The 55939-nt window shown below is 30.2% G+C and overlaps 5 protein-coding genes across 5 annotated transcripts; 4 read left to right on the top strand and 1 right to left on the bottom strand.

The window, feature by feature from the left end:
- On the top strand, positions 12035-12334 carry LOC109363642 (CLAVATA3/ESR (CLE)-related protein 44-like). The gene has a single exon (XM_019609896.1). It carries the CDS (start codon positions 12035-12037, stop codon positions 12332-12334), a length of 300 nt encoding a protein of 99 aa, XP_019465441.1.
- LOC109325873 (thiamine-repressible mitochondrial transport protein THI74-like) lies at positions 18543-22654 on the top strand. The gene is made up of 3 exons (XM_019558470.1): positions 18543-19489; positions 19919-20339; positions 21973-22654. The coding sequence occupies exons 1-3, from the start codon at positions 18905-18907 to the stop codon at positions 22293-22295; spliced, it is 1329 nt and encodes a 442-aa protein (XP_019414015.1). The 5' UTR covers positions 18543-18904; the 3' UTR covers positions 22296-22654.
- LOC109325892 (desumoylating isopeptidase 1-like) lies at positions 22881-25363 on the bottom strand. The gene is made up of 5 exons (XM_019558493.1): positions 25345-25363; positions 24363-24432; positions 24146-24243; positions 23574-23890; positions 22881-23424 (listed from the first exon to the last, which is right to left on the bottom strand). Exons 2-5 carry the CDS (start codon positions 24369-24371, stop codon positions 23060-23062), a joined length of 789 nt encoding a protein of 262 aa, XP_019414038.1. The 5' UTR covers positions 24372-24432; positions 25345-25363; the 3' UTR covers positions 22881-23059.
- LOC109363641 (transcriptional corepressor LEUNIG_HOMOLOG-like) lies at positions 34175-35230 on the top strand. Its single transcript, XM_019609895.1, has 4 exons — positions 34175-34212; positions 34346-34443; positions 34751-34863; positions 34937-35230. The coding sequence occupies exons 1-4, from the start codon at positions 34175-34177 to the stop codon at positions 35228-35230; spliced, it is 543 nt and encodes a 180-aa protein (XP_019465440.1).
- Positions 43830-50263, top strand: LOC109363640 (transcriptional corepressor LEUNIG_HOMOLOG-like). The gene is made up of 18 exons (XM_019609894.1): positions 43830-43867; positions 44001-44098; positions 44406-44518; positions 44592-44881; positions 44992-45067; positions 45184-45292; positions 45420-45469; positions 45668-45731; positions 46376-46435; positions 46590-46642; positions 46744-46878; positions 47452-47596; positions 47676-47785; positions 48046-48195; positions 48328-48483; positions 48567-48683; positions 48987-49187; positions 50015-50263. The coding sequence occupies exons 1-18, from the start codon at positions 43830-43832 to the stop codon at positions 50156-50158; spliced, it is 2109 nt and encodes a 702-aa protein (XP_019465439.1). The 3' UTR covers positions 50159-50263.

The following is a 55939-nucleotide window of genomic DNA, read 5'->3' as shown; positions in this document are numbered from 1 at the left end:
CACTGTTAGTACTGGCATATTTTTCTGATTAACATATACACCATGAATAATGTACAAATAATATAAAAAATTCTTAAGTTGTAAATTTATAGATATAATTTTTCCCTTCATAAAAAAACGTATAAATGTAACAGGTGTCTGGTTAGAGTTTGGTTGGCAAAGCTCAAAGGATATGTAATTGTATAATAAGAAAAAAACCATTTGGGAATTGTAACTCCCCTTATTTCTCAAGGCTAGGAAAACTTGTTTCCTTTAACTTAAACACACAAAATAACCTAAAAAGACATCTTTCCACCTTTTTAAATAAATAATTGGTATGAATATCTAATTTTGTTCAATCCATATAAAAAATAGAAAAAAATAAACAAATTAAAAAAATGAGGAACCATATTGACTATTAAATTTTGATTTGTGAATGGTATGAATGTTTCTATTGGATAGCATAAATAATTAGTGTTTTCAAGACTAGATATACTATAGTTTATTAGGAACTAGCAAGTTATCGTTCATTCGTATGAGGCAGTATTTTTTGTTACACGGTTAACAATACAAATTATCTATGCATTTTCATGGTTAAGAACACACATATTATTCGTGTATTCGCATGGTTAAAAACATGTATGTTACTCATACATTTATATTGTTAAGAACATACACGTTACCAGTGCGTTCACATGGTTAAAAACGTACATGTTAGCCGTACATTTGCGTTGTTACGAATACATATGTTACATATGCATTCGTATGGTTAAAAAAATATTACCCTTATATTTGTATTGTTGAGAATACACATATGTTATCTGTGTATTCACATAATTAAAAACATACAGCTTATCTATACATTTGCATTGTTAAGAACACATGTTACTTGTGGATTCACATGGTTAAAAATACACATATTACTCAGACATTCACATTGTTAAGATCATACATGTTATTCGTGTATTTATATATTCGAAACATATTCAAACACATACGGAAAATAAATGACAATTTCTCATTTTCTATTGAAAATAAAGAACGAGAAATGTGACACTATGTGATTTTTCAAAATAGAAATTAATGTGATGTGTACTTTTCATTGACAAACAAATGACTCAATAATTTTTTAGTTTTTAAACTATTAAGAATACAATATAAAAAGAGAAAAATATATGTATTGATGGCATAAAAAATGTATAAAATATTATTGTATCATCTATTATTCATGTTTTATTATCATTGATTCTTCAAAAAATTGATATAATAAATGATATATTGACTTTATATAAAATTTTATTCTAACAATGCATAAATGCTACACTCGTAAAAAATATGGAGATATATATATGTGTGAAGGTTAGAGAATGAACCATTTAGAGGGAAGATTTAAATAGATGGGGTGTGGTGAGATTTACACTTGTCTAATAACACAATTACACAAGTTGTGGTTTGCCTTTTGTTGATGTAAAAAGTTTAGAGAAAGAAAATTATGTGTGAGGCTTTGACACGTGTACGGGATGACATTTTTTTCTTATATAGTAAAATAGATATTTAGTTTTAAAGTAAAAATTTTATTTTCATATGATCTGAAACGAAATCAAAATAATGGAAGGAAAAAACATAACATGATTTTACAATTGCATATGGAAATTAATATAATGGCCAATAAAGTAAATTTTGATTTGTTGAGTTAAAGTTTTTACCAGACAATAAGAATAGTTAATGTTTTTAAGACTGAATACATTAATTTTTATTAATTATCTTTTGTTATCACTTTCTCGTTTAAAAGAAACTTATTTTCGTATGATTTAAAACTAAATCAAAATAACACTGAATGAAAAATAAACATGCATAATTGTTATTAGATTTTGCTATTGCATTAAAAATTAATGTATTTTGATAATAAAATCAATTGTGGAAGGCTCAATGAAAAAACAATAACAAACACACAAAATCAGAACCATCAAGTACTATGTCAACCAATTTCTCTCTAAAAAATTTGCATGGCCAATCAATGGTTATTCATTGCATCATCATCTTCAATTGAGATTTTCTATATCATTTTCTTATGCCAACCATTATCACTAAAAGAATTTTGATAAATATGTATTAAATAAATATTAAATAATTTTTAAGTTAATAACATTATACATAGTAGTATTTGATTAATTGTGAATAAAGGAATAGAGTTATTTTTGGATAGATAATTTGTATTCCATCATCCAATGAACCTACAATTTCCATTATCCATGTACATTATGGCACATCTCCATGCCTCATTTCTTCACCTCTCCACGTGGAGGTTTGTTTCCTACACGTTCTTTTATCTCTCATTATTTATTTATTTTCTTATTTTTTTATAATAATAATATTAGTAATATGTACTAATAAAAATATTTAAAAAAATTAAATAAATAATCAATTTAAAACTAATAATAATTAAATATTACTAAAAAAATTAAATATATATTATTTTAAATAAATTATTGTGATAATCAAATAATGAACTTTGTCGAATCTTACTTTCTACTTCAACTTGAGAAACATATATAGTTATTAGTAATGTCTTTGCTATTTACGAAATTAAAAGTCAATTCACGACCAATGTAGTATTTTCTCTTATTATAAAATAAATTATTTAATATAACTAAAAATGTTTTAATACTTGAATAATTACTTTTAAGTGTATTTTATTAAATAAATAAATATAATGACAAAGGTGCTAAGAACTAAAATAAGATAATCTATCTATTTAAGTTAAAATATGATAGCAAATATAGAACTCATATTTCACTCTCTTGAAGTAGGTAGGAAAATTATAATAAATATTAAATTCATTTAAATGTCATAATAAAAACATATTGCTTTAAGCTCAAATGTGGTCATAGACATAGAGCTACTACTTCAATTGCTTGAAACATGCAGACACATAATAATAAATGTAGAACTCTTGTTAAAATTTATAATAGAAATTTATACCTTTAGGTTTGAGATGCAATAATATACAATAAAGTTTTACTTCACTCTCTTAAAGTGGGTAGACAAAACATAACAAATATTGAATTTATTGAAGTCCTATAATAAAAACTAGTTGGGATTATAGATATAGAGTTGATACTTTACTCTTTTGATGTGAAGACAAACAACTACAATTGAACATTGTTTCTTCCATTTCAATATTTAAATATATATAAATCTAACCAGCTAATAAATCATTATTTTACTGAGAACTATATAGTTTTAATTTTCTTATTGTACTTATGGATACATATGAATAAGATAAATTCTTATCAAACACCATAATAAAAACACATATTATTTTGTTTTAATAGTTATTTTTTATCGAAAAATTAAAGATATAATCAAGTTTATATAATTAGTTAGAGTATTACATTGAGGAAAGAAATATTAATATCTTCCCCAATATGTAGTGGACTGTTTGAACTTATTATTTACCTATTCATTTTCTCTACTTTGATGCGTCAATCTTTTTCTCTCTTAGGTGCCCATTATTTGAAATTACTTAATATATAAAGATAATTCAAATTTGGAAAACCAAGTCCAGCACGTCAATTTTAAAGATATTTTTTCTTTATTTTAAATTTTTATGGCAGTTGTTAACATTGCTCTCACCAAGTATATTACATTTGTATCACCTCTATTCCATAGCTGTAGTTGTTTTAGGTTTTGTTCAAAACTATTGATGTTTTATAATTTTAAGGTTTATTCAACTTTTTCTCAATTTTATCACCATTAAATAATTATACGTATCATTATTTTTATTAACTAATTTCATTTATTATTCCATCTATGAGGTAATAGATATGAGTGTTTTAGTCAAAATAAGATGGTACTCAATAATTTATTAATATGTGTAAATTAATCTTAAACAACCAAAGTATAAAGGGAGTATTACGTAAGAAACTTTTTTTGTTTTATTTTTATGTTTAATAAGTGTGTCCATGATTAACAACTTAATAACAATTTCTTTTGTGACTTACAGATTATTGCAATAGTTTTACCTTTATCAATAAAGTATTTCCATACACATTGCAAAAACATGAGTTTAGAAACTTAGTCATCTATGGACCTTCTTGGTGGAAATATTTCAATTTTAATAGACCTTAATATTTTTTATTAGAGTCTATGAGCCCTAAGTCCAAACACCATGAAATATACACTCCTCTCCCATTAGGCTTTGTTTTGAGGATTATGAAGAAAAGGGAATGAGAGGAATCAAAGAGTTGGGAAAGGGGAAGAACTAAATAGAAAAGGAAGACAATCTTCTCCCTTGTTTGGTGGAGTATGAAATTTAGATGGTAGAGGGTAAACTAATGATAATATAAAAATATTTTTATTCTTCCTTTAAAAATGTAATTAACAATGAGAAATGAATAATAATATATAATTATACAATATTACTAAAAATATTTAGGTATTTCGACATTTTATCTCCAAAAAATCCGAAATTGGGGGAACTTTAGACACATTGAGAGTTTTGGAGGGTTTGAGAAATCCTCCAAAACCTTCATCTCCTTCATCCAACTCCCAAAAAAGGGAAGACTTTTCAAAGTCATCCATTCCATTCCCCTCCAAAACCACACTCCCAAGCAAAGCCTAAAAGTTGATTTTTTTGTATAACAAAAAAAATATCTCATCATTAAAGAACTAATCTCTTTTAGGGAGGGTGTGTGACTTCTCGACAAGATTCGAATCTTTAATCTTTTGGCCTATGTGGTCCACTGGAACATTACTCTAGTGATTTATTATGTGAGTAGTTAGAATTGTAGCCATTTTCATTTTAATTTCCTAGCCAATTACATTATATCCCACACTCTTAAAACAGACACATCAGATAAAATGTTTACCTGAATTTAGTTACTACCAATTTGAATTTAAGTTGATAAACATTTTCATTTATTAAAAGTTGGTTCATTACTGCCAATTTCAATTTAATTATCAACAAAACTTTCATAAAATGTTTATAATAATAATATGATAAAATAAAACTCATATTCATATTATTTGTTGGGTTATAAATATATATATATATATATATATATATATATATATATTAAATCTAACGGATTAAATGTGTAAAACTTAAAAGTCATCTAAAAATCTTATTTTTGTCTTTGTCAGCTATTTAACTCACCCCTTTGGGCCGATGGATTTAAGAAAATAAATAAATACGATTAAGTATAACTAGTATAATTTAATTTAGGTGTAAAAAAATCCTCATATATATATACACATTTCACTTTTCTCTTTCATTCCATTACCATGCATCTAGTAAATGTAGTGGCAAAGAGGCTAAAGTCTAAAAGCAACACAACAAACCAATCATATAAAGATGATGAATGTGTGATTAAATTAAAAGTGGTGGGTGGATTGTGAAATCACAAAACAAACCTTCACATACTATATCTTTCCATATATCTTGTAACAATGATAGGTTATGTATGGGGACCCATGCACCCCCTTCATGGGAGACATATATGTCTCTACCTTCTTTGGCTTCTTTCACTCTTATATCAAAAAACAACTATTGCATATGCACACATATTATAATATATATATATATATATATATATATAAGAAAAAATGTATATACTAATACTATATGAATTCTATATATTGTCACTACATTATCCACCATTTATATTTAATCATCATTGATTTTGTTCAAAAGAGTAATCCAAATGAACAGTGAATAATATAATAATTGTGTATAAATTTTTACATAACATTCTCTGGATATTATACTCATTATATTATTATTGAGAGGATGTGTGCTTTACTTTCCGTGTGCCTTTTCCAACTCTTATTTCCAAATAATACAAAACTACATGCTTCCACACCCACTCTCCTTCTAAGCGTTTGCACCTTGCATCTAATTTGCTTGGGTTTTAGATGTGTGTCACAATTTATACTAGAGTAAAAGCTTGGTGTGAATTAGTATAGTGCACATAAATATGAGATGGCAGCATTAGGAGGAGAATTTCCCAAGTCAATGTAAATAATTTACATTAGTATCTGTGTGTGGCGAATATTGAATAGACTTTGATATCATATTAAAATAATTAAACTTAATTCATTCCAAAAACTAACTCTCTCACAAGTCATTATAAATGATTCTTGACTCTTGTCTCATTCTTATCCGATGTGAGACTTTTATACTTAATGCGTCATTAAGTTTTGCAGGCATAAAGATGGGGTGACTTAGTAGTAGATAGGTTGAGATACTATCGATGTTACAATAATAGGACTTCTTCCATCTAATAAGCTAGTTCCTTGAAGGAGAATTACTTAAGTCATTACATAAATGGCTTTCCATTCATATTTTCAATATGGAATCATACTTGACAATAAATATTAACTGACATGTATGTTATGTAAAGGTAAATTGATACCATGTGCATGATTAGAAATTCATAATTTCTAATTAAGGTGGATATCACATATTTAATATTATTATATTGGATATTTATTTTGGGGTATAAAATAAGTGATTTAATTAATGACAACTTATAAGATTTCTGAAACTGATAACATATATGGACTTAATGAATGGATACTCAAACGTTGACCTATAGGGGATAATGAGAACCCTATAAGTTAACACATAAGGAACAATTATGGTCCACAAGACACCAAATCATAAATAGTTTTCACATCTCCCCATCAGATAGAAAACGAAAGTCCCAAAAGGAATTCAGGATTTGGTTGAGGAAGACCATTATATCATACCAAAACTCTCTCAAAAGGTATATTAAAAGAGTAGATCTGAGAACATGGATTCATGTATGACTTTATATTCTTATTTTATATTATGTGTGAGAATCGTGAGATTTAAGATCATATGATTGATATTTCACTAATCATCGGAAAATATCTAACAATACAGCCAACTGAAGATTTAACTGACAATTCATAAAACAAATTATCGTCAGCAACTTAGTAGCTCGAAACTGAAAGTTGTTAAAATTTTAAATGAGATAGTTATTGTTGAAGTGTATGTCAATTTTCTAGAGAATTCACAAACATGTGATAAGAGATAATATTTAGTATATGTACGTAGAGAGTTTTAGACAAATTGTATAATGATATATATATTTTTATTGTGTAGAATCCAAAAAATATGACTTATATGAGGTGAAATGTAATCTGAGGTATAACAAAAGGTGTTAAAGCAAATGCATGTAAAATTACTGTTGAAGTTTTTGTATAGGACCTTATGTGGCATTTTGTGATTGGGTCACCTCAATTAGTATATTATACCTATGATCCCATTTGGACTCATTCATTATTTATTAAAAGATCCCTTATAAATTTTATATTTTCACTAAATCCAAAAGGAGCACAATGCAAAAAGAATATCTTGAAATCCTTTGCCCCTATCCTTTTCTTGATTCTTAAATACACGGTGATTTATTAAACAAAACCTATTTTTGGATACCTAGGCATTATTATAAGATTATGTGATCACATAATAGAATCGATATTCGAACCTTTTGAAAATTACATAATGGAATATTGATCTCCCACCTTTCCTTTTTCACATGAAAAGAAACAAAAAGAACTTGAGTGATAGAATTTGAGTGTGGAAGATATATTTTATTCGAGTCTTAATCATAAAGAAAATTACTATTCGTTTTCTAGGAATACTTCTTTATTTCTAACCAAACTAAATATTTTCAAACCATCTCTAGTCTAAAGTATTTACAAGTTTCCTTTTCCTTTTTCTAATTTATGAAAAATAAACCGAAATATGAAACCCTTTTTTCTTATTTATAAAAAAAAGTAATGGAGTTGAAAGATGTATTCTGATTTCTATCACAAATTGATACATAACTCAACAATTTTTTGATACAATTAAGCGTATCCAGCCTATGAGTAAAAAATTAATCTTTCAGGATGAACAGTTATCCTTATAATAAATGTCATTCCAAAAATTGAATCTTTGACCTTATACCATTAGACAACATTTTGTCGATATAACTAGGCACATGTAAAACTCTAATTATATACCATATCTTTGGACTCTAAAATTCACGCGCCTAAAAAGGGAGTTTTGAAACCTTAGTTTGCATGGGAAAAAGGTTAAGACATTGAAGGAACATAATGGATATTTTTCTAATTTTTAGGGCTCTCGAAGTCAAAGAAAGATTTCTTGAGCAACCACCAAAACAAGAAAAACCCACCAAATCTCCTTTACCACCATCTTCTTCTTCTTTCCACCTTCTGCCTATGACTTTACCTTTTAATATTCTTTAAAAGTATAATATATCATTTACATAATGGTACCTTTATAAAATGGTTCACTATTATTTTAATTTGCAAGATTATGACTTCATTGTCCTTTTATGAATTCCTTTCTAAATCAAAAATTATTGTTGGTGATTTTTTGTTTTCTAAGGAAAAATAGTACATTGAGATAAGGGGAGCCGCGCTTTACATAAGAACTATCACATTACAATATGAAAGGGAATTTCTAGGTGATATATATGGTGCCAGAAGAAGGAATGCTTGTAAATAAAAAAGAATATTGTCCCAAACCACATCCTATGTAAATGACGTTGAAATAAAAATAGAAAAATTAATAAAGCAAAAATAGAAGAAAAAATGACTGTTTAATTTTTTAATTGATATATATTTTTTTGTGCAAAATAAGATTTAAAATATGATTTGAGAGAACATACCATTTTTCAATAAAAAAACTACACACATCATGAATGAATCAGAGAAATGAAGAAGTTTAAATGGGAAAATGTGATTTGTTCCACTCTTTGTAAATAAACTACACACATCCAAATAAAGTTAATTGAAAACTCAATAATGTTTAATTTTTTGCTCAATCACTATACTTAGGATAAAAAATGAGACAAAGTATGATATATGGGTGATATAGTTATAGTTTGAATGTGTTCAAATTATCCACATATTATTTTGAGAGCCAAATTATTGAATTAATGACAAGTGTTGCGAACATCCTTCTATAGTTGAAGACTGTATTTTTTTTTTTGCAGGTAGAGATGATAAAGTGTTAAAAATATGTGTAGTGCATTCTAATCTTCTATTATCCACTTTCATTTTCTAGTTAGTTAGTTAGATTTTAATATTTTATTTTAAATTTGTTAGGCTAAATTTATTCTTATCTATACTATATATAAAGGTAAAACATGGTGTAACTTTCACCATGGTGTAATTTTTACTTCCTATTTTGCCCTTCACATTATTTAATTTTTACAAAAAAAAACCATATAATCCTAATTAATCATCACTAACATATTAATTAACCACATCTCTCACCTTAAACTATACTTTATCATAAACACACAAAAATTATAATATAAAATACACTGAACAAATATATTATAATCATAAAAAATGAAATATATAATACCACGCAATATTGTTCGGCAGGCACGAAGTGCCTGTACACACTAGTAATATATAAAATCAAAACATGATTAATGAGCAAATATATAATTGAACAAATGTAATTTCTATATTCAAATTTTACCCTTTATTATATCAAATATTTTTTATGTTTATCTTAATAACATACAAGTTGTAAATAAGTTTCCTTATTATATCCAATGTTTTTATATTCACATTTGTAACATACAAGTTGCAAATAGTTTTATAATTTGTAATAATTGAATTCAAAAAATAATCATAATATTTTTTATCACAAAAGTCATAATGTTATGTATAATTAATATAAAATAAATGTATATAATTTTCTAAAATTAAATATATAAAAATTAAATATTTTATAATAGAAAAATCAGAGTGTGAATCTGTCAACACACTAATTTTTATAAAAGTCATGGTTCCTATACAAATTCAATCAGTGAAATTCATTCATTCTTTCTTTAAGTATTATCAGAATTCCAATATAAAGTAAGTATAATATTTTTAACAAATCGAAGCTTTTCCCTATATATACGAATCAATATCCGCTATTATCATGTTTAAAAAAACATATTTATTATCTATCAATTGTACTAGACCAGTAGTTAATGAGTAATTCTAAGATGTTCGAACCATTATCTTAAAAACATCATCTTTTTTTTTTTGAAATTACGGTTATATTTTCCTTTTTTAAAACATAAACTATGTTTTTTTATACTAAACATATATTAGGGTTAATCACAGTGTTGTTTGGACCCGACTGAAGCGGACAGTTCGACTAGTCCAACCACAGACTGAAGCGGACAGTTCGACTAGTCCAACCACAGACTGGATAGTCAAATGGCTCTAGTTACTCTAAAAAGTCGTCCTTGTATTTTATCACTTCTCCATGTTGAGATTCTAGTTCAACCAGGTTGAACTGCTTAAAACTGGAATAACCCGAATGGTTGAACAGGGTGGTTTGCAAAGTTAAGAAAGGGGATAATAAAGAAACCAAATTGAAAAACCTTCCCCTAGAAATCAAATCTGCAATTTGTAAACCTTCCATTAACTCTCAAAAACTCATTCACAAATCTTAACTTCTTTGTGTCTTCTTGTTCGTGTTGTGAGCTTCCTTGTTGTCTATGTATGTTGCTGCTAGAGCAAATTATGGAAGGAAGTATTAAGTATATTGTATATTTGAGACTTTTAGGTTTTAAGAGTTAAGAAAGAGACAAATAGGAAGAAGAAACAACTCTGGCCATTTTATTATTTTAATTAGATCTAGATGTTACACATTATCCTAAAAAAACTAAAACATGTTACACATTATACCTATTACTAAACCTAAGGCTTACTATTCTAGGACTATCACGTGTTGCCTAAGAAAAGTAAGGCTACATGCACATCAATAATTATAATATATATCTTAAATGTAATATAATATGTACATATTGTTAGTGGAAAGAGTTATATACAATAATTATATCATATACTATTCTTTTTTATTATTTCATTTGAGAAGATAATGATGATTAAATATGAATGATAGATGATATTATAATAATGTATAAAATTTATTCACTATCAATACATACAATTGTTCTCACATATATATGTGGTATCGTCTAGTCCAATCGGACGGTTTAATTGGTTAAACCGTTTAAAACCTATACATGACCTCTCTTTGTTTGATATCTGACTTGGGTCTTACAATATTGATTAATCTTAGTTTATGCTAGGAGTTACACACTAAGAAGAGTCTAATCAAAAAGGCTAGTGGTATATTATATGATAAAGTCTCAAGACTTAAATACACATAATTTTTTATGTTACCCATGTGAGACTCCTAAAATTATCACTCATTTGAGAGTTGACATTCATGACGACTTTCACTCAATTAACCCTGACCTGATTATAGTCACTTATCTTTCAGTGGCTACATTTACATATGAGTATTTAGTAATATATTTTAATTTAATATATAGAGAGACATTTAAATTGTACAATTCTTAATCAAAACACTAATTTCATAGACTTTACACATCAAGAAAATCCAATTCAAAATACATATTTATTAGGTTGAAGGACCTCAGAGAGCTGAAGTATAATATTGAGTTTGTTATGGTACTAATATTGAGATCCTAACATTTTCATAAAACCTCATATGGTTTTGTTTTGGTAAATTCTCTTTCTATGGCCAATACATTTCATATAAGAGAATAAAGTATCTCCTCATATTAGGAGATGATTTATTTTCCTAAATCTACTTATTGTCCGACATGTATCTTATTTTTTATTTTTATAATATATTTTAAATGAAAACCTCTACAGAGAAGAAAAAATAAGACACAGATCAAACAATGAATAAATTTAAGCCAAATGTGCATCTTATACTTTATTCCCTTCATATAAAGCTTAGACATTATGTTAGACTTAGTTCTAAGCCAAATGTGCATCGAATTTCTAAACCTCCTATCTAATCACTTTTATTGAAGCTTCTTCTACTTTCCCTCTCTCTCAATCTCTCTCTCTCTCTCAATCTCTCTACCTATCTTGGTTTTTCTCTCCCTTCTTAGCTAGCCTTGGTGCTGGTTGATGGATATTGAACCCTTGTGGTCTCTTGGGGGGTGGTTTTTTTCTTTCAAAGTGCATGGCTTTACCTAAAACATCATCAACAATCTCAGAAACTTTCTCAAAATCACCCATTTTCCTTCAGATCCTAGCACTTTTTTTCATTCTTCTCATCCTTGTCAATTTATCTCATCAACCAAACCCTTCTTCTATGGCTTCCTTTGAACCAGTTAAACCATCAGATAAATCAACCATGTCTACCACAAACTTGTACCCTCAGAAATCCAAGAACACACATAGTTCATCTAAAGATGCTGCTAGAGAGTTTGGTGCTGATGCTCATGAAGTTCCAAGTGGTCCAAACCCTATATCAAATTAAATGGTATGTAAGGACTCACATGGGTCTACATCTGCTATACCAAAATAGTATGTCATTCCATGTGACACTTGTTCTAATCGGTCGGAAAGTATATATTTAAGTTTAAAATTTAATGATAAAATATTTTTTTGACCAATAAGAGGAAGTAGCACATGGAGTGACACACTTTTTGGGACATAAGATATGATCCCGACTGACAGACATGCCATATATGAACCATATAGTGGACATAGATCGCATATCTCGGATGGTGTTCCATTCTTTGTCTTGAACCAATCAGATTTTAATAAATAATATAAAAATGTTACCTTTTGTTTTTAAAAGTTTTCTTTTTATCTATGTGACAATATCTGATTGGTCTGAGACGGAGAATGAAACATTGTTAAGTACAAGTGATCTTTATCCCCATATAGTAAGATGACAAGGAGTTATAACTACATTGTTATTATTGTAATTGTCATCTTCCTATATAGTTCTTATTTCACTTCATCATTTATATTGCTTATTCTTAGTTAGAGGCTTGTTGGTCTTTGTTATTGTCATCATCATTAGAAAAATATTTATTTTTCTCTTTTTTTTGGGCTGGAAATGTATAGCAAGAGACACTGTTTTTTTCCTTATGTATTTATGTATCTACCTACCTATTTCTTTCTTATATAGATGGTGATGATATGGTGTATTATATTGATGGCATAAATATTTAAATTCATGCGCTTCTATGTATTATATTTAATTGTTCTTTTCTTTCTACTTTTTTGGCATTCTACTAATACTTGTATCAAAAAGAACAAAGAGAAATTATGTAAATGGGTTGTTTTATATATTGTGGAATTGTGCCTTTTTCTTTTCCTTAATTGCTTTCTTATATGAATTATCCTTTTTTTCCCATTTTATTTGGATTTCTTCTACTATTTAAACATGGTCTTATGGAATTAACAAAAAAATATAATAAAAAAAATGCTAATTGCAGCTTTATACTTGTTTCAGAAATCAAGAATTTTTTGTACCATTTGGTTGTATTAATTGCTCACTAGTGATTTAGACAATGAGAATGGAAATTTATTTCTTTGTAAAGCTAAGCAAAATTTTGGATTTGTGTTATATGTTAAAAACTTTCACTTTTATTTATATTTTCCTCTTTCAGTTCCTAACATTTGAATTGAGCAAAAAGTTTAATGGTTCAATTTTACTATGGTGTCAATGGCTTAGTTGTCATAAAAAGTTGTGATTTTCTTTTACCATAAAAACTCATACTACAAATCAGTATTTGATAAAATTGAAACACTACAAATGAAAGAAGAATCTGAAAAAAAACAAAGAAGAAGGACCAGTGGTAGTGTGTGTTAGGTTTGCATGGCTTTCACTGCATTCTATTGGTTTTCAAAGCTGAAGAAGAAGAAAGAAAGAAAGAAAGAAAGAAAGATACAGATAAGAATGGAATCTGAGGCATACACAGCCAAGAGTGGTGTCAGATCTCTGTGACACAAAACAGTGAGAGGACATGATACCTTTTGCTTTCAATGAATCATCTCCGATACTACAGAGTCCAGTACTCGATAAAGATAGTAACACACGGAAAAAGAAGTTTTAGTAGCTATTAATTTAATTTTTTTTAATAAAAAGTATAAATTACAAATATCCGTATTCTCCTTATATTTTAATACGTGAGAGTCCAATACTCGATTTTGTATTGTGATGTTTTGCTAAACAAAATTATTTGATCTGTCTTTGGACTTTGCTTTTGTTTTCTGAAACACATTTCTCAAGAAAAGTTGATACCAATCAAAAGTCATGAGTGAGCCCATGATTTGGTAATTATAATTGTATCATTTCTATGAATCATCTTCTATTCCAATCATGTGATTTATCATCACATATCTCTTACTTTTCTTTTACCCCTTTTTTCTATTTTATAAAAACATATTATTAGTTCCCTTATTTCTTTAAATTGCAACCATATACCAGAATTTGATTAATCATACATCATAAGAATGATATGAACCAAAATTATCAATATCATTCATAAGGGTCGGATTCTAATGGGGATGGAAGTGCAGTTTTTTCTTTTAATTTAAAAAATAAATTTGTCTTATCATAAGAAACTTAAGGATACAAGTGTAATTGCATAAGACATTTTCTTTATTGTTTATATCACTTCTCTCTTAGGTACCGGAGAGGAGTTTCATTTCATACATAATCTATAGAGTATTAAATTTACGCGTCGACAGTGTAAAGATGTATACATAGTCAGTGCATCATCTATCGTTCATTTAAATTAATATTTTAAAAAATCAATGATAATTGAAAATCATTGATGATAATGCAATGACAATGAAAAAAACTCTTATAGTATCAGTGTATACATCTTTTTCTCTAATGCATAGAGTAGTAATTGCATGTCAAGAGGAATAGTATGAAAACACATGGTATATGGCAGGCCTACATTTATATTTTTATGTTATTTTTTATTTATTATATTAGTAAATTTATTTTCTAATTTCAAGAAAAGAAAAGTAGGGTTTGTTTGCATTTGGAATTAGCTTTTTGTAAAGCACCTTTTGACTTGTGTCGTTTTCTAATGCATAATCCCTATTGTGGGGTCTATTGCATTTTCTGGCATAATTATAGAAAAAGTTAGATAAGCAAAATCTTAGGCAGTGTTTAATGCTGATCAATACTTATATGTTTTTGAAGGAAGAACTTTTTCATCCATTAAGGGTATATCATAGTTAGATTTTGCTCTAATTTTAAATTGTATCCAACATTGTGATTATAATTATTTTGGATGTTATATATTAAAAAATGTAGCTGATTTATCACAATTATAATTATAATGTAGCTAGAAAGACTACCAAAATCATAATAATGCAAATTTAAAATCATGAATTGTATATATTCGTCTTACAATAGAACTCACATATCTTTCTTCCTTGCTTCCTGGAAGAATATATTTTGGCCTTTGATTTGATTTCTAATAAACTAAGATGTGAGGCTAACTTCTTCTTAGACCAGACTGCAATCGGTGAGTTACTAACTACCGGAAAGTGTCATTGTTATGAGGTATGGGAAGAGTGGAGAGCCACAAACGAAACATCGTATTTGGAACCAAAACCTTAAGGTATTAATTCTATGAGCATTTTCTACTTATAAATTTTTTCATTCATCCCCTCATATCCAATGTAAGACTTTGCCCTTGAATAAACTCAACACTTTCAAATCGTTATTATATTACTAATTAGGTAAATATCTTATCTAAATGACAACTATGGGACATGATATACTAGTAAAGTTTGTCCCATAACCATTGGAGCCAACCACCATGGATTTAGTGAATAGTATATAAAATATTTTCCAATTTAATAAGATAGGTAAGCATGATGTCATGCTTATAAACCTGAATTCTTGGAGCCATCTTGTCTTCCACATTTATGATTATTTGGTCTCTCATGATCAAATAAACTTTTCATACCTTCCTAAAGTAGTTAACATTGAAGGTAAGAAAATATGGTTAAAAGAGAAACTTTTAATTAATAACTAATAACTTTTTTATATATATGTAACCTTATTTTTATTTGAGAAAAGGAGAAATATAAGCTTAGCCTAAGTAATTTCCTCTCTAACTCCATCATTGGATTGTTTGGTTGTGGGTTTAGTGCAAGATGTTTGGTTAAGGGTGTGGTTAAGTATGGGGTCAAGGTTGTCATTGGGTCGAGATTGGTGTTGGGGTAAGAGAGAAAGTGAGACAATTGAGAAAGACATGTCACATCCCGACAAAAATGATAGTTGACAATCAAAGATCGAGTAAAGTAAGCCCATTCTGAACATCTTCAATTCTTGACTGGTCAACCAAACAAATAAGAAAGACACATTGTTGACATGACAATAACGACAAGATAATATAAGGATAATTCTTGACACCGCCTACTACATCACCTATACAGGATTGCTATTCTGTCTATGTAGCACAGACCTCATCTGCACACTATACCCTCCGTCAAACGTTAAGATAAGCCTACAATAGCTTATTACAGGATGTAAGCCTTTTTAGTGCACTCTTTTACATAACATTGTGAGGGTTGGTATTATGTGACTTACAACTCATATTCACTAATTAAATAGCTTGCCACTTTTTATGATTTCTCGGATATCCCCACCTTATTATAAAGGTAGAACAATTTTTTTATGGTTTGTTTTCGAGTTGAGTTTTCGAGAGGAATGAATAATTTTTTAAAACCATAAAATAACTGATGAAATAACTTTGAAGTCTTCCATTTCTTTTTTTTCCTTACAAAACTCAATCCACAAACAAATTATTAGGGTGATCCATGGGTCTTTTCTCCTCCATGATTAAACCGCAATTCTCCTTCATGCCCTTGTGGATTAATCATCTTGATGTAATAATAATATTTTTTTGTAAATTAAAAGCATAAAAATAACAATTATTTTTACTTATCATCTCTCTTGTTGTATCATGATTACTTCTATTCAACCAATACTCACCTAAGGATGAACATTTGTATGGACGGATATCATATGTTTCACTCCATGTCTTAAGTCAATTAGAATGTTCTATTTTATTTTATTTTTTTTATTTTTTATTTTATCCACATATTAATATATGATTGGCTTAAGATAGAGAATAAGACACCATTGGAGACAAATGATCCTATCCGATTTATATCACCCACCAATTGTCAAATAGTTGTATCTTTTTTCTTTAATTTGCTATTACAAGAGAATCATGGAGAAAAGGAAACAGGTCATCACTTTTCCTCTAGCCCTGGTATAATCTATATCATTTAAGTTGAAGACAATAGAGTTAAGGTAAGAAAAAAGATAGCTGAAACATCAATAGTCTGTTTTTGCGAGTTGAATTTTGGAAAAAATATAGGCTTATGAACCATGAAATACATTATAAGATGACTCTAAAGTTTTCTATTTCTCTTCTTTCCCTTTATAAACTCAACTCGTAAACGGACCCAAATATAAAACTAAAGTAAAAAAAATGAGTATCACAAACATTGCTTTCCAAGGTCAAAGCCTATATATTGCAAGGGAATAAAAGGAACGTGCTCATTATAAAGCAACCTATAAATTATTAAATTTCTATAATATAAGTGGAGCATCATAATGTGATACAGAAATTGAAGTTAAAGTATTCTCTCACTTAAGAGTAAAGCATGCATATAACTTTAACTCTTTAAGCTTTTTATGATATTAACTCTTTGATGGAGATTCCTCCTAACTCAGTTTTTTAGAAATAATGACTCCATTACAATTTCAATGACTTCTTCAGAAATAACTGCATATTGGGTCCATATATCTAGTAACAAAAATTGGATTTCATATTGAAGAAATCTTTGTAATAATAATAACTTGAATTTCATATTAAAGAAATCTTTGTAATAATAATAACAAAAATTGGATTTCATATTAAAGAAATCTTTCTAGTAATAATTTATCTATACTATGCATAAAGTCAAAACTACAAATAAATATTATGGCATAATTTTTCACATTCTAAAATTACCTTTTGTAACTTCTCCATTAATAAGCATCATAAACTTCGAAATATTATTTTTATTCTTTTTCACTATACATATTTTACACATTTGCTTATTTTTTATATTTTCTTCTTCAATTTATATTTGAATAATTTTCTTACATCTTTGGTCTCTATTGAGTTTCTATGTAACATTTCTTATATTAAATTATTTTTCTTTAAAGAAAGTAACACAAAAATAACACATATCAAAAAAAATAAGAATATGGGTAGATATGCACAAAATAACGATCGACATACTAATAATAATAATAACAAAACTGGTACCAATAGCACGGTAACTTGTGATCATTTTAATCAGATCTAGACACTAATCAACTAAGAACATCAACCACAATAGTAAAGAAACACGGACAAAGAATCATATTATCTTAGTTAAGTTTTGAAGAATAATAAAAATAAAGGAAAGATTTTAAAATCATCTTACGACTATATTTCATGACTCTTAAACATTTACTTTCACTTTATTGTTACCCTCCAAATTTTAACTTACCACATGTAAAGAAAAAAAGCATTTCTATATGATTAACAATGTAATAAATTTCTCCTCACTAAATTGAAGTCAAAATGATAATTAAATATTTTGTGTCCACATTCGTATTCATGATGAATCATATAACACGTGTTATGATTCACAATAAAAAATAAAATAGAATAGAAAATAGAAAAATCTCTCCACGAATCCAATCTCATTTCTTTCTTCAACCCATTAACCATCATTGATTCTCTTCCAGGTTCATCATAATTCCTTAACCATTTCTCTCAAATTCTGATTCTTCTCCTTACAAATTACCCTTCAATTCTTCTATTTTTAAATCTGAGTTTTTGATCAAAAAAATTTGATTTTTATTACTTTTAGGTGATGTTTTGGTTGAATTGCCAAATGGGTATTCATAGTTTTTCCATTCTAAAAAGTTTTGATTTTTGGGTATTCTAGATTTTGAGTTACACTATTACTCTCTGGAATTTTAAGACAATTTGGCTTATACATTCATATATATATTGATATGGGTTCTTCAAAAGATGTTAGTAGTAAAGCATGGAAATGGGGTGTGGGATTGTTTTACATATTTCTTGTAGCTACAATATGGATAGCTGCTAGCTATGTAGTGCAATCTGTTGTGGATGCTGGTGTTTCACCATTCCTTGTTACTTACATATGCAATTCATTGTTTGTGGTGTTGATTCCAATTGTTGAGATTGGGAGGTATTTTGAGGATTCTCATAGGGGTTTATGGTTTTGGAAGAATGAGAAGAAAAGTGATCATCATTTAAGGGAGTCAGAGCAAGCTATACTTCTTGATGCAGGCAACAAAGTTGTTGTTGAATCATCTTCGGTTATTATGGAAGAGATCGATGATAATGTTGATGTTAGTGATCGAAAGAGGGACGGTTCTGAATTGTTGCCATGGGAAAAGGTGGTAGAGGGGTTGTCTGATGAGGTTAAATTGATTGGAAATGTTGGTGATCAGCTCGATGAGAAAGGGCGTTGGACTCGGTCTAGAGTGGCCAAAGTTAGTCTGTTGATATGCCCGTTTTGGTTTTTCGCTCAACTCACTTTTAATCTATCACTGAAGTATACTACAGTTACAGTAAGTATATGTAGAATTGGGATTTTATCTTTCAGATTTTATGTTCTGTTTCCCTTGTTACTTGGCTTAAAGTAGATACTTTTTTATGCCATATGCAGAATTTTGATTTTATCTTTCAGATTTTATGTTCTGTTCCCCTTGTTGCTTGGCTTAAAGTAGTACTTTTTATGTCATGCAGAATTTGGATTTTATCTTTCAGATTTTATGTTCTGTTCCCCTTGTTACTTGGCTTAAAGTAGATACTTTTTTATGTCATATGCAGAATTTGGATTTTATCTTTCGGATTTTATGTTCTGTTTCCCTTGTTACATAGCTCAAAGTGGATACTTTTTAATGTCATATTCAGAATTTGGATTTTATCTTTCGGATTTTGTGTTCTGTTTCCCTTGTTACTTGGCTTAAAGTATTTACTTTTAATGTCGTATGCAGTCGAATACAATCTTAAGCAGTGCATCAAGCCTTTTTACTTTCTTGGTCTCCCTAGCATTCTTGGGTGAGAGGTTTACTTGGTTGAAGTTCTTCAGTGTTCTTCTCTGCATGGGAGGAACAATAATTGTAAGTCTTGGTGATTCAAAAAATGGTTCAAGTACAGCTGCATCAAATCCTCTTCTCGGAGACATATTCTCACTTGTTTCAGCAGGGTTATATGCGGCCTATATAACCCTTATTCGCAAGAAATTACCCGAGGATGATGGAAAGAGTGGTGAAGCCAGTATGGCTCAGTTTCTAGGATATCTTGGGCTTTTCAATATTTTGATTTTTCTTCCAGTTGCCCTCATACTTAATTTCACCATGGTGGAACCTTTTCATACACTTACCTTGAAGCAATTTTCTCTGATTATCGGTAAAGGTCAGTATTCATTATTTTTAACTTTTTCTTTTGAATTTGAAGATATGGTTAAGTTCTATACATGATATGCTGCAAAGTGCTAATTTTGTTTGCTATTCAAGGACATGCTTATTTTATCTTTTTCTCTTTCGGTGCATACCCTTTTCATTTTGTAATCTACTAATAGCATTGCAGACATACACCTAGGCACATTCTTTCAGGAACTGTTTGTTATATATATATTGCATAATTGCATGTGCTATCCAATTTAACTCCATGTGATGTTGGGAAGCTCTATTTGTCTCTACAATTACAATCACTTATATTATCAGTAGAAAAGTGTAGTTTTAGATATTGCAATAAATCTAGTATAGAAACTAGATTTTCAAAATCCAAATTGTTTAATGTTGCAAATTTGTATACTTTTATAGGTAGGCAATTGTAGAAAGTGATATTAGTATTTGTCCTACTATCTTTTTCTTTCCTTTTTCGGAAAAAAAGATTCTCCTAATATCTTTCCTTTGTGTTTCAATCTACTGAAGTGTAAATAAAAAATTCCGGTGAGAAACCAGATTAGTTTTCAGTGTTTTTTGTGAGTTGGAAATAAACTACACTAAACTTGGAGTAAACTCATTTTGGCTGCCATTGGATGAATGGTTACATATTGATTTATCATGCTACCAAAGCTGGAAAGTTAATGCAAGCATGAGTAATTGCTTCTTGTTAAATAGTTCGGGTCGAAAAACTGAGAACAAGTTTCTACTAGTTATAAAATCTCTTAATGCTAGAATTTAGAATACCAGTAAAGTGTGGCCTCCTAAGTCCACAAGGTTCCTACCATCTCGAGATCGAGGGAGGGTCAATATGTAATGTACATAACCATGGTTAATGGAGATAGGAATCGGTAGGAAGGAAAAACGAAGCCGACAACTTCTTTTCATTGTGCATGATTTTGTTTCAAGTCCTAATTAGATTTTCTCAAAAATGCTTTTCACTTTTGTTGTATGATCTCAAGTATTGTTCAAGACACTAGCAACAAAATTATCAGAATACATATCTTACAGAACTTTGACCCAGAGACCGAGTGAAATTTCCCTTAAACATACCTGATATCGTAATTGTTGAACTTAAAATTGAAAAACTAAGCATTACTTTACTTTCGACATTTTTTGTCATTATACTTTGCCTATTGAGTTTCATATTCATGGTATCAAGTTGTATTGATCTTTGTTATTGATAATAGATTTCTGGATTATTGGTGTTCTTTATTATATTAGTGTAACTGCAATCACTTTATCATATAGTCATAAAGGGTCTAAATCTATGAAGCTAGCTATTTATTGCTACTTCCAAATCCATATTCCGGAGTCTTTTCATATGTTCAATAACAGCAATCAAACCTTAATCTCTGTAGGTGAAATCGGCGGTCTTTTCATATATTGTCGAAAATAAATCTGCATTTGCACCTCAAACTTGAAAAGGATTTGTAGTAACTAACACTGATCCAACAGTTTTCTTCCTTAAATGCAAATGTTTTCTTGTGCTCGAAAATTCCCTACGCTTCTCTTGGTATCATGATGGATTATTCTCCTCACTCTTTTTGACTAATACATTTCATAATGTATGGATTGTTATTGTTTTGTGTGAAATGTAGGATTGCTTGATAATGTGCTGAGTGATTACTTGTGGGCCAAGGCTGTTATTCTTACATCGACCACAGTGGCTACAGCTGGACTTACAATTCAGGTCCCATTGGCTGCCATTGTCGATACCGTGATTGGCAATGCTCCTCGCCTGATGGATTACCTTGGAGCGGTGGCTGTCATGATTGGTTTCGCTGGAATCAACATTCCTTCGGATATTTTTAGCAAATCAACAGAAGCTGAAGTGGAATTGGAATTGGAAATGGAAAATGAGAAGTTGAGTATAAGAAATGAAGAGCTTACTTCACCAAGAACACAAGATTCTGCTGCTTAACATAGAATGTAAGTTGCATCGTAGTTACGTAATTCAACATACTCTATATTGGGTTTGTCACAAAGAAGGTCTCGTAATGTAACGAAACATGTATCCAAGTGAACTATGTACCCGTATCACGTACCAGGTAACTATGAGTTGCACTCATTACACGTTTTAGTCGAAGGGTAACGTTGCCAAATTAGTTGCAAAAGCTGAAACATGCTATAGTACTATACCAGACACATATTAAAGGAACAAGAAAAAGCAGAACTAAATTGCTGTGTGGTTCTGTAAATTGCTCCTTGGATGAAAATATCAATTCATCATTCAAAGCAAACAAATAAATATTTAGTTCAAATGTCCATGGATTTATTTTATACATATAGTGTTTAGCCTTTACTTTTTTTATGACAAGTCATTGTGCAACAAATTTGAGTCCAAAGCACAATGTATGAGTGTAGGAAAATTGATGTTGATTAACAGATTAGCATGATTTATACGTGTATAAGTTTTATACATTGTTATTACATTATTCATCCATATTTAATCATCACTGACTCTTGAAAAATCAAAATAATAAAAGATATAGAATGAATGAAGTAGGAAGTAAAACGAGTAATAATTCCAATAAAAAACAGCAATAATTCAATGAGATGAGTCCACCACAAAATGTTGCAGTGATATTTGCATAAACGTTTTAGACTGAATTGTGAATGACAACACCAACACTTGAACATTTCCAGTGAAAGAAATATGTTAAAAGCACAATGACACAAGCATTGTTAACTCTGTGACACTGCAGTATGCCCATATCTTTGCATCACTCTTCTAGTAGCAAGGGCTGCCGCCTCACTAGCACGCATTGTCCCGGTAGCCATAATTGCAGCAAACTCTTTGCTGATCTCGTCTTGAACTTTGCCACGAGCATTGCCGAGTGGATCTCCGGCCACTACGTTAGGTGAAGACTTCTGTTGTTCCCCTTCTGTCTTAGAGTTGTCAGGGTTTGTGGATGAGTTAGTACTGCTTGAAGTCTTTGCGGTTGCAGCTGAAGCAGTACCCGAAGGAGCGGCTGTTGAAGGCCTGAACTGTGGTACTTGTGGAACTCCACCGGATCTCATTGTTGTCTCTAAATTCTGTATCATCGGCACTGCAAAAATGGAAGTTACAAATACAAGATGTCAGATGATGACAAACCAAGAGCATATAACATCGTTAAACATTGTGGCTTCTGGAAGCGGGAACCCGTCAATTTTATGTCTGAACTTTTCGAGTAAAGTGTTGTCGGTGATAACTTACATATAAGAGCCCCCATGGGGCTGCTCATAACTTCATTAGGGAGACTTAGAATATATTCAGGAATGGTTGCTCCAACCAAAAATTGAGCAACTTCATTGCTGAAGTTGTTGCAATTGTGGGTGAGCAAACTATAAGCTTCGGCTGTGTACCGTGGACTGATTTCCTGCAAATACATTTCAAAAACATCTTTCGGCACATGTGTGACACCTAATTCTACCACTCTAAGTGGAACTCCGTATGGTGTTGATCCTGCAGGAGAATGCTGTATGCCCCCTCCGAAGTAATACTCGTTACCATAAACCACTATTCCAGTGTGCCTGAGGTGCAAACAAAGTATCCCAAATTATAACCTTTCGACATGCCAATAAAAGAACGATAAAATAATGATAAGCCAACAAAAGTAGTACCTATCACAATCTCTATTTCTACACCAAGTATACATTTCAATTTTCAGGTAACATTACAAATCCAACATCACAACACATCATGTAAAACTAGTTTTTTAGAATAAACTATTACGACATCGGACCGAGAACACAATACTCTGACCAACAACAAATGTAAGCACTCACCATATACCCTCAATAGCTTTACCCAGAAAAGAAGTTGAAAGCTGTCGAGCAAGTCCTTGGCTTAAGTCATAAACATTTACAGTTACCCGGTGACCTTCCTGCAATCAAGTACAATGATAAATGAACTAACAATTGCAAAGAAACTACAGATAATATCAAATTGTTGTAAAGAATGAACCAAAACAACATTTATAAAATAAAATTTAGTTCCACGTACCTCTGCCATCAAGTCAATATACAATTACTCGGCCACTCGAGTATACTTACAAGAACTTATCAGATGGAACCTACAGAATCGAAAAATGGATTTCGATAAGAAGCTGACGGAAACAACCATGGAAATGAAATACCTAGGTGGACTAAGCATGTAAAAGCCAAAGAAAATATGAGAACTTTGTCTTCAAATGAGAAACAAGGGTATTAAGCACATCAATTCATTGCATTTTTCCAATCCTCGCCTTTTTTTCAGAATCATATATTTACATAGAAACCAGCACATATCTATTCAGAATTTAGTCCATGTTTAAAACTATTATGTGCTTACATTGTACTATGATCCAGTGACAAAAAAAAAACACAACTTATACAATTTAGGAACTAATTTATCATACAATTTAAATATAAATTAAAGAGTAAAATTATAAATTTCAAGCATAGGGATCAACCACGGAAACACCTTGAGAAAACATATTTCTACACAAAAAACAATGAATGGTAAATTCGGGATAGACATCAGTTGTACCACAGTTTGTGCCACTGCATGTGTCATTTGTGATTGGTTAGAAAATAGTTAATTATTAAATTTTTAAGTGATTAATGGTACACGCAGAGGCACAATTTGTAGGACAACAGATGTGCTCCGGTAAATTCGATAACAACCCCAAAATACAATGGCAATTACCAAAGAAACCTAAGACCCCAGAAGAAGAAAATCTCAAATTTTGAACCCAAAATACAATGTTTTTCCCTAAATGAAACACGACCCAGTTGAGAACCAAAGTCAAAGATTCAAACTTTCAAGCATTTACAGATGCAAACAATAATGGGCACCCAAAATTCAAGAGCTACCTTGAGAAAGAAAACTTCAAATATCACAATCAATTCAAACACATCCATGACCCAATCAAAAAATAAACACATACTCACAGAAAATTTACACACACACATATATATATAGAGAGAGAGAGAGAGAGATTTACCTAAAAGAGATGAAGAGAAGGAACAGAAACAACGTTGAAGGTAAAGGCGTGGTTAAATAGATTGGGGACTATTGTTAGTGTGTGCTTTTCAATTTCACCTTCTAGAACCTACTATTCACTCATTGAACAAATAAGATATTAAAAATATATTTCCTTTATTTTTTTTATACTCAAGTTATTTCCTCCCTTCTAGAACCTACTAACGACTATTATATGTGTTCACATCGTAAAAGATTTATACATAATCAATATATTATTTATCTTTTATATTAATTATTTTTTGGAAGTTCAATAATAATTAAAAATAAATAATAGATAATATAGTAACAATATAAAAAACTCTTAAATTTTTCGTGTATACATTTTTTTCTCTAAATTATTTTGATTTTCTTTATAATCTTAAAAATTAATTCAAATCTATGAAAAATTATTTGAGATGTAAATTTATAATCTGTCTATAATATATATTTATCTATACTTATAATTCTAAAGAGGGTTAATAATATGGGGAGTGATTTTATATTTTTCTCTTGCATCATATTCTCATTATTACACTAAAAATAAATCTATTATTAGTAATTTTAATAGATTTTATATATTCTACTTTTTAAAATTAATTTATACTTATATAACTTTTTTTGTGTGAGTTTAATTTATGACAACAAGTTCATTAAATTAAAAAATTATTTATGTGTACTACTTTTAAAGACTATATATATATTAAACTTTTCATATATATATATATATAAAGAGATAGACTAGAACTTGACATATCTTATTTCAATGACACCAAAGAGAGGATATTAAATGAATGAAATTAGTACATGAGTAGAATATAATGAAATAGAGTCACTTTGAGGTTCCCTATGAATGACATTTTTTAGAATGGAGCCAATGCGATGAAGTTCCACGAGTTACGAAGGAAACTTCGAGCTCATATTGGTCATGGGTTGAGAACGGGACTTGAACTCTATGAGCTTGAATTTTCCGTTGTTCCTCACTAGCTTAGTAGTAGAGTGATCGACTGTTATCTAATTGGTCGTAAGTTCGAATATATATATTATAATTGAAATGTAGTTTTATGGAAAGTTTTATGTTCTATTCTAGTAGATTTTTTGATATTATCAAGGGTATCTCATCATAATATGAGTAAGAAGTCAATCCATTTTGGGTGTGTGATTGTCTCTCTTAGAGGTGTCAAAATGGGCGGGCCCATGCAGACTAGCTCGCCAAAAGCTCGAAAATTTATAGGATTTGTGTATCATTTTAGGTACTTTTTATTGAATCTAAGCTTTTAGTCCGGCCCGATCGGACTATATTAAAACCGGGTTCGGATTGGGCTTACTCGAGCCACTAAAATCAAATAAGAAGACATTAAACTATATAGATTTCACTTTTCATTTCTTAATTGTGTATTTAATTGGATTTAACATCTACCAAAAAGACATAATAAATAATATAACTTTTACAACAAAACTAAAAGACAACATAATTGTTTACCATAGAGAAATCCACACAATCAAATCTAACACAATAGTTCACACTAAAAATATTGATAAATAGCATACAAAGGATCTTCATACTGAAAGTAAAAAATAACAATATTCTATTACGATGGTTATTATACTTTGACATGTAGAATTCATTCTAAACTTGAGCCTATATTATCATTACTATAAACCAAAGTGATAATATTTTGATATTATCCAAATGTTTATATATTAAAGTGAAGTCATAAATTATATTGTGTTAGGGAGATATGGTTTAATAGAAACGAGAGATTTAGTATGAGTTATGTTAAAAATCATATACAAGGACTTGACATCATGTCTTAACTCAAAACACAATGCATTAGATCTTTAAGTTTGATTGCGTTGAGTGTAACAAGTATGTTAAAAACGTTATACATTAATATCAAATGATATATTTATATATATATATATATTAAATAGAGTAAATTTGTTAAAATTTAAATAAATATTTTTCTACTATTACGCGGGCTGGGCCACCACAACCCGCAACCCGTTTAAGGTGGGTTTCAGCTACAATTTGATATGCATAAAATATATCCAGACTTTTTAGCCCAATTTGGTTTAGCCCAAACCCGATGTGGGCTGGCCCGAACCCGTCTGGGTAGCCCGTTTTGACACCTCTAGTCTCTTCTAACAATTGTCGCTTTCAATAATCAAACTCTTGATTTTTGGTCATACTGATGAACTAGCGGTAGATTTAATATTTTTAAGTATTTTTGGAAAATATCATTGTTCATTTAGATTAAATATTTTTAGAAATATTTAAATATTATTGAATTTTGTATTTATTTTTTAATAAAATATTTAATAACATACATATTACCATTGTATTCATATCATTATTAACATATATGTTACTGTGCATTCGTATGATCAAACATGTTCAAATACATAATGAAAATAAATGACAATGATGTTGTGAAACTTCCTATTAAAAATGTTATAAAGAAAAGAAAACACCAACGAAACAAAATTGTCTAAGATATATTCCAAAAGTCATATACTTGCAATATCAACACCATTAAGAACCGTATAATAAAACAATGACCTACATCTCCACTCTTTCTAGGCCAAATTTCATATAATTTATAGGAATATTATGAAACCTAATAACTTTATTAAAAATTCAACATGACATTCAGTAAGATAGGCAAAATGTGATACTAAAATATATGAAAACTCAAACAACTTCCATGATAGTTGAATAAGTGATTTTTGAATGTGTCAAATAACTCAATAAGTGATTTTTTTTGATAGATTATGATGTAAATTAGTGATTTTAGTTATATATGTATACCAAAATTATACTTATTCTTTAAAACTTGTTTTATATGAGGTATGATTTTACATAAATCTCAACCCATATTGATTAGGTGTATAGTAGTATCATAGAATATTTTAGGAGAAAAAAGTAAGTGAAATATGACAAGTGATAATGTGGAAGGAGCTTATTTTATTATATATTTAATAGATAGATTATTAAAATATATTAAAATATATATTGTACAAATGTGATTATGTAGTCTGAGTATATATTAAAATATATTAAAACATACATTATAAAAATATGATTATGTAGAGTGAGTATGTACATTGTATTACCATGAAACCTTTTAGGAATGAAAAAATTAAGGAGAAAATGACATGTGACAAGTGATGATATGAAATAAGTTTATTTTATTATATATTTAATTAATAGATTATTAAAATATGCATTGTAAAATATGATTATGTAGTATGTGTAGGTATATAGTAGTATTAGTGAACCTTTTAGGAGGGGGGAAATTAAAGAGTAAGTGACATGTGACAAATGATAATGTGGAAAGAGTTTATTTTATTAATAGTTAATAGGTAGATTATTAAAATATAGTAAAATATACATTATAAAAATGTTATTATATAGTGTAGGTAGATATTAAAATGTACATTGTAAAAATGTGATTATGTAGAATGGGTAGATATATAATACTACTATGAAATATTTTAGGATAGAAAAAATAAGGAAAAAGTGACATGTAACAAGTAATAATGATGTGGAAAGAGTTTATTTTATTATATATTTACATAATTAATAGATGTTATGTTAAACTTTAATACCATATCCAAGACAAAAAAACAAAAAAGAAAAGGAATTTGTGAAGAAAAAACATATAAAGTTTGCATTTTAGTGGCAAAAATTTCCATAGATGTTTTAAAAAGGCCCTCATTATATGGTGTTTATTTATTTATTTATGAGTTAATTACACTCACAACTCTGAGATTTAATAAAGTTATACAAATCATTTATATCTTTTTTGTACCTACAAAAATCACTCTTATTTATGTATATATGGAGTTACTCACGTGAGAAGAATGAATCATTGTGAGAAATAAGAACAATTAATATAGACTATTGGATCTTATCTGAATGGTTATAAGTCCTAGATCTATTGTTCTCATAGTTTTTATATGAAAATTATTTTCACTTCAGTCATTTTGTTTTAATATATATACACACAATACACTAACTACTATTACACGAGAAATAAGTGTGATCCAAATAGTATAAGAGTCATTATATCTTCATTATTTTTGTCATTGTTTTATGCTATGAGTGTGGTTAATCATTTTAATATATAATGAGAATAAAATATTTTCTTATAACAAGAGATAACTTATCTCCTTAAATTTACTAATTGTTTGACATGTGTCTTATTTTTTCTTTTTATAATATATTTTAAAATAAAAACTTCTTGAAGGAAGAGAAATAAGACATACGTCAAAACACTGGATGAATTTAAGAAGATAAATTATCTCTTGGTATGAGGTGATACTTTATTCTCATATGTAATACATATGCACAAATGCATGTGTATCCTTTTAATAATGTGTGAAGTTTTATACATGTAAAGTTAATATAGTAGTGGAAGGCTTCACTAGATACTCAGATAGGCTAAGAGTTCAAAGCTTTGATTCCTGTGAGCGGCACTTGTTAGGATAAGCAACAATACACATCGAAATGATTAGTTCTTTACCCATAGAGAAGATACCATTAGTTATATCAAAAATAAATTTTTTATTGAGGATGTTTGTTTAACACTGATTGAGAAAATAGACTGATATGAAATATATGGAATACTTTGTATTCAAATATTAAATTTTCCAATTTTATCATACAATTGGATAAGACAAAAAAGCTATAATTTTAAAAACATTTAATGAGTCATTATTTGTTTTGCCAAATTTGTTTCTCTCATTTCCCTCTTCTCCTTTTAGAACATGTTTTCATGCAATGTTATGAAGATCATACTGCATTGGATGATCCAATTAGTATGATTGTTGAATGAAGTTGTAAACAATTTTGGTTCACAATCTTAATTGAACTAGGGTCAGATTGTTTTGAATCGTGAAAATTTTGATTCATTCATGTTAAACTCACCTAAACTTGAATAACTCGGGAACAAATAAGAAGGTTTACTTAGATTTTTAATTTTTTTTAATACAACTCTAATGGTTTGCTTTATTTCACTCAAAAAATAGAGAAATGTAACTCCAATATAATTATACATAAATATTAATTATATATTTATATGTTTATTAATTATATATTTATATGTTTATTAATTATATATGACTTCGTTCAATATGACTAGACAGTATAACTAGTTAAAACTAATATGATATCTCTTCCAATTTGATATTCGACTCAAGTTTTATGATAATACATTCATGTATTATTTATGACCAAGAAATTATTGTGTGCATCTAAGATAAATTATTAATTAAATAATCTTAATCTTTAATCTCGACAATAAATTCAATTTATCTAATTCATGAATCTCGTCGATTAAATCTAAACATAATCAAATTGATTAAGACAATTTAGATCGATTTTATTGAACGACAATAAATTCATTTGATCTAATTCATGAACCTGATCGATTAAATATAAATTAATTAAGAAAATTTAGACCGATGGTAGTGAATTGGATCAAACTATTAGAATTCATTAATCATTGATTTGGGTTAAATTAATTTGGATTGAAACAATTTGAACCAAACTAAAGTACTTATAATATTTTATAACCCACTCATCAAGTAAGAGTGAATTGCATGTTATTTTCCATTCCTTATAAGTTCTTCTCACTCACTCTCATCAGCAACCATCACTCAACACAACAAGTTCTGTTTTCTTCATCCAATTCCTCTCACCTTCTCAGCTAGATTCTCAAATCTTTAGGTATTTATCTCTTTCTCCTTCTTCCTTTTATTATACAAATCATAATCATTTCTGCATCATTGCATAATACAATAATGGGGTGAAAGAATGTTATTCGTATATGATCGATAAAATATTTTTATGGGAAAAAGATGTATGCATCGTTGATGTTTAATTATTATTGACTTTTCAAAAAAAAGTAATCCAAATGAATGATGGATGATAATATGTATGTGTATAAATTTTATACTCTATTTTTATTATCAATATGTGATACTTGAGTTGTAAAATTGTTTATTTTGTTTATTTGGAATATGTTTTAATGGAATGAAACGTGGATTTCACATTCCATATTTTTCTGTGAATTTCCTTGATTACTTTATATTAATAATTTGGTTTGGTTCAAGTTATCCACCCAAAATTCATAAAAACTAAACCGATCAAATCAAATTATCATCGATTGGTTCAAACTAGTGTTGTGATAATCAGTCTGGATTGAGTTGTTCGACTGCTGACTAGACTTGAAAATGACTCTAGTTTGTAGTCTTAATCGAATGAAGGTTGAACCACTTTGAATCAGAGAAATTCCAGTCTAGCCGTGTTAAATTTGGTTAAACCGGATTATCCTAGGAAGTAAATCGGATGGTTCACTTAAAATTTAAAAAAATGGAACATTACTCAAATATTTTGTTTTACTCCAGTCTAAAAAAACATAGAAATATGTTACTTCAATATAATTAGATGTAATTATTAATTATATAAATTTTATATTTATAGATAAAAATTATTAATTATATATGAAATCATCAAGCCTAATCGAACGATTAAATCGTTTAAACCTAATACAAAATTTCTTCTGATTTGAGGTTCGACTCGAATTTCTTTGGTTCAGAAACAATGATTTATATAAATATGATTCTAACCGATTCCATTATACCTTTAATTTTTTTTATTTTTTATTCAATGGTGCTAACACTAAAGAAAGTTAAAGAAAGGTAATTTAACTCCGCAAATAGGGTAAACAAATATTGAATGATCAAATACAACCTCATGATTAAATTCAACCCAAGCTAATTGGATTGAATTTTTTTAGTCATCAAGTTAAACCAGATCATATCAAATTAAAATTTAATAACTTTTAGAGTATGCATTTAATTACATTTCTATTTTTCATTTCAACTCAATTACTCCTATTTAAAAAAGTGATTAAACTTTTCGTTCTTTAATATTACACGTGTATTAAATTAGAATTGAAAAATGGTAACTTTTTACATGAAATAGACTAAAAATTTATGATAAAAAATATCAATAACCAATAAGCAGACTCCATCTAATCCAACCTATTCTTTACTTTATTTGATTGAAAATCTAAAACTGATGTGATCTATTCCGACCCAACCCAATTTTCATAAATTGGATTGTATCATTGTTATTAAATTCAGATTAGAGTTGGTTAGAGTACTGAATCAATGAGTTATTGGTTGGATTAATGAGTTAATAGTTGGACCGGTTAACTTTGTTTATATTAAAAATTCTAAAAATTTCATAGTGTTAGTTAACATTATTTAATAACTCTATATTTCAAATTTAAAAATATTATCCTACCTAATTAAATAACCAACAAATAATATTTTATTTTTATAAAATGACACAAACAAATTGAAAACATCATCAAATAACATATGTATTGTACTTTATTTGCAAAAGAAATGTACATAAATTAAAATTTAATTAAACAACAAAGATATTACTATAATATAAGTTAATAATGAAAAATATAATTACAAATAAATTTAAAGTTTTTTTCATCTCAAAACGTCATTGTTTTTTGAAAATATATATTTTGATTGACTCGGGTGGTTCAACTGGTTTGACATCGAGTCACCAATTTTAGGCTATGAGAGGTTCGAACCGGTCAGATGTCCGATTCTCAGTTGAACCAGTCGGATCCGCCGCTCCAAGCTGAGTTTTGTAACACTAGATTGGATTTTGATCGCGATCCAACCTTAGAACAACAATTGTATAGGCTCCTCTCCTGTATTGGATTCTCCATTATCTAGGCCATAAAAAAAATAAAAAATATGCATTCTTAGATTTTTTTGGTATGTCACATGTTAGAATCAGGGTCATACTGAACTATTCAGTACTGAAGAGAAGATCCCAACCCTTTAAGGCCATTCTGAAAAGATGAAAATCCTCCTAAACAAAGAATAGTAATGGAACAATGAGTGACATAAACCTTGAACAAGATCCATGGCCACCTTGGATTCCATATCCACAACAACCTTAGTCAAACACCCAGGTTGCAATTAATACAAGTCTTGTCTGCATGGTGAAAAATAACCATGCAGTTTCTAAATCCATCAACCCCTAAAATTGATCCATAAATATTAAGTTTTGATATAATCATATGGAGGAGACACCCAATAAATAAAATGAAACCACACCAATCTTTTGGTACATGTTAAGATGATACATGTACTTTCCCACGATGTCAGCAGCTGAGAGTCTCGTACACTGTGTCGCTGTTTTTTAGTGGTTGAGAAAGTTCTAATCACATGATATTATACCAAGAATTGTGAAAGTTCAATTAGTTGTGAAAGTTTTAATCACATGATGTTATTGTGAAAGTGCACACCAAAAACAGAAGAATTTTGAATGTTCAATTAGCCATGGCCTTTAAAAGGTGTGATTGAGAAAGAAAAAGTTGTTTTGGATTTTACAAAATGTGTGAAACTTGTATGATCACAGGTTGGGTCCATAAAGGCAGTGCCTATAGAAGTTTCACTCAAGAAAATTTCTTTCTGTTTTGAAAATGATTATGAAGGTTCAATTGACAAATCTTTAAGGCCTTGTTTCCGAGTTGGTTTTTAGAGGCGAAAGAAGGGAAACGGAAGACTTGAGAGTCATCTCGCAAGTGTAATTCATGGCTCTGAAGCCTTTCCTTTCCCTCCATTGCTCTCCAGTAACCAACTCGGAAATAGACCCTTATCTGAATTCCGGGGCGATTCTTATGTGTAATGTGTAAAAGCTTCTAAAACCATGTGTTCCTTATTTGCAGAGAAGACAATAAGTCTTTTGGAAACTGGGTTTTTCTACTATGGCTGAAGATTCTGGTGAATGGGATGCTGACAAAATGTGTGTAACATGGCAAAACCTAAGCTTCTTTCTTTCAGTTTCTGTTTCTATATTTCTTATCTAATTTTGCATCTCCTCTTGATTTATTATATTGTAAGAAACATGTCACATTCTTGGTTTTATTATGTTTTAGGCTTGACTTCTATATTCATGATTATCTTGTGAAAAATAATTTACATGCCTCAGCACAATCTTTTATGACTGAAGCAAACCTTCCTGTTCATAAACCAGGTATAGATTGTTGCTTATTCTTAAAAGAATCCATCTTTTATTTACAAATTTATAGTCGAAAATTCAAATTCTAGAGGAATTATCTATAACTTTACATAGTATATGTGCTTAAGGCCACACTTGGTTATTGTTAAGTGTCAAAGTCCTACAGTTAAGCCCTCAAATGTGTGTTGTATACGAGCCAATAAGCCGTTTATAATGACTTCGATAATCCTCCCCCTATCGGCTAGCTTGTGTGATACGGTTAAGCCCGATTTTTCTAATAGTTACGTTAAATATGTGAGTTGTGTTGTTTGATCTTTCACAGCAATGAAGGATGCGCCGGATGGATTTCTTTATGAGTGGTGGTCTGTCTTTTGGGACTTATCCCTCACAAAGATGCAAAAACAATGCTCCGAGTCTGCCTCAGCTTACATCGAGGTTTTTTTTCGTATTCCATAGCTGTGTCTTATATTTATAGCAAACTGGTACTTAGTGATTTGCATTTTTGTAGGCTCAGATAGCGAAGGCGAGAGAACATCGACTTCAAATGCAACAATTGCTAGTAATGCAGAAGGACAGTGCACAGTTACAGCAAAGAGATAGTGATCATTCTGTACTAGGTGGTTCCTTAAATGCCATGAACTCTAAGGTAGTGATGGGGCCTCCCGAAGCAAGTGTGTCAGCGACGGAAATGTTCGAAGAACGAATGAAACAACTCAATTCAATGGGTTCAGAGGCATCTTTAACTCCTATGCATACCTATAAAATGGCCTTTCCCAAATCAGCAACAACTCATTACAGGTAAATTTGCTTAGCTCTATAGTGACTTTGGGTTAGAAGTATTATTATGAACTTCATCTTTACAATAATAATTAAAAATAAATAATAGATAATATAGTAACAATATAAAAAACTCTTAAATTTTTCGTGTATACATTTTTTTCTCTAAATTATTTTGATTTTCTTTATAATCTTAAAAATTAATTCAAATCTATGAAAAATTATTTGAGATGTAAATTTATAATCTGTCTATAATATATATTTATCTATACTTATAATTCTAAAGAGGGTTAATAATATGGGGAGTGATTTTATATTTTTCTCTTGCATCATATTCTCATTATTACACTAAAAATAAATCTATTATTAGTAATTTTAATAGATTTTATATATTCTACTTTTTAAAATTAATTTATACTTATATAACTTTTTTTGTGTGAGTTTAATTTATGACAACAAGTTCATTAAATTAAAAAATTATTTATGTGTACTACTTTTAAAGACTATATATATATTAAACTTTTCATATATATATATATATAAAGAGATAGACTAGAACTTGACATATCTTATTTCAATGACACCAAAGAGAGGATATTAAATGAATGAAATTAGTACATGAGTAGAATATAATGAAATAGAGTCACTTTGAGGTTCCCTATGAATGACATTTTTTAGAATGGAGCCAATGCGATGAAGTTCCACGAGTTACGAAGGAAACTTCGAGCTCATATTGGTCATGGGTTGAGAACGGGACTTGAACTCTATGAGCTTGAATTTTCCGTTGTTCCTCACTAGCTTAGTAGTAGAGTGATCGACTGTTATCTAATTGGTCGTAAGTTCGAATATATATATTATAATTGAAATGTAGTTTTATGGAAAGTTTTATGTTCTATTCTAGTAGATTTTTTGATATTATCAAGGGTATCTCATCATAATATGAGTAAGAAGTCAATCCATTTTGGGTGTGTGATTGTCTCTCTTAGAGGTGTCAAAATGGGCGGGCCCATGCAGACTAGCTCGCCAAAAGCTCGAAAATTTATAGGATTTGTGTATCATTTTAGGTACTTTTTATTGAATCTAAGCTTTTAGTCCGGCCCGATCGGACTATATTAAAACCGGGTTCGGATTGGGCTTACTCGAGCCACTAAAATCAAATAAGAAGACATTAAACTATATAGATTTCACTTTTCATTTCTTAATTGTGTATTTAATTGGATTTAACATCTACCAAAAAGACATAATAAATAATATAACTTTTACAACAAAACTAAAAGACAACATAATTGTTTACCATAGAGAAATCCACACAATCAAATCTAACACAATAGTTCACACTAAAAATATTGATAAATAGCATACAAAGGATCTTCATACTGAAAGTAAAAAATAACAATATTCTATTACGATGGTTATTATACTTTGACATGTAGAATTCATTCTAAACTTGAGCCTATATTATCATTACTATAAACCAAAGTGATAATATTTTGATATTATCCAAATGTTTATATATTAAAGTGAAGTCATAAATTATATTGTGTTAGGGAGATATGGTTTAATAGAAACGAGAGATTTAGTATGAGTTATGTTAAAAATCATATACAAGGACTTGACATCATGTCTTAACTCAAAACACAATGCATTAGATCTTTAAGTTTGATTGCGTTGAGTGTAACAAGTATGTTAAAAACGTTATACATTAATATCAAATGATATATTTATATATATATATATATTAAATAGAGTAAATTTGTTAAAATTTAAATAAATATTTTTCTACTATTACGCGGGCTGGGCCACCACAACCCGCAACCCGTTTAAGGTGGGTTTCAGCTACAATTTGATATGCATAAAATATATCCAGACTTTTTAGCCCAATTTGGTTTAGCCCAAACCCGATGTGGGCTGGCCCGAACCCGTCTGGGTAGCCCGTTTTGACACCTCTAGTCTCTTCTAACAATTGTCGCTTTCAATAATCAAACTCTTGATTTTTGGTCATACTGATGAACTAGCGGTAGATTTAATATTTTTAAGTATTTTTGGAAAATATCATTGTTCATTTAGATTAAATATTTTTAGAAATATTTAAATATTATTGAATTTTGTATTTATTTTTTAATAAAATATTTAATAACATACATATTACCATTGTATTCATATCATTATTAACATATATGTTACTGTGCATTCGTATGATCAAACATGTTCAAATACATAATGAAAATAAATGACAATGATGTTGTGAAACTTCCTATTAAAAATGTTATAAAGAAAAGAAAACACCAACGAAACAAAATTGTCTAAGATATATTCCAAAAGTCATATACTTGCAATATCAACACCATTAAGAACCGTATAATAAAACAATGACCTACATCTCCACTCTTTCTAGGCCAAATTTCATATAATTTATAGGAATATTATGAAACCTAATAACTTTATTAAAAATTCAACATGACATTCAGTAAGATAGGCAAAATGTGATACTAAAATATATGAAAACTCAAACAACTTCCATGATAGTTGAATAAGTGATTTTTGAATGTGTCAAATAACTCAATAAGTGATTTTTTTTGATAGATTATGATGTAAATTAGTGATTTTAGTTATATATGTATACCAAAATTATACTTATTCTTTAAAACTTGTTTTATATGAGGTATGATTTTACATAAATCTCAACCCATATTGATTAGGTGTATAGTAGTATCATAGAATATTTTAGGAGAAAAAAGTAAGTGAAATATGACAAGTGATAATGTGGAAGGAGCTTATTTTATTATATATTTAATAGATAGATTATTAAAATATATTAAAATATATATTGTACAAATGTGATTATGTAGTCTGAGTATATATTAAAATATATTAAAACATACATTATAAAAATATGATTATGTAGAGTGAGTATGTACATTGTATTACCATGAAACCTTTTAGGAATGAAAAAATTAAGGAGAAAATGACATGTGACAAGTGATGATATGAAATAAGTTTATTTTATTATATATTTAATTAATAGATTATTAAAATATGCATTGTAAAATATGATTATGTAGTATGTGTAGGTATATAGTAGTATTAGTGAACCTTTTAGGAGGGGGGAAATTAAAGAGTAAGTGACATGTGACAAATGATAATGTGGAAAGAGTTTATTTTATTAATAGTTAATAGGTAGATTATTAAAATATAGTAAAATATACATTATAAAAATGTTATTATATAGTGTAGGTAGATATTAAAATGTACATTGTAAAAATGTGATTATGTAGAATGGGTAGATATATAATACTACTATGAAATATTTTAGGATAGAAAAAATAAGGAAAAAGTGACATGTAACAAGTAATAATGATGTGGAAAGAGTTTATTTTATTATATATTTACATAATTAATAGATGTTATGTTAAACTTTAATACCATATCCAAGACAAAAAAACAAAAAAGAAAAGGAATTTGTGAAGAAAAAACATATAAAGTTTGCATTTTAGTGGCAAAAATTTCCATAGATGTTTTAAAAAGGCCCTCATTATATGGTGTTTATTTATTTATTTATGAGTTAATTACACTCACAACTCTGAGATTTAATAAAGTTATACAAATCATTTATATCTTTTTTGTACCTACAAAAATCACTCTTATTTATGTATATATGGAGTTACTCACGTGAGAAGAATGAATCATTGTGAGAAATAAGAACAATTAATATAGACTATTGGATCTTATCTGAATGGTTATAAGTCCTAGATCTATTGTTCTCATAGTTTTTATATGAAAATTATTTTCACTTCAGTCATTTTGTTTTAATATATATACACACAATACACTAACTACTATTACACGAGAAATAAGTGTGATCCAAATAGTATAAGAGTCATTATATCTTCATTATTTTTGTCATTGTTTTATGCTATGAGTGTGGTTAATCATTTTAATATATAATGAGAATAAAATATTTTCTTATAACAAGAGATAACTTATCTCCTTAAATTTACTAATTGTTTGACATGTGTCTTATTTTTTCTTTTTATAATATATTTTAAAATAAAAACTTCTTGAAGGAAGAGAAATAAGACATACGTCAAAACACTGGATGAATTTAAGAAGATAAATTATCTCTTGGTATGAGGTGATACTTTATTCTCATATGTAATACATATGCACAAATGCATGTGTATCCTTTTAATAATGTGTGAAGTTTTATACATGTAAAGTTAATATAGTAGTGGAAGGCTTCACTAGATACTCAGATAGGCTAAGAGTTCAAAGCTTTGATTCCTGTGAGCGGCACTTGTTAGGATAAGCAACAATACACATCGAAATGATTAGTTCTTTACCCATAGAGAAGATACCATTAGTTATATCAAAAATAAATTTTTTATTGAGGATGTTTGTTTAACACTGATTGAGAAAATAGACTGATATGAAATATATGGAATACTTTGTATTCAAATATTAAATTTTCCAATTTTATCATACAATTGGATAAGACAAAAAAGCTATAATTTTAAAAACATTTAATGAGTCATTATTTGTTTTGCCAAATTTGTTTCTCTCATTTCCCTCTTCTCCTTTTAGAACATGTTTTCATGCAATGTTATGAAGATCATACTGCATTGGATGATCCAATTAGTATGATTGTTGAATGAAGTTGTAAACAATTTTGGTTCACAATCTTAATTGAACTAGGGTCAGATTGTTTTGAATCGTGAAAATTTTGATTCATTCATGTTAAACTCACCTAAACTTGAATAACTCGGGAACAAATAAGAAGGTTTACTTAGATTTTTAATTTTTTTTAATACAACTCTAATGGTTTGCTTTATTTCACTCAAAAAATAGAGAAATGTAACTCCAATATAATTATACATAAATATTAATTATATATTTATATGTTTATTAATTATATATTTATATGTTTATTAATTATATATGACTTCGTTCAATATGACTAGACAGTATAACTAGTTAAAACTAATATGATATCTCTTCCAATTTGATATTCGACTCAAGTTTTATGATAATACATTCATGTATTATTTATGACCAAGAAATTATTGTGTGCATCTAAGATAAATTATTAATTAAATAATCTTAATCTTTAATCTCGACAATAAATTCAATTTATCTAATTCATGAATCTCGTCGATTAAATCTAAACATAATCAAATTGATTAAGACAATTTAGATCGATTTTATTGAACGACAATAAATTCATTTGATCTAATTCATGAACCTGATCGATTAAATATAAATTAATTAAGAAAATTTAGACCGATGGTAGTGAATTGGATCAAACTATTAGAATTCATTAATCATTGATTTGGGTTAAATTAATTTGGATTGAAACAATTTGAACCAAACTAAAGTACTTATAATATTTTATAACCCACTCATCAAGTAAGAGTGAATTGCATGTTATTTTCCATTCCTTATAAGTTCTTCTCACTCACTCTCATCAGCAACCATCACTCAACACAACAAGTTCTGTTTTCTTCATCCAATTCCTCTCACCTTCTCAGCTAGATTCTCAAATCTTTAGGTATTTATCTCTTTCTCCTTCTTCCTTTTATTATACAAATCATAATCATTTCTGCATCATTGCATAATACAATAATGGGGTGAAAGAATGTTATTCGTATATGATCGATAAAATATTTTTATGGGAAAAAGATGTATGCATCGTTGATGTTTAATTATTATTGACTTTTCAAAAAAAAGTAATCCAAATGAATGATGGATGATAATATGTATGTGTATAAATTTTATACTCTATTTTTATTATCAATATGTGATACTTGAGTTGTAAAATTGTTTATTTTGTTTATTTGGAATATGTTTTAATGGAATGAAACGTGGATTTCACATTCCATATTTTTCTGTGAATTTCCTTGATTACTTTATATTAATAATTTGGTTTGGTTCAAGTTATCCACCCAAAATTCATAAAAACTAAACCGATCAAATCAAATTATCATCGATTGGTTCAAACTAGTGTTGTGATAATCAGTCTGGATTGAGTTGTTCGACTGCTGACTAGACTTGAAAATGACTCTAGTTTGTAGTCTTAATCGAATGAAGGTTGAACCACTTTGAATCAGAGAAATTCCAGTCTAGCCGTGTTAAATTTGGTTAAACCGGATTATCCTAGGAAGTAAATCGGATGGTTCACTTAAAATTTAAAAAAATGGAACATTACTCAAATATTTTGTTTTACTCCAGTCTAAAAAAACATAGAAATATGTTACTTCAATATAATTAGATGTAATTATTAATTATATAAATTTTATATTTATAGATAAAAATTATTAATTATATATGAAATCATCAAGCCTAATCGAACGATTAAATCGTTTAAACCTAATACAAAATTTCTTCTGATTTGAGGTTCGACTCGAATTTCTTTGGTTCAGAAACAATGATTTATATAAATATGATTCTAACCGATTCCATTATACCTTTAATTTTTTTTATTTTTTATTCAATGGTGCTAACACTAAAGAAAGTTAAAGAAAGGTAATTTAACTCCGCAAATAGGGTAAACAAATATTGAATGATCAAATACAACCTCATGATTAAATTCAACCCAAGCTAATTGGATTGAATTTTTTTAGTCATCAAGTTAAACCAGATCATATCAAATTAAAATTTAATAACTTTTAGAGTATGCATTTAATTACATTTCTATTTTTCATTTCAACTCAATTACTCCTATTTAAAAAAGTGATTAAACTTTTCGTTCTTTAATATTACACGTGTATTAAATTAGAATTGAAAAATGGTAACTTTTTACATGAAATAGACTAAAAATTTATGATAAAAAATATCAATAACCAATAAGCAGACTCCATCTAATCCAACCTATTCTTTACTTTATTTGATTGAAAATCTAAAACTGATGTGATCTATTCCGACCCAACCCAATTTTCATAAATTGGATTGTATCATTGTTATTAAATTCAGATTAGAGTTGGTTAGAGTACTGAATCAATGAGTTATTGGTTGGATTAATGAGTTAATAGTTGGACCGGTTAACTTTGTTTATATTAAAAATTCTAAAAATTTCATAGTGTTAGTTAACATTATTTAATAACTCTATATTTCAAATTTAAAAATATTATCCTACCTAATTAAATAACCAACAAATAATATTTTATTTTTATAAAATGACACAAACAAATTGAAAACATCATCAAATAACATATGTATTGTACTTTATTTGCAAAAGAAATGTACATAAATTAAAATTTAATTAAACAACAAAGATATTACTATAATATAAGTTAATAATGAAAAATATAATTACAAATAAATTTAAAGTTTTTTTCATCTCAAAACGTCATTGTTTTTTGAAAATATATATTTTGATTGACTCGGGTGGTTCAACTGGTTTGACATCGAGTCACCAATTTTAGGCTATGAGAGGTTCGAACCGGTCAGATGTCCGATTCTCAGTTGAACCAGTCGGATCCGCCGCTCCAAGCTGAGTTTTGTAACACTAGATTGGATTTTGATCGCGATCCAACCTTAGAACAACAATTGTATAGGCTCCTCTCCTGTATTGGATTCTCCATTATCTAGGCCATAAAAAAAATAAAAAATATGCATTCTTAGATTTTTTTGGTATGTCACATGTTAGAATCAGGGTCATACTGAACTATTCAGTACTGAAGAGAAGATCCCAACCCTTTAAGGCCATTCTGAAAAGATGAAAATCCTCCTAAACAAAGAATAGTAATGGAACAATGAGTGACATAAACCTTGAACAAGATCCATGGCCACCTTGGATTCCATATCCACAACAACCTTAGTCAAACACCCAGGTTGCAATTAATACAAGTCTTGTCTGCATGGTGAAAAATAACCATGCAGTTTCTAAATCCATCAACCCCTAAAATTGATCCATAAATATTAAGTTTTGATATAATCATATGGAGGAGACACCCAATAAATAAAATGAAACCACACCAATCTTTTGGTACATGTTAAGATGATACATGTACTTTCCCACGATGTCAGCAGCTGAGAGTCTCGTACACTGTGTCGCTGTTTTTTAGTGGTTGAGAAAGTTCTAATCACATGATATTATACCAAGAATTGTGAAAGTTCAATTAGTTGTGAAAGTTTTAATCACATGATGTTATTGTGAAAGTGCACACCAAAAACAGAAGAATTTTGAATGTTCAATTAGCCATGGCCTTTAAAAGGTGTGATTGAGAAAGAAAAAGTTGTTTTGGATTTTACAAAATGTGTGAAACTTGTATGATCACAGGTTGGGTCCATAAAGGCAGTGCCTATAGAAGTTTCACTCAAGAAAATTTCTTTCTGTTTTGAAAATGATTATGAAGGTTCAATTGACAAATCTTTAAGGCCTTGTTTCCGAGTTGGTTTTTAGAGGCGAAAGAAGGGAAACGGAAGACTTGAGAGTCATCTCGCAAGTGTAATTCATGGCTCTGAAGCCTTTCCTTTCCCTCCATTGCTCTCCAGTAACCAACTCGGAAATAGACCCTTATCTGAATTCCGGGGCGATTCTTATGTGTAATGTGTAAAAGCTTCTAAAACCATGTGTTCCTTATTTGCAGAGAAGACAATAAGTCTTTTGGAAACTGGGTTTTTCTACTATGGCTGAAGATTCTGGTGAATGGGATGCTGACAAAATGTGTGTAACATGGCAAAACCTAAGCTTCTTTCTTTCAGTTTCTGTTTCTATATTTCTTATCTAATTTTGCATCTCCTCTTGATTTATTATATTGTAAGAAACATGTCACATTCTTGGTTTTATTATGTTTTAGGCTTGACTTCTATATTCATGATTATCTTGTGAAAAATAATTTACATGCCTCAGCACAATCTTTTATGACTGAAGCAAACCTTCCTGTTCATAAACCAGGTATAGATTGTTGCTTATTCTTAAAAGAATCCATCTTTTATTTACAAATTTATAGTCGAAAATTCAAATTCTAGAGGAATTATCTATAACTTTACATAGTATATGTGCTTAAGGCCACACTTGGTTATTGTTAAGTGTCAAAGTCCTACAGTTAAGCCCTCAAATGTGTGTTGTATACGAGCCAATAAGCCGTTTATAATGACTTCGATAATCCTCCCCCTATCGGCTAGCTTGTGTGATACGGTTAAGCCCGATTTTTCTAATAGTTACGTTAAATATGTGAGTTGTGTTGTTTGATCTTTCACAGCAATGAAGGATGCGCCGGATGGATTTCTTTATGAGTGGTGGTCTGTCTTTTGGGACTTATCCCTCACAAAGATGCAAAAACAATGCTCCGAGTCTGCCTCAGCTTACATCGAGGTTTTTTTTCGTATTCCATAGCTGTGTCTTATATTTATAGCAAACTGGTACTTAGTGATTTGCATTTTTGTAGGCTCAGATAGCGAAGGCGAGAGAACATCGACTTCAAATGCAACAATTGCTAGTAATGCAGAAGGACAGTGCACAGTTACAGCAAAGAGATAGTGATCATTCTGTACTAGGTGGTTCCTTAAATGCCATGAACTCTAAGGTAGTGATGGGGCCTCCCGAAGCAAGTGTGTCAGCGACGGAAATGTTCGAAGAACGAATGAAACAACTCAATTCAATGGGTTCAGAGGCATCTTTAACTCCTATGCATACCTATAAAATGGCCTTTCCCAAATCAGCAACAACTCATTACAGGTAAATTTGCTTAGCTCTATAGTAACTTTGGGCTAGAAGTATTATTATGAACTTAATCTTTATATCATGGATTGGAATACTAATATATTATCGTATATTTGCTGCTTCAGCCGTCTGATTGGTGATCACTCAAGACATGTTTCTAGTTCGCCGCAGCGAATTCAGACACCGACTTTGTGGACTGATGTACCTACTTTAACCATGATTTGAGTTTGCCATTTCATGTGCTTTTTCTATTATTTTGAATTCTTTCTATATCTCCCCGATAAAATGATAAGCAACCTGATACGTTACGTTTATAGGACATCGAACGAGAACTTAACTCGGGAGTCACTCCAATGGCTATGCCTATGGAGCCATCAGTTTTTGAACAAACAATGTTACAAGTAAACTCTGGGCTAAGCAATGCAGGTATTCGATCCGTGACCACCTTTATGCTATTTTGCATTAACTTTCTTCATTTCATGGTCTAAAATTCTATGGATACTAGACAGAGTGAAATCACTCTAATGATTGTTGTTCTGTAATAATCTTTCAGGTTTTTATCAAGGAAATACAAGTGTTCCAGTAATGGGCATGCCTCTCACTGTAAGTTGAATGTTACATTTCATCAATGTTGTTTTTTTCGTAAAATATGTTAAACTCCTTGAATGTGGAATATGGCCTATCACCTTTTTAAAGGGAATTGATCAACTAACACCTAGTTTAGGTGTACATGTTCAGAATCCTAATTTATAAAACCAAAACCAATTTCCGGATTCGCAATGGCAACAGATCTTGTCACAGGCTCAGGCACAAATTAGCCGAAGTGCAGAGAATGTTCAGTCTGCCTGGACCCTAGTGCAGTCGAGTTCACGCGAGATTAGGCCAGCATTTAAAATATTCAAAAATCAATTATTAATATTAACATGGCTAATAGCGTAAAATTCATTGGGCATCATATATACAATCAATGCTTTATCTAGCATTTGTTCGAGTGTACGGATATCTTTTATGATCTTGGATTGTGAGAACTATCATAAGAAATTTTGTTCTGCCATATTCTGTGAACTACCTACTACAAACTGAACTTATTTGATTGAAAAACTTCTGATTCTGAAGTCGAGAATTCATAAAATACATTTGAAGTTTCAAGAAATACGGCACAAAATCGATACTAATCTCTTGACATTCCAAAAATCTCTTGAAAGACACCTAAGACATCAATCCAGGCCTGTTAAGTCTGGTTTCTCTAAAACTCTCAACACTAAAAGTTGATAAATTTCATGCTGAAAGCCCCTCCTAGACCTTGATGATATATACATGAGAACCTACAAAACTTTGGAATATAAAAATTGCATCATATACAAATTGTTCTTTTTCTAAGTTAGTGTAAAATACAAATTCTTCTAGTTGGAAAAGAAAGGTTTAATTTTCTTTTTCTTTCATGACACAAATTGTATCAGAATATACTCTCTAAGTTCAACCTTAACTTTTTTTTGTCTATAATAATAGCAGATGAATATGATCCAGACACAACATTCATTACCTCAACTGCAGGAGCAATTGCAGCAGGTTGTCCTTAGTGTCCACTTTTTGTTTTTAACTTTCGCCTTTTCTTCTTTTGTTCTTTGTTTCGAATGTAACAAGACGGAAATAGTACTAAGTGTCAATCCTACACCGTTACGCCTTTTTTGTTCTGTTTTTATATTCTTCTGTTTGGATAAAGGAAGACATGAGGGATATGAGAAGCATGACTATGCTGCTGCTGCTATTAGATTCGTTCGCAACGACTTTATCTTTTCATTCTCTACAATTCTTTACTTCCCTTTCTCATATTTACTTCGAAGCTAACTAACATACCATTTCTGCTTTGCCATCAGAATGACAGAAAAAGACAACACCCTTCTTGTCCTGAAGCTGCCAATAGCACTATTGGTTGGAACAATGTGGGAAAAAGCATGATGATGGATGGTACATATGGAACAGGAGGAGTTGCATCATCTTCAAATTTGATGGTAGGTTTGGTTAATAGTTTTAGTTTGTGTATATGATCTTATAAATCATGCTCCATGCATATTTGATTTGCTTTAGTTTGTAAGTCAGTTATGTTGGTTGTTGACCTGTATCGCGTACTAACTGTTGAAACACAATTCTCTCAGTTTGGTAGAACCGCGAATTGGTTCTTGCATACCAATTCGTGGTTCTTTTGTGAATTGGTTCTCTATAAGGAACAAACCATATTTTCACCTACGTTTTAAGTTAAAGAACGAACAAAAAAAGAGTAATTGTCGATGCACAGTCACCTATATGAATGAGTTACAACAAACAAGAAGGAAATATTAGAAACGGTTGTGCACGGACAGGGTAACGTATCAACTAAGTTAATGGTATTGATATAAGTATAAAGAGTATACTGGACGTATCAATTAAGTATACTCCTAACATACTAGTATTTGATAGTATAATGTACCACGTACTATATTCTCGTACTCGTACCAAAAAGAACCATATGTCAAGTGACTATGGTACTGAGCTTATAAGCTGAACAAACTATTCTGTGTATGTGGCACTATCATTTCATTATGCAGGAGAACATGGAACAGTATGAACAAGTTGGTGCTAAAGGCGATAACATCAGGTCCCTTCAGCCGGACGACGGAGGAGGAGATGATGGAAAAGACTATGGAACAATAAACCAAACTCTACCTAAGCAAAAGGAAGAGGCTTCAAAAGGTAATATTTATTGATGTATCTCTTCTGCATTTGTAAATTATAATGAAAAAGTATGATTGATTACATAATGCAATTTCAGGTTTCACCTTTACTGAATTTAAATGCATAAGAATGACAAACAGCAAAGTTACTTGCTGTGACTTTTCTTCAGATGAAAAGTTTCTTGCCAGTGCTGGACATGACAAGAAGGTATTTTGAACCTAAGCATCTTCATTTGGCATCATTTCGGATTTAAATCTTGTGGCACAAGTAATTTCATGTTCTCACTAATAATCTCATTCTAGAGTTGTGCTCTTCTGTCAAATATTACATACACTATGGACTATTGTAATATTCTTTTACTTGGTTGTGAATGTAATCAATGTTGCGGTCCCCCCTTCGGTTTTTCGTTACATACGACCTATAAATACTAACAATTTTATGCTACTTTTTGTGGGGTAATGTATTAGGTTGTCCTATGGAATATGGACACTTTGAAGACAGAAAGCACTCCAGAGGAACACAAATGGGTTATTTCAGATGTCCGCTTTAGACCGAATTCTACCGTGTTCGTGACATCCTGTATGGATAATTGTGTGCGGTTATGGGATGCAGCTAATGTAATAGACTTTTCCTAGTTTGACTATAAATTATGTAACTTGTACATCTTATGTTCAAAACTTGAAACATTCATTCACCTTTTTCCAATTATATTATACAAATTTTCATTAACTCTTTTTCCTTCAATGCAGCCAAGATATTGTCTGGAACAATATAATGTGCACAGTTCTGCTGTTATGTCAGTCGATTTCCACCCGAAGCAAACTGATATTCTCTGCGTCTCGGACAGTAAAAATGAAATTCAGTACTGGAACATTACTACATCCTCCTTCATCAATACCTTTAAGGTTGCTCAAGTAAACATAACTATCATTTCCTCCTTGAACATTTTATCAAATCTCCCTAATGTTTTATACAATTATTGTTTCAGGGAGGTAATGCAATGGTGAGGTTTCAGCCTGGAGTAGGACAGGTACTAGCAGCAGCTTATGATAACGGAGTATCGATTTTCGATGCTGAAACCGGCACATACATTTACTCACTCCAGGTATCATCTATAGCCATGCATGCTTTCTTATCCATGCTATAATATAACCTCTCTTAAACAAATACCAAAAAAATGAATTTGTTCCATTATCCCTTTGCTTTCTTATAATTTTTCATGATGCCCTTCACATTTTATAGAATATACATAAAAAGAAACTAACAAGCTGAATCAGAAATCACATAGAGACACTAGCATTTGTTGGTGGAACTAAAGATTGGTTAACTTATGCAACAAGGCAATGTTTTTTATTTCGAAGTTTCTGTCTTGGATTGATTTTGTAGTTGAATCATTTTTTCTTTATAGGGTCATCCTGAAGCAGTAAGCTACATTTGCTGGGATGCAAATGGAAATACCTTGGCATCTATGAGTCCTAATTTGGTGAAGATTTGGTCACTGGCCTCCGGAGAATGCGTTCGAGAGTACAGCAGCACCAGTGAGAATCAGTTTCATTCCTGTGCTTTTCATCCAAGAAATTCAACTATTTTGGTGATTGGAGGGAATTCAGTAAGCTTTTTTGTTCATTAACTATTGTTATTTTTCATGTTGAATTGTTTGGTTATATACTTAGAACTCATTTTCATATAAAGTTAAACATATATTCATGCTATATTGGAAGTTGAAGAACTTCTCATTTTTACATTATGCAACATTGGTGTGTCTTTGCATCCTTACTTTTCATAAATTTGATTAGTTCAATGACCCTTTTCATGCATTCACTTCCAATATTGTTTATTAAAATGTGACAAATATGTTCCTGCGTTGTTCTGGTTGAACTTTGCCCGAAAACTTAGTTTTTTAGTCATTCCTTCGGTTTAAGACTACACAAACACTTCAAAGATGATATTTGGCCAATTAACAAGTTTTTATCATTTTTTGGGACTATCAAGGATATTCCCTTACCTTTTTAGGTAAAGAACTAATTCCTTTCAGGGTGTTTGCTTACTCCTCCCAACAAATGTCGCTTTCAAGAATTGAACCTTTAACCTTTTGGTTTTTCTACGGATCTAGCGGGACCTAACATTACTAGGTCAACGCCTTGTTGGTCAAGTTTTTATCATTTAAGAACATAAAATCAACAATCTGGGTTGAGTAAAGAGTTAAAATGCCACAAAATCGATCGAGAATTTATGATCATTTTGGCGCCTAACAAACAACTTGTCATTTTTACATTATGCAACATTGGTATGTGTCTACTTTTCCATAACCTTAATTGGTTCAATGACCCTTTTCATGCATTCACTTTCAACATTATATATTAAAATGTGACAAATATGTTGAACAAGTATTGTAAGTGTGGATATGTTTCTAATATAGTTTTGTTATTTTTGCAGCACTTAGAGCTGTGGAACATAGATAAGAACAGAACATTACCAATTCTTGCACACAAGGATATAATATCTTCTTTGGTTCATTCTTCTGTCACTGGAATTGTTGCATCTGCAAGCCATGATGGCTTTGTTAAGTTGTGGAAATAATTTGGATTATAAATGTAGAACAACATATGTAGTAATCTTAGCATGTTTTGCTATTGTGACTCATTTTATTAACATTAGGTAATGGCTATAGAAGGAGGGATACAAAAACTACACTTCTTGGGGTGAGGATTTTCCCATTTTTGAGATATTATTGTTATTGGAGCTTAATATATATGATATTTGATTGGTGACATTTCTGAGCATCGGTTAGATTGGATATGACTCGGCTTAAAAGTCTATTCAACCCAATCGATAGAGATTGAGTTGAATTAGATCGAGTTTACTTTGTTTTCTATCTCAAATCCAATCCAAACCGTAATTAATTTCGAATTGGACTGAGTTAGTTAGATAAGTTAAGAAAGAAAGAGTTAAAACCAAACCTAGCTCTACAAGTTTGTCAAATCAATTTAGTTCAAGGAGAACATTATAATAATAGAGTTATGGTTCATGCTATTGCTAGGTGCAAGGAGAACACCAAAGTTCCTTCATTTTTTCAATGTTATTGTTAACTTGTATAGTTCACACTCTTTGACTTTACCCATGAAATATATAATAATAGGTATTTCACAATGAAAAACGATTTGAATTTCTTTAAAAACTCAATGTGCGTCTTTTTTGTATTGGGCTTTTTCATTAATTGATACAAATATCAGTTAGTCTACTATCTTTTTTCTTCACAAAAAGAATAAGAAAATGACGCTCTGATTTCTTATTTTAATTACGATACAATCTAAGAACACTACCAAAGTGTTTCAAAGAAAGGTTATCCTAAAGTAAGTCTAGTGAGTAATTAATATTTAAAGTCTATTAAGCTTAAACCCAATGTTTTTATTTTCTGTTCAATAACATAATTGGTCATAGTAGATTTTTTGTTGAAGATATTGATGTCATACAAACTTTTTAATATGCCCATGTTGGTCAAAATTTTAAAATTCAAATTAAATTTTGGTTAGTTTGTGTTTAGAAAATTAAATAATTAGTGATTCTAGCTAAAGTTTAGATCAATGTCCTAGAAATTCTTAGTACATTCAAGGTCCATTAATGGGAACTTTTAAGGAATATGAATCTTTTAGAATGAAAGTATATATCATATTTCTAATTAGTTAGGATTATTTCTTATTCAAATATTTAAATTTATTTTCTCTCATACTACAATAAGATTGAAAAACTTTATTTCCAAATTATCAAAGACTAGTTATTTGTGTCAACAACTTGATTTTTCCCCTCTTCTATTTCAAACACATGCTCTTAAATTTTCTCCTGTGTTATATATGAGCTAGAACTTGTGTGTATTTTACATGTACATAGTGTTAAGTGCCAAATTGTTAAGGAAATTCATATATTTTTGGGGCACTTAATGCATATTTATGCTGTAATTGTGTAAGATTCCTGATAACTTAGTAATCTTGTTCTGTGTAGGAAAATTTATGTGTTTATGTTGTTTCAGGATAAGATTTATGAAAAAAAGGAGAAAAAGTAGAAGATTGGTACTTCTGAACACCGCAAGCCTCGCCCAAACGAGGAGAGGGTCGCCCAAGCCACAAATAGGAGAAAAATCACCAGAAATCATTGTTGTCCCTCGCCCAAGCGAGGAACTGTCACCCAAGCGACAAGTGGAGCAAAAAAATCCATGATGTCCTGCCTGATCCTCACCCAAGCGAGGGATGCCTCGCTCAAGCGAGGTGCTCAAGTCTGAAATCCTGTTATTTACTCGTCCAAGCGAGAATCTCTAGCTTGGGCGAGGGTGTGGAAGTTGGAACTGATATTGGCGGTTTCAGAAGTCGGAAAGGGATCCTAATCACTTTTCAGAAGATATTCAACACAAAAATAGAGAGAAACACAAGGAGATTAGGATAGAAATCGTGGAAACGATTTTACTTCATATTATTCCTTGTATAATTTCATGATTCGAGTGTAGCGAGAAGGAGTGATTAGATCTTGCTGATGGATTCGAAATGTAATCTTCTAACATTTGTACTCTTGGATTCGATTCCATTGTAATTGTTATTTGATTTTGGGAAGTTAATCTCGTTCTTAATGCATGAATTTAATTTGCTATTAATTTCTAGTTCTTGGGTTCAAGTTTAATTGAGAAGTTAAACTTGACACCGAACCTAGATCATCTTTCTTCATACATCATTGCTTTTACATGGAACGTAATGCTAGTTATTTGGTCAAATATCCAAGGAATTGGTATTTGAGCAATTATCTAAGAATTTTACACTCAATGGATTGATGTGAATGATTTGAATGATAGGTGTATCTGAATCAGTAACTTCACAATTCACTTGGAATTGAATCCATGAATGTCATTGGGAAAGAACAATGCATTTCGATCCCGATTTATTTTACTTGTTTTTCGTTCAATTTATGAGTTTTTACAATTAAACACAAAATTTTATAAAAACACCATTGTAAATATACACTCAATTCATTCTTGTAGGAATTAGTAAAAATCTAGTTTGTTTCATGAGGGCGATATCACGATATTTTACCGGATTTTATTACTTAGACGATACGGTGCACTTGTCATTCCGTAAATATCTAACACATAGTAATTTAGTTATCTATATTATTTAATCTTGAGTAGTAAATGCAATTTGACCCTAATCATGAATTTGATCCACTAAATCCAAATGGAACCATTTTTATAACTCTAGTGGGTTGAATTAAAATGTTAGGATTTATAGACTATCACTTCAAGTTTTGGGTTAAATAAATTTTGAATGAAAAATGTGAATAATATTTTTTATGACTCAATTAAGTAAGAGTACATTATTTTTCATTTCTTACTCCTTAAAAGTTTGGAACCCATGTTCTCTTTTCATTTTTCATTCTTCATCTTTTCCTCTTGAAGAACCCTAGAAGTGCTAGTTGCTCACCACTTGTCTCTCTTTCACCACAAGACCACCAATCATCACTACAACATGTTTCACTGAAATGGATATGGAATCTATAGTATTGGGAATATGAGAGGGGAATATTAGAGAAGAATTAAGAAGAAAGGAAGAGATGGATGAGTAGAATGAATGTGCTTCTTTGTATATTGAGTTAATGAAAATCAAAACACCAAACTTACTATATATAGCAAGCTTTCCAACTAACCAACTAACTGACTTTCCTGATATGGAAACTTCTGTAACTAGATTACCTAACTTTTGAATTACACTGATTTTAACATCCTCCCTTAATCCAAAAGTTAACAAAAAACAGAAACAAAGAAAGAATGAATCAACCTTTACAACTACATAAAATCACAACAATTATTGTTCCTTATCAAGCTTTCAAATTTCTTCTTCTTCACTAAGCTTGAATTCTTTATCACCAAGCCTTAACATTCATCTTGTCTCTTAATGTTCTGAACCGTGCAGTCTTGAGTGGTTTGGTTAGAACATCAGCTATTTGCAAATCTGTGGCACAATGTTGTAGCTTGATTTTACCTTTTGCAACTTGATCTCTTAGATAGTGAAATTTTGTTTCAATGTGTTTGGATCTGCCATGAAATACTGGATTTTTGGCAAGGTTAATAGCAGATTGGTTATCTACTTTTAACTCCATTGCCTCACCATTACTCAGGCTTAATTCCTTCATCAATGCTTGAATCCACACACCTTGACAGGCTCCACTGCAGGCTGCTATGTACTCTGCTTCACATGTTGATAGTGCCACTACATCTTGCTTCTTAGATGACCAAGAGATAGGTGCTTTACCTAAGAAGAAGATATAACCCATTGTGCTCCTTCGATCCACTTGATCCCCACACCAATCAGAATCTGTGTAAGCCTCCAGGTGCATACCATTCTGCATTGTCTCAGATTTCTTGTAAGGAAACAGAACACCATGATCAAGAGTTCCCTTCAAGTATCTGAGAATTCTCTTTGCTGCAATTAGATGAGAGTGCCTAGGTGAGCTCATGTACCTACTTACCAATCCTACACCAAAAGAGATTTCAGGCCTGCTGTGACACAAAAACCTCAAACACCCAACCAATTGCCTGAAAATCGTGCCATCAACCTTAGCTTCTTCATCACAAGCTCCAAGCTTCAGGTTTGCCTCAACTGGTGTGTCTGCAGAGTTGCATTTAAGGAGATTGAACCTCTCAAGCACTTCCAGTATGTACTTCTTCTGGTGCATAAAGATACCATCATGATGTTGCACAAATTCAATGCCTAAGAAATATGCTAGTCTGCCAAGATCAGACATTTCAAACTCATTGCTTAGGCTTTTCTTTACTGCTGCAATCTCAGCTTTGTTGCTTCCAGTGATGAGCAAATCATCTACATAAAGACATATGATTATCATATCATTATCATCACATTTCTTTATGTAGACACCATACTCAACAGAACACTTGATGAAGCCAATTTTAGTTAGGAAGGCATCAATCCTTTTGTTCCAAGCTCTAGGTGCTTGTTTCAAGCCATATAGAGCCTTCTTGAGCTTGAATACTTTGTTTGAATTTCTGTTTTCTTTGAGTTCAAAACCAGGAGGTTGAGTAATGTAGACTTTCTCTTTTAATGGTCCATTTAGGAAGGCAGACTTGACATCAAGTTGCCATAGATCCCATCCTTTCCAACTTGCCAAGGCTATGACTAGCCTCACAGTTTCTAGTCTTGCCACTGGTGCAAAGACTTCAGAGTAGTCCAATCCTTCCTTCTGCATAAATCCCCTCACAACTAGCCTGGCTTTGTGTCTTGAAATGGATCCATTTGGATTGAGCTTTACTTTGTACACCCATCTGACAGAAATAGGAGTTTTGTTTTCTGGAAGATCTACCAATTCCCAAGTGTCATTCCTCTCAATTGATGCTAATTCTTCTCTCATGGCCTGCATCCAAGTTTCATCTTCTAATGCTTCTTCAAAACAAATTGGATCTGCATCAGCAAGTAAGGCTAAATGAATTATTTCTCCTTCACTATCAAACTCAGAGTCCTGAAAGAGTTCAAAATCATTCAGTCTTGTTGGTCTAGTTCTGCTTCTGCTTGGTCTTTGAGTTTGTTCTGTTTGAGACTGGCTTGATGAGACTAATTCATCAGTTGTCAATTCCTCTGCATTAGTTAACTCAAGTGTAGCCTGTTCTGGTTCCATATCAATTCTGGTTACTGATTGATCAATGACAACTTCTGGTTTCCATGCCAAATGCTCCTCAAACAACACATCTCTACTGAACTCTACCTTCTTTGTTCTAGGATTGTACAGCTTATATGCACCAGTTGAGCTGTATCCTAGGAAGATCATGGTTTCACTCTTATCATCCAGCTTTCTCCTTTTCTGATCTGGTATGTGCTTGTGACACAAACAACCAAAAACTCTGAGGTGTTGAACTGATGGTTTCTGTCCTGACCACACTTCTTCAGGTACTTGAGATCCAAGCTTCTTTGTTGGACACAGGTTTAACACATAAGCAACAGTCATAACTGCTTCACCCCAGAAATGATGAGGCAATTTCTTCTCCTTTAACATACTTCTAACCATGTTGATAATGGTTCTGTTTCTTCTCTCAACAACTCCATTGTGCTGTGGTGTATAGGGAGCTGTAACTTCATGTAGAATTCCATGAGTTGAGCAGAAATTCTCCATCTCATTTGAACAGAACTCACCACCTCCATCTGTTCTAAACACCTTGATATGCTTCCCTGATTGCTTTTCTGCCATGACCTTGAAGACTTTAAACACTCCAAAGACTTCTCCCTTGGTTTTGAGCAAGTACACCCACATCTTCCTACTATACTCATCAACAAAAGATACAAAGTACTTGTTTCCTCCCATTGATATAGTATC

Source organism: Lupinus angustifolius, chromosome LG13, assembly GCF_001865875.1.
Source record: "Lupinus angustifolius cultivar Tanjil chromosome LG13, LupAngTanjil_v1.0, whole genome shotgun sequence".
Lineage (NCBI taxonomy): Eukaryota > Viridiplantae > Streptophyta > Magnoliopsida > Fabales > Fabaceae > Lupinus > Lupinus angustifolius.
The sequence above is the reverse complement of the archived record's forward strand: the minus strand, read 5'-3'. Positions and strand labels throughout refer to the sequence as shown.

Coding starts and splice junctions, on each gene's coding strand:
- LOC109363642 (XM_019609896.1), top strand. CDS start 12,035: ATGGCTTTACCTAAAACATCATCAACAATCTCAGAAACTTTCTCAAAA.
- LOC109325873 (XM_019558470.1), top strand. CDS start 18,905: ATGGGTTCTTCAAAAGATGTTAGTAGTAAAGCATGGAAATGGGGTGTG. Junction 19,490..19,918: donor TGAAGTATACTACAGTTACA/GTAAGTATATGT, acceptor TGTCGTATGCAG/TCGAATACAATCTTAAGCAG. Junction 20,340..21,972: donor TTCTCTGATTATCGGTAAAG/GTCAGTATTCAT, acceptor TGTGAAATGTAG/GATTGCTTGATAATGTGCTG.
- LOC109325892 (XM_019558493.1), bottom strand. Junction 23,891..24,145: donor AAAGCTATTGAGGGTATATG/GTGAGTGCTTAC, acceptor TTTGCACCTCAG/GCACACTGGAATAGTGGTTT. Junction 23,425..23,573: donor CCCCATGGGGGCTCTTATAT/GTAAGTTATCAC, acceptor CCATTTTTGCAG/TGCCGATGATACAGAATTTA.
- LOC109363641 (XM_019609895.1), top strand. CDS start 34,175: ATGGCTGAAGATTCTGGTGAATGGGATGCTGACAAAAT. Junction 34,444..34,750: donor CCTTCCTGTTCATAAACCAG/GTATAGATTGTT, acceptor GATCTTTCACAG/CAATGAAGGATGCGCCGGAT. Junction 34,864..34,936: donor CTGCCTCAGCTTACATCGAG/GTTTTTTTTCGT, acceptor GCATTTTTGTAG/GCTCAGATAGCGAAGGCGAG.
- LOC109363640 (XM_019609894.1), top strand. CDS start 43,830: ATGGCTGAAGATTCTGGTGAATGGGATGCTGACAAAAT. Junction 45,470..45,667: donor TAATGGGCATGCCTCTCACT/GTAAGTTGAATG, acceptor ATCTTGTCACAG/GCTCAGGCACAAATTAGCCG. Junction 48,684..48,986: donor CATACATTTACTCACTCCAG/GTATCATCTATA, acceptor TTTTCTTTATAG/GGTCATCCTGAAGCAGTAAG.